Below are 61830 nucleotides of genomic sequence, written 5' to 3'. Positions count from 1 at the left end.
ACAGTAAAGCACTGCATTTTAAAAAGCAATTATACATAAGTCTTTCCTAGAAAAGTCCTGCTAAAACATGTCTAGCAATTTCATTGATTATGTAAAGTAGTACACTTAGTGTAATTTAAACATTCCAACAGGAATCAAATCAAACCAGCAGAACCATTTCTGCATCTATGACATCTGTGTACAAACACACATGCAGACACACATCTGGAAAAGTTCCTCAGGCATAACATGCGACACTAATGCCTTCTACTTACAACGCCTATGAAACTACAGTATATATTAAAGCTCTTCAGAATAAAGACATGAGAAGCCTCGGGCATTTTTTTGTTCATCAGTTTGTATCATGGCTTCATGTCTTACTTTCTGCTTTTGCTTCATCACAAAAGCATAGCATCCTCCGTGTTGGCTCTTTTACTAATTTGGTGCCATTGCCATGTCTGGGTGAGGAAACCTAGCTGGAGTCAGACGATCCAGTCCACACTTATCAAAGCCTCTAGCAGCCAGGGAGCAAACACCATCAGTTTGCTATGGCTGGGGGCCCTTCTGGAAGAAGAGAGGCAAAGAAAGTCTTGAAAACAAGCCAGGCTGTGCTCATAAACGAAGGGCTGGTCTGCTCGCCATCCAGAGCATCCCTGTCTGGAGGACCGTGGCTGGGATCTTCGATTTCAGGGTCAGGGCCTTCCTACAGTTATTGACACAATGAGAAAACAATTAGGACCGTGACAAACACTAAAGAATGTTAGAAAAGGGCAGAGTAAAGCGCTGGACCCTTGCCCCACACGCAAAGCAGCCAGGCAGGCAGACCCCCCGGGAATGATGTCCCAGGCTGGATGGAGCTTTCTCAGGCCTCTTTAACACAATGGTGCTGTGACAGTCTCACAGTTTTGACTATTCAGACAGCAAGTATCAGAACAAATGAAATAACTAGATTTTCAACTATTATTAAACTAGTGATGAAATTAATCACTTCATTAAATGTGGATATTCTTCTAATTTTGGCAGTGTTCTGAGTTAAAAAAATTAAAAATGGAAACCTAGGGTTCTAAAAACAGACACTAGGATGACACTTTATATTATAAAGAATAACCTTTAGGATTATGCATTAAACCGCCTTATAAAAATTCTATTTCTATGTGTTAATTTCCAGGAACATTTCCAATCTGTAAGTGAGACATGCTTATGTTGGTAATCCGTCATTAGAATAACTACCCATTAGCAGTCTCCATGGCGTAACACATTGTTACAGGCCAAGGAACACTCAAAGTAGTGAGCTTTAAAAAAACACTATTTATATACGCTAAAATGCAAACAGCCGGAGGACAAAAATACCTGATGGATCTTACGGCACAATGTTTTAAAAATAGCTACTGCTCTAAGAATAAATTTGGAAAAATCTCACAATACTTAGCCTAATAAAATGGCTGGATATATAGGTATCTACGAGGCTGGATAACTAAAGGTTAAGGATTTGAGACCAGGCATTTCACAGCTCGCTGGGCTCCATCGAAAGGGCCATACCTGTAAGTTATTGTTGGGGTCCTGATTCACAGCGTCGTAAGGAGGCCCACCATTCGGGAAGTTCTGAACCGGCCTCTGTCTAAACGGAAACCATCCAACGTGATGCCTTCAAGGGAAGCACATAAAACCCCATCTTAGCTGACATCGCAGAGAGATTTACTCAGTATTCAAGGGTCGTCTAGATTAGAGAAGGTCCCACTCGCTCAACTCCTCTACTCAGAGCAGCATCCTGATCAGAAGCCCACAGCAAGGCCACCTGCAGACAGTCCCTCACAGCATCTCCCCGACTTCCGCACTGGCCTGTCAGGTTCTTGAAGGTCACTATGGGGACAATGTTTTACCCATCACTGTACACCCAGCAGAATAACAGCACCTGGCATAGCATGTGCTCAATAAATGCTTGTTCATCTGAACTAAACCTTAAACTTGAATGCCTGAAGAGGGGCAGGAAAAAAATACACACACAGAGCTATAAGATATGTAATAACATAATAAGAAGACCTAGATTTGGTCACCTAAATATATGATTCTAGAGACTATAGAATTTAAAGAATTGACTGAAAGTTTTATTGGAAAACCCAATAAACTCCTAGTCTTCAAGCAAATACGACAAAATATTAACACTTAATACTGGATATGTATTTGTTATCTTATTCTAAATATTTCTCTAAGATTTTTTTTTTAAACATCGGCACCTGAGCTAACACCTGTTGCCAATCTTTTTTTTCCTTCCTCTTCTCCCCAAAGCCCCCCAGTAAATAGGTGTATATTCTAGTTGTAGGTCCTTCTGGTTGTGCTCTAAGGTTTTTAAAAATGAAAATAAAAATCCATTTTTATTACAGAGGAACAATTTCTCCTGTCAGTTTTAACCACAGACAAGGGCCTATCAGGCTAGGCCAGGGTTTCTCACTCAACTTTGGCACTGCTGCTGTCCTGGGCTGGATATTCACCATGGGGACTGTATGTGCATGGCAGGACGTTTAGCAGCAACCCTGGCCTCTAACAACTAGATGCCAGTAGGACTCCCTCCCTAGTTGTGACAGTTGACAATGTCTCTAAACATCGGCAAACATCCTGGGGGCAGACGGGGGGGGGGGGAGGGGGGGCGGCGGCATTGTGTGGAGGGTTGCACAATCATCTCAGCTGAGAACCATTACTCTCAGACATGGATAAAGCCAAATGTCAGATCTGTAAAGGTTCCTTGGCGATGCTGACAGTCAGTGCCTGACGTTTATCCTGGAAGGTGCCCGTGGCCTGATAAATACATTCTTATTCTTAGGAAAACAAATACAATTTTCCTTTCCATGCCTAAATATGGCTGTATTCTTGGGGTTCATAAGCCTGGCAGATGCCTTATCCAGAGGAAAAGACGAGAATGTTCTTGTAGTAACAATCAATCATGTTCCTACCAATGCACAACCATGCCATCCACTCCTTGAATCAAAAATGCCAGAATGACATACTATTTAAATACACCTCCTTAGAAAATGACCGAGACTGCTCAAAAAAAGAGCAAAATCTGTCCTTGGTCTGAGTCACCGTCGAGTGTAATCTGTAGGAAAGGAAAAAAAGGAAAGCGAAATCATCTGCTTACAGGTACATAACCACGGTGGCTCCCATGACCATGAGGAATCTGCTCAGGGAGGAGTAGAAGTAGAGGATACTGAGAAAAACCGAAAACGTAGCTGCTGAATAGGTCCAATCCAGCCAATCTCGGTTGATCTCATCATCTTCTTCCACAATAGGGCCACCTTGGGCGTTCATCCGCAAATTCTGATTGGCGCCAGGATTAACCACCACTTGAGGAGCAGCATTCTGATTGGCCGGCTGGTTTTCCGCTGGAAACTGGTTGTGAATGGGAGCTGCTGGAGCAGGAGCGGAGACCACAGGTATCTCCTGGGCACTTGGTGAGGGCACAAAAGCCCCCGAAGCAGCAGTGGCCACTAAACTACAGGAAAAATGACAAGGCAGATACTGTTGAGAGCAAAGCACCAGGAAGACCGTGCTTCTCCTCACCTTACTCATCAGGGGTCTTTTCCTACGAATTGTAATACGTACAAACTTGATTTTTCTTTAATTTAGTGAAGAACTTCTTTTCTAACAGGCAAACCTATAAATGCCTTTCCTGCTCCTAAGGGAGGCCAACTGGTAAATTTCATCTCGAATTAAACATCAAGGCCACCATAAAAGTATGGTGCAGTAGCAAACTAAAATCTTCACAAAAGTCTAAAGATAGCACAATTGAAAAGAAAGCAACAGATTCTAAATAAAGTCATCAAACTGTGTAGCAGACCCAGGCATCCCCGCATCGACGTACAAGGGTGGCATTTACCGCTCACCCTCGGCTCCAGCCACAGAACCAGACAGAGCGGGCTCCGCAGAAGCTGACGAGCACGCGCTCGGCCCTCCCCCTGACCGCGCGGTGACGCGTGCGCGCTCCCCCGGCCCGTACTCACTACTGCATGTAGTACTGCCGCGCGTACACCTGCTGGAGCCACGACAGCTGCAGCCACCCGTAGGTTGTGAGGCCCGAGAAACCAGGCCCCAGGCCTTGGAACGCCGGCTGGGCAGCTTCAGGCCTAGGAAAGAGTTGAAAGAAACGCTCATTTTGAGTTGGTTTAGTATGAATAAACAAAAACTAAGTTTAAACTACCATCAGGAACTCATATCAAAGAGAGAAGAATGGGCTTCATGACAGTGACAGGCAGATTACTGTGCGATGCACCCGTCTAGCACAGCACAGGACGCACTGACTGACAAAGCCCTGCCACCAGGGTCCAGATCCGCGGGGAAAGCTAGAGCCCTTGCCCAGCGCTCCGTTCTCATCACGTCATCGCTATGACGTACAAACAAGCTGAACCTTTGCAGACTAAGTGGATCCCCACCCCCAGTTTTGACTTGCTGCGTCAGCCCCAGTGCGGGTCTAAACCCACTGCTCATCCTTTAGAGAGCAGCTCTAAAAAGCCACATTTCTCCCAAAGCCTTTCCACAATAGGGCCAACTTGTACACTTCCTGCAGGAAAACACCCCCGCCACCCAATACCCATTTCTCCCTCGCCCCTAGATCTGAGCTTCATAGAGCTATGTGTGGCATCGCCCATGCATGCTTACTGACCACTTGTGCCCCGTACAGGCTGCTGAACTGTTATCTCACCGGATCCCCAACAACCTTGCGGGCAGGGAGCTCTCATCCACGCTGCCATGTTACAGAGGGGAGCCCAGGGCGGCTCAGAGAAGACGAGGGATCTGCACAAGGTCACTGAGCTAGTAAGTAGCAGGGCTGGATTTGAGACCTGTTTGACACCAAACTCGGGCGTCTCCTACCACGTGACGCAGCCTCAGCAGGGCGTGCAGGAGTCATCTCGGGCTTTGTGAGCCTTACACAATGAACTCCTTTGGCAGCACTTCACAAAATTGAAACTAATAGAATCGCAGAAAGATCGGGAGTCGGTTATGTGCTCATCTCTGTGGGTCAACTCATACCCTGAAACAAAGTTATATGCACTGGTTGTTCAATAAGTATTTGTTGAATGAAATCAACCAGTTTTACTGTGGTGAAACTCACACAGTCAGACATGGGCCTCAATTCCCAAGGGAAGCCATTTTACGTGTTTCTATCCAATGATGAATCGAATTATCCAGTTTATATGCTGACAGTCTTTCAACCAAATTCCATACCCAGAGAATTTCTAAAATGGTATTCCAACACAAGTAAGTCTTGGCAGGATACTGTTTTTGATCATTCAAAAAAGTTACAGTGCATGGAAACAAGAGGATAACAAAGTGCTTTTCTTGGCTCTGATGCTGGTGGTACCGCAGATATGCAGGAAAGTAAAAGGCGTTTACAGTTGCATCCTCAAGCATGTAGGTGTGAACTGACAAGATGTCTGGGAATTACTTTTAAATACTTCAGGAAGAAAAGGGAAGGGGGAATAGATGGAAGCAGCATGGCAAAGCTTTAATCATTGTTGGGCCTGGGTGATGGTTATGTGGAGATTCATTATACACTTTCCTCTACTTTTGTGTATCTTTGAAATTTCCAATAAGGAAAAAAAACTCCTCATTCTTCAAACACCTGACTTCATCGACAATCAATTATTAAAAACTATTAGGAAAGGGGGGGCGGAGGAATTGGGGAGTCACAGAATTTCAACTTGTAGGATAACTTACTTTTTCCTGTAGGAACTTTCATAATAGGGTGTTCCAGGAGCTAAGAAATCCAAATGTCAGAGCATTTAGTTACTTCTGGTTTTTGCTCTGGAGAAAAGCTCTAACTGCTGCAAGGAGATGGCCTTTTTTCCTAGCACTGCCAACAGAGGCCTTGGAAGAGCATTTCTTAAATAGTCTCTTCACCTTTGTCACCCATTGTTATGACGGACAAAGCACAAAGCCACTCAGCAGAACAGCTGCACGACGCTTACAACAGCTGTTTTCTCTGCGGCAGCACTAATTCCCCACCGAGAGGTCAGCACAATGCAGAGCGCACCCGTGTCGGAGGGGAAAGGCCTTCACTTTCAATGCACGCGGCTCCACTGTTTTATATGTTCCTCAAAGGCTGTGTACTAAGAAAAGTTAAATACGTGAGTGATCATTAAAGTGAAGCCCTTATAAAGCAAAATTTTGTACATTTTCCAGTTCTATAGTATAAACACAGCTTATTCTAGAAGTGATGCAAACGGTGCACATGCACGTTGCATAAAGCTGGTGCTTTACCGTAACGCTCACCTGGAGATGTTCTCCCATCCAGAGGGAGAAAGGTTCCGAAGAGGCTCCCTTTGCCTTAAACCATCACCTGGCGAATCCCCAGGATACTGTCCCTGATTAAGGCCAGCAGGCTGCTCTGGGGCTTCCGCAACCTACAGAGCGTAAACGAACGTGAGAACAAAGGGTCTGATGCAACTGTCTGAAAGCAAGCGAAAAAACTCTCTCTCTATAAACGACTTATGCTCCCCACCCCAACCTCTGAACTTGACAAAGTCAAATGATGCAATGTCACATAAAAAAATTCTCAAATTTGTTCAACATAATTTCAATATATAGATACCAAAAAAAATTCATATTTTTTCCTAGAGTAACTACGCTATAGTTTCACTGAAATCTTCCAATGAAGTTATCACTGGTGAGAAAGCTTCCTGACAAAGGCTGTGTACATCTTGCGGTATTAAATTTACTAAATCAAGAAAATAAATGTGACCAACAAGATTTATAAATACAACCCAGCCAGCAATCTAAAGGAAACAATTTCCTATGCTATGCACAGATGTTTCAGGAAATACAGTTGTAATGCAAATTTACAGTGGATCACATTAGAATTAATAGTGTATATTCAAATCAACACCGTAAAATGAAAAATAAATGATTTTGGCTGTCAAACATAAGTAAGTCTTTGGAGATCATTTGATAAAGACTATGGCTTTTTCCTACCCAACTAAGCAAATAATCACAACGAAAATTTCCAAAGGAAATATATTTACTTTTTTACTCTTTATAGAAATTAATGTTTCCTTAGAAGAAACTTATGATGTGCTAAATGCAAGAGCGCCAGGCTAGTTCAGGGATGGACACGCAGCTACTGTAGTCCACTCATAGCCCAGAAGTAGTGTAAGGCAGAGCTCTGCTTTTCCACAACAACACTAATGGGACAGTCTCCTACGACTCTAGTGCACGCCCCCTGCATGGTAACAGTTTCTAATTCCTGATTCTCACTGGGGAAGAAACAAAATATTCCATGATAAAAAGCTACAAAATCTCTTTCTTAAGAGTTTTATCCCACTTCCTTTATTTCTAGCTTTGGACTCTGAATGACACATTGTTATAATCATGAGAAAGCAGACAGACCTTTGCGCTGGTTTCTGGCATTTTGGAAGGACTCTTCACATTGCAGACCAGATGCAAAACATGCCGTTTTTCCTGCTAAAGGTAATATAAGGAGGGACTTTAGAACCTGAATTCAACCTGGTAAGTGTTTAAAAACATTCAGAAGTTAACATGTAAGTGATGTACCTTTGGGAGCAAGTCCCTGAGACACTGGTGATCCAACAAGAGCTTCCCGGAATAAATTAACCTCTGGTCCTCCGGCCGCTTATGGAAAGAAGGAGTAGCACAGGTCAGCATTGAACCCGCCCGAGGTCCCGAACACAGAAGAAAGTGTTTCAGACAAAGGATCTGAATATGTGTTTTTTCCCAGCATCACAGGAAAACATTTTTTCAAAGGCCCCACATACAAAACTTTTATTTAGAAAACGCCTAACTTTAAACTGATCTCTAACAAGGCAAATAAATTTAGGATGGCAAATTATCTCCAGACCACAAAACTTACGGCAAACTACTTGACATCTTAACTCTCAGAGAAACTACTTTCTGCCACTAAAAACACAAATTTTATTTGGGGCTCCTATAGCAACGAACTTCAAAACCTTGTTTGGTCTCAGAAAAAACTCGAAGTGCTCCCAAGGCCAGCCTTCACCAAAGCCACGCAGCACTGTCCCAAGATAACACGAAGCAATTCTAAACTTAAGCCTCAAAGAGACTTTTCCAACATAGAAATGCAGTTACAGAGGAGACGGCGTGTGAGTGGCATTTCACACAAGCCCCCTGGGAGATCTCATGTCCTTGTTTTAAGGAGGGAAAGCCTGAAGCGGACTTGTGCACAGCCACTTGCTGCTAAAGGGTCAAGATTCCAAGCCCTCTTCTCCGTCCCAGTGATTGAAAACCTCAGGAACTCCACATACTTTTATACAAATCTCGCTTTTAAAATCTATTTTTAATTCCTTTAAAAACTGTACTTAAAAATAATGGCCTTGAAGTCAGTACACTGGAGATGGCCAGCAACTTGTCAACCCCCTCTTGCCAGAATCACCAATTATGCAAAAGCTGGAGGACAGGTGCTCCTGCCGTGCAGCCTGAGATTATAAAGCAAGCAGTTTAACAGAAACAAACGAGAACTGCGGCTATTTACCTGCACAAATCAGGATTTCCTGATACTGTGCAACTAAAACAAACTACAGAATTACATTGGATGCTGTGCTCATCGTTGTTCTCACTGACTGCCTTTATAGGTAGATGAATCTGTAAAACGCTGTTGCAGACGTGGGGTCCTGCATGATACTAAAGAGCTTCATACCAGGAAAGGCTGGAAGACCACAGATGCCTGTGACTTGAATTGTCTTCCCTGTTAAAGGCCTGAACTGACACCCTGTGTCTTTACCCAGATGGCTGATTTGAAAAAAAATCAAACGTGAAGCAAACAATGATTATAAAGTAAGGCTTCTCACCTAAGGAAACCAATGATGAGAGCACCCCAGCCAGATTTCCAAACACAAATGCACAGACCTGACAGGCCTTTTATCACAACTTCGAGTCTTCAGATCTAACAGGAGTGATGGTCTCACCCGAGGAAGCCCTCACGGACATCTCTCTGCAAAGCTCGCCCTTCGCCAAATGATGCACTAGACACACCTGCTGCGCCGATTCGTGTACCTAACAGGCAACACGGCCACCTGGCTTCTTGGAAGCAGCTTTGGTGTCGGCGCCAACAGGGCCCAGGCGAAGGCTCAGGAACGGAGGCTTACGGAACAAGCCAACCTCCAAACAACAACTCAGAAGGAAAACTCACATCCACATTCCCGACAGTGCGGGAGGAAAACCCGGCGGCCACTCCTGAGACACGAAGGGCCAGTCCCACAGCCCCGTCCGCCCCGATGCGCTCCTGCGGGCCGGGGCCCCAGGGGCGGGCCGAGCGCGGACGCTTACATAACACGAGCACAAAGTCAACACGGGCAGGTCCGGCTCGCCGCCTCCATCACGCGGTGGGGAGAGAGGGCGGCGCCAGGGTGATGCCGCCAGGGGTGTCACCAAAACAAGGCCGGGGGGCCTCCGGAATCGAGGGACCAATCTCCGAGCCCGGACTGCAGGAGGCGCCCTCCGCCCGCCCCCTCCCGAGCAGCCTTCGCCGGAGCGTCCCCGCCGCCCCCCTGCAGGGCGCGGAGGCCGGGCGGCCGGGAGGGGACCCGCTCCCCGGCCTTCACGCTCTCCCGGTTCCGTCCTCCGGGTGCAGGCCCGATGCGCAACACCCAGCCGCCCCGCCGTTTTGGGGAAACTGAGGCTTGGAGGGTGAAATGACTCGCGCAAGGTCAAAGTGCTGTTGCAGCGGCTCGGCTGAGGCTGGGAGCCCGATCTAGGGGCGGCGGAGGGGTCCGGGGAGGTAGGGCAGGAATGCGACAGCCCTGGGGGTGTGGGGACCCGGGAGGCGAGGAGACAGCGGAAGGCGGGGCGACGACGGCCGAGGATGAGGAAGTGACAGCGGCTGGGCCGAGGGAGGGGGTTGACCACAGCCCCGGGAAGCCCCAGCGGCCGGGGAAGGCCGGCGAAGAGCGAGGCTGCAGGGCAGGGGCCGCGACGAGGCTGGGGGGCTGGCGGCGGGGCCGGGGGGCACTCTCACCGGGCGCTCGGGGTAGACGCGGCTCAGATGAGCCTTGAGGCGGCCCACGCTCCAGCTGCGGTCGCCGCTCAGCTCCAAGTCGCGGTGGCGCTGGTTGGGGCTCTTCACGAGGAGCGTGACGGGCTCGGGCTCGGGCTCGGGCTCCATGTCGGCTGCGCTGCGGGATCAGCTGCGCTCCGGGATCAGCTGCGCTCCGGGAGGCCAGACGTCGCGGCCGTCAAAGCCTCAGCAACGACAGTTCACTTCCATGGGGCGCGCGCGCCCCCGCCTCGGGAACCTTTTATAGGCAGCCCGCGCCCGGGCTCTGCGCAGCGAACCCTCTGTGGCTGCCGCCCATTGGCTGAGGCGGAGGCCACTGCCCCAACGTGGCCCAATCGGCGCCCGGACCCGTGGGCGTGGGGGCGGGCCGAGCACGTGGGCTTGGGCTGATGCAACACCGCGCCGGCGCGTCAGCCGGAGTCGCGGCTGCGCCCGCGGGGTGCGGCCTCGGCGGCCATGTTTAGGGGGCTGGGGCCCGCGCGGGGGCCGGGCCGCAGGGAACTGGGCTGCTGCCGAGCTCGGCCTGGTCGGGGCGCCTTGGGGAGGGCCAGCCTGGCCGGCTCCCGGTTTGGCAGCCTCTGCAAATTGTTCCCTCACAAAGCGGCACCCCCACCCCGGGTGACCCTCGGCGGCCCTGGACGCCCGGCCCCGCAGCCGGCCCTGCGGGGAGGCCTCCCCCAACCCCGCTTCGGCTCACGGAGTGGCCCGGTTTGCAAGCCCACCGGAAGGGCCCGGAAAGAGCAGGGCGGCCCTTCCCGGGGCGGAGGTGTCCGAGCCGCTGCTGCCGGCCTGTCGTGGGCCTCAGGCCCGGACGGCACCGGTCGGGGTGGGACGTCTCCCTCAGGAACGGCGGGCGCGCCAGGCCAGCTGTCGCCGGGGACGCTCCAGAAGGGCCTCGCTTTGTGGGATACTGACACGGGCATCCTTTAAATTGGGGCTCAGCCGGGGGCGGGGCAGGGCTCCCCGTTTTCCGAAGTGTGACCACAAAGGGCTCTCTGATGTTGACACTCCCTCCCTCCCTTCTGTAGGAGAAAACTCGTGAAAAACAAAACTGACATTGCGCCGGCCCCATCTGTTCCGATCCTGCCGGGACAGCTGTTCTTCCAGGTGTGGCCAGGGTGCGAGGGGAGCAGGAGGAGGCTGGTCCGGTGGGGGCGGCCTAGTTCGCTGGGGCCGCCGTCATGCGGTGCCACGAACCAGAGGCTTAACAGACACGCGTGCTGTCTCACGGTTCTCGAGCCCGAAGGGCTGGGATCAAGGGCTGGGGCAGGGCTGTTCTTCCAGGCTGCAGGGGCGACTCCGCTCCATGCCTCTCCCCTGGCTCCTGTGGGTTTGCCGGCAGTCTTGGGCGTTCCTTGGCGTGCAGCCGCGCGGTCCCATCGCTGCCTTCATGGTCACGTGGCGTTCTCCCTGTGTTAGTGCCTTCGCATCGTTTTCCCTCTATGCGTGTCTGCCTCTGAGTCCCAGTTTCCCCCTATTTTATAAGGACGTCAGTCATATTGGATTAGGGGCCACTCTAATGACCTCACCTTAACTTGATCATCTGCAAAGACCCCACTTGCAAATACGGTCACGTTCGTAGATACTGGGGTTTAGGACTTCAATGTCTTTGGAGGACACGGTTCAGTCCATGACGGTCGGCCTTAATGTACCTTGGCCCGTGGGGTGGGCTCTTTTTCAGCTGTCTTTATAACTAGAAAGGAGGTGGAGGGCTCTGGAGATGAACTGTCTCTGTGCTCAGCGTTCTGTGGTTGGTCTTTGCCGAGGAGGGCTCTCTCACTCTTCATCGGGGTGCCTTCATGGGTGTGGGACCTGGGCAGTCACCTGGGGTCCCAGTCTTGGTTTAATGCTCTGCTGTTACCGTCTGCAAATTCGTAATAAATTTTGAACAAGAAGCCTTGCCTTTTCATTTAGCACTGGGGTCCACAAGTTATGTAGCTGGTCCTGCTTTCCATACACCAGGATAGAAGAAAATGACTGATTGTGATCTGGTAGTCTTGCTACTAGCTAGAAGCTGACCGGTGGAGCCAGGCCAGATAAAACAAGCAGAGGCCTTAGGGAGGCAGCCAGGCAGGAGATAAGAGCATCATGAGGGAATTAAAGATGCCACATGGCATGGTTTCCTCCAGCCTGCAGTGGCCAGCACCAGGGCCCCTGAAGACAGCACATCCATTTCCACTCAGTAATGAGAAAGTACATGGGTGTGGTTTTTTCCCTAGGGAAAAAGCCGTCTGATTTCTGTGATTCCCTCTTGAGTTATCCCCCAGTAAGCTAGCTCTGTTTAAAGGACTTTGGTGATTCTGCTTATAACACATTTAGAAAAGTTAAACATTAAATTCAAGTCAAGAAACAGGCCAGGAATAGAAAGATAAACTCAAGTGACCCTGCTCTCGGTGACCTTACAAATATAATGGGGTGATAAGACAGCACGGTCAACCCACTGGCTCCCACCGCTGCTGGTCCCAGGCATTTCTGATCTGCTTCCTGTCACTCCAGTTTGGCTGTGCCTGTTCTCGGAGTTCATATAAATGAAATCACACAGTATGTATTCCTTTGGGCCTCTCAAAGATAGACATCCAAGCAGACCAGGGAAGGAAATAGAGTGAGCTGAAGGGAAATCCATATTCTTAAATGAGATTGCTGGAAATGTGGAAATGAAAGAACTGGGGAAATTTTTTAACTCGATCGTAGCAGCACTTCTGTGGTGCTGTGTCTCTGCTGTGCCCTAATTCATGTTTCAGTTCTGAGACGGGGAAGGAAGAAGAGCCAAGGCCTGTCTTACTTTGCAGTTGGGTCGTCGGGGTCTGGAAGGGGCTTTTGCAGCAGCTGCACAGGGCATATGCTTTATTTTCGACAATCTAGTGGCTTTGGCCGCGCTGACCTTCTACACTTTGTTCTTGGAACTCTTGTTTTTATTTTGTTTCTAGAGATCCCCCAAATAATTCAAGCTCCAACCAGATACCTTGCCTTTTATGGTTATCGCTGAAGTCGTAATTTGGCTACACACATGAGCCATCTTCTTTAGCCCAGAAATGGAGGTCCTGTTCTGTGTTCATGAGGTCCGTCCCACGGTAACTCTCGCGCCCATGCTAAGCCGGAAGCAGCCCCAAGGCAAAGCCTCCTGTACAATGTGGCTGTGATGGGAAGTGTTTGATAAAGGAAGGCAGGATCTCAGTCTATCCTCAACCTTTGAGGAGTGTGACATACACTTCCCTGCTATTTCCTGACCGGGCTGCCTGTCTCTTAAAAGTGCTTGCTACATACATTTTTTTAATCAAAGAAAACTAAAACTGAGCTGGTTTTTAGAACGGCAAGTGTCTCTTGAATAGGAGACGTCGAGGGGTATGGCCAGTCAAGACTGACAATTGGGGCCAAAAATGGGCCTGATGGTTAACTGCACGGTGCGCTTCTAAACTCAGCCCTTGCAAAATTTACAAATGTACCCAGGGGAAATTTACTCAGTAAGTTAAACATGGAATTACCACATGACCCAGCAATTCTGTTCCTCGGTATATATCCAAAAGAATGGAAAACCAGAGTTTAAACAAAAACTTATCTGTGAATATTCAAGGCAGCACTATTTACAGTAGCCAAAGGCAGAAATAACTCAGATGTCCATCAACTGATGAGTGGATAAATAAAATGTGGTATATTCATGCAATGGAATATTATTCGGCTGTAAAAAGGAATGAAGTACTGATACATGCTCCAACATGGATGATCCTTGTTGGATCATGGATGATATCAAGTGAGAGAAGGCAGACACGAAAAGCCACATATGGTATGATTCTGTTTATATGAAATGTCCAGACAGGCACATCGGTAGAGACAGAAAGTAGATTAGTGGTTGCCAGGGGTCAGTGGGGAGTGATTGCTTATTGGGTCCTGGATTTCCTTTGGGGATGATAAAAATGTTTTGGAGCTGAATAGTGGGGATGGTCGCACAACATTGTGAATGTTCTAAATGTCACTGAATGATGTACTTTAAAATAGTTAAAATGGTGAATTTTATCTTATGTGTTTTACCACAATAAAAAAAAAAAAAACACTTGATTCCCTCTGTTCTGTTGAATGCTATTTCCCAGACTTTCCTCCAGCGGAGAGAGGAACTCAAAATAATCACCGCCACACAACAAAAATCCTTCCGATTACCCAGAAAAGGGGCTTAGACCCTGGATGGGCTGGAGGGTGGGTGGTGTCTCCCTGACTCAGTCTCTCCCACAGAATAAATGTTGACCTTGCTCTGGATTGCAGGTGCCTCCAGCTCCGGGTCTGTGGCTCTCCCTGGCTGCCGGCGTTGGCTCCAGGGCAAATACAACTCAGGGGGACCCTGCCCTCTGGGCCTGCGTCCTGGGCAGGGTCATGGCTGAACTCAGAGGCCCAGGCAACCTCAGAGGCCACGCTTCCCATCACAGCTGCCTGTGCTTCCTCTTCTAAATGTTCTGATTGCAGTCCAGCGTTTTACTTTAAAGAGAAAAGAAAACTATAGATTTATTTAGATTTTACAGTACCTTTCCTAAACACAGAATCTTTCCTGTACTCTTCAGTGGAATTTTGATTGTGTGTTAGTTTCTTTCTTTTTTTTTTTCTAGCAAAACCCCCAGCTTCCCCAAGCTAGTTTCAGATCTAGCATTTAGGCAAAGACGTGTAAGACTACAGAAATAGCTTATAGCAACATTCTTGTTAAAATGGTGGAATTTTCTAATTTCCTTCGTGAATTGAATCCCAATCGCTCAGCCCTCCCATTCGACTCTGGGCTTTTCCTCCTGTCTTTGCCAGCCCATGCCAAGCACCTCCACCCACGCCTCTAACCCTTCTATAATCTCTGACCTGGTTCGGTCAGCCTTTCCCAGGTCGGTCACTCAGGTCTGCGGGAATTCACCCTGGGTCTGGTTCTCTGTGAACAGGCTCCCGTCCCCTCCTCCTGCACTCTGCCCTAATTCCCAAAACCTCCTCACGTTAAGCAACCCCGCCTTTCTCCAAGACAGGATGCTGACACATCTCCACTGAAGGCAGCTCTTTCTCCCCTCTGACCCTCCCCATTGCTGCTTCTAGGCTAGCGCTGTGCATCTTAGCAGTGGGGGGTATCAAACTGGCCGCCCCAAAATGTGTCCCTTTGGCTTGTTTTTAAGGACAAAAGACTCTGATAGAAACTTTGACCTTCCCCCTAACTGCCTAAAAGGGTTTAAGAGAGGAGGGCTGTCCCCAGGACAGGCCATCACCATAGTAACTCCGGGGATGACAGACTGGGAGGATCCTTGCTAAGGATAACTTAGCTATTGAAATGGCTGAATGATTGCACGTCAGCCCTGATGGTGACCACAGGGATGCTAATAGTTAAGATACTGAAGTGCCCCTGTGCCAGTTGGTAAATAGCCACAGCTCTGTGCACCCTCCCGCTGCTCCAGCCCTGAGCCTTCCAGATCTCCCCACCATCCAAGAACTAAAAGATTCACCCCATTTACCACCTTCATAGAGCTCATAGTCAAGTGGTGGGCACCCTAGGTTTTGCTCAAAAATCCTGCAGAATCTCAAACTTTGAAATGCACACATTCTGACCACAAACCACCCGATATTCTTCTCTGTCTCCCTCTCTCCCACTCTCACTGAACATCCTTTCTGTCCTCATGCTACCAGTCCCTCAAATCTTCTCAGCTCTTGTAGCACACTTCCAGCCTCTCCATCCACCTTGGGGCTCGTGGCCAGCTATTTCCAGGTGCTTTAGTCATTCTCCCTGAATCCGTCATGCCTTGGCCTTCTTCCATCCTTCTTGCTTGGCCAGCCTCATCGATGGAAACATGTCACCTGCCTTTTTTGCATTTGCTTTCTGCATTTGTGCTCAGGAACACCCCAGGGACAGTCACAAGGGCAGGTGTCCCGAGGGTTTTGCTCTCTTGGGCTGCCAGGCATCAGCTGTGCCTTCCCTGCTGCTTCGCAAAATTTCCCCCCTGTTTGACTGATTCCCATGATTACCTCTTTGTCAGTTATTCTCTTCCCTGCATCTTAAATCTCTCCCCTCTGACCTGGCAATAAACCCAGGTCTCTATCACTTAGCCCCGCTCTGTGACAGACATTTATTGCTCAAAGAATATTCATATGTCCCCCCCCCACCCTGGTTTTCCAGCTCTCTTGCAGTTAGGTGAAGCCATGTGACTTATTTGGCTAACAGGCTCTGAGAGGAAGTAACATGTCACTTCTGAAGCATTTGAAGCCAGTGCCTGACCCTCGGGCCCTCTTTTCCCTTCCTCAGGGAGCTGGAAGCTTCTGGGTGAGGTGGTGGCCTTGCAAGATGGGAGCAGTTTCGATCACTGAGTCTTGCTGTGGAGAAGAGGGGCCCTGAAGAGGGGGCTGACCAGCACAGGAATATTTGTAAAAGAAAAATCGATCTTTGTGACGTACTCCCCTAATATTGGAGGGTGATGTGTCACGGCAGCATAGCCTAGCATCCCCTGACTGATGCGCCCCTAAGATGTCAACCATCAGAACACCGTCCCTGGGGTCTGCCACTCCCTCCAGTTTCCACCTTATTTTTCTCTCCATGGCTGGGTTACTCAAGTATAAGGTCTACATGCGTGTCTGCTGTTTTCCTTTCCTTTCCACAAATTCATTCCTCAGTCCCTGGTCCCTGACCCACCACTTTGCCAAATTATTCTCTGCAAGGCTCCCAGTGATGCCGAAATTCAGCAGTGCTCTCAGCGGCTTCGGCCTCTCTGCAGACAGCTGCCATGATGGTTTAGTCCGATTCTTCTACCCCTTCTCTGCTGCCTTCGGCGGCCCTTGGTTACCTCGTTTTCTTCCTGCCCTGCCAATGCGCCTTTTCCGGCTGCATGCTGGCTACCTCTCTTCCCCTTGCCCCAAAAATATAGCCCCTCCCATGGTCTAGGCTCCAGCCCTCTCCACTCTGTGTACTTCCTCTCTTGGTGATCTCACTCAAGCTATGGCTTCAACTTCCTTGGGCATCCATGTGACTCCCAAATCTGTTTATGTCTCTGCTCTCAGAGTATCAGGCCATCAGTGGACACCCTGAGCTCTTCCCAGGCTCTTGGACCGCGCTTCTGACCACCTGATGTCCTTACAGTTAAAGACCCCCAAACCAACCCACTTCCTCCCTCCTTCCCTCCAGGAGTAGGCCTGTCACCCTGCCCTCATATTACAGGTTTCTTCTTTCCTACAGCTGCCAGGCTCAACTTCTGCAGCCCTATTTCCACCCACACAGACATCCAGGAAATCCTAGTTCTAGAAGATACTATTTCTTCCTCCTCTCCTCCATCTCTTCCCTCTTTTCCATGCCCTCTGCCACTCTTAAAAAAGTGACTCTTAAAGTCAGCTTTGCTGACTGGCCTTTGCAATTCTGCACAGCCTCCCCCCGGGCGCCCTGCCTTTTCTCTTCCAGACTCCTCCATCTCCCGTCCAGCCAAGCTTCCTAAGGCTTGGATCTGCTCCTCACCTTCAGTGGCTCTCCAGTGCCTCTGAGTCAGTGATGAGCTCCCCGGCCTCATAGTTGGGGCCTTCCACATTGCGACTTTCCCAATCTTCTATTCCCACATACACAACCCTTGTACTCCAGGAAAACTGGTTTATTGCTTGTTCCCCAAACATACTAGCAAGCTGTCTTTACTCCGGTCCTTGCTCAAGCTCTCCTGCCACCTGGAACACGTCCTCCCAACCCCAGCCCCCATTTCTGTCTGTAGAATCCTACCAATCGCTCAGACCTATTTTAAATACCGCCTTCTCTAGGACTTTCTTAATTCCCTTGACTTGTGTGTTTGCTCCCTCTTCTGCATCCTTAGAGCATCTTATTTTGTAACTCTCTTATGAGCTGGAATGAAAAACACTTGTCCTTGCTTGCCACTGTCTCTAGTCCATCTGACATTCCGCTGTCTGGCCTCCCAGCCAGGTGGTTCTTCTCAGAGCTCTACCCACACAGTATTTTTAGAAACTGAATTTGTTGTGGCTCCCTTTCAGGAAGGGGCGTCACGTCGTGCTTGTTCCGTCAGTCATACGATTAGCCCTCACTCCGGGGCGGAAGTACCAATGAAGCCCGTGACTGGGCTTTCTCAAGCCCTGTTTCTGTGAACACTTTTGAAGGTAGCAGCATTTTTTTCTGACACCTTGAGCTATACACAGCTTCAAGCGAAACCTGGCTGCTTTGCATGTGCTTGGGGGCCTCCCAGCCAGGTGGTTCTTCTGGAACATTCCAGCTGGTCTCATTCCTGTGGAACCCACCTCTCCCTCACCACACGAGAGGTCAGGCAGATGGATAAAAGGGAATGCAAGCCAAAGGGGGCTCTCCATGTGCTGATGAGGCCCCGAGCTTTCTGCCTGGGAGGCGGAGCGCAGCGAGCCCATTGGGTGAAGGATGGGCTGTATTGTACTTACTTCAAAGCCACAGCAAGTCTGGACAGGAACTGAAGGAGAAGGTGAAATCTGGAGGCTGAAATGCCAAGGGGAAACTTGGGAGCTAAGTGGGCATGGATCCTGGGGTGAGAAGCAAGGAATGCCTGCTGCAGTGGCCCCTGTGGCTGCTGGCTGGGTCCGGGGCTGAAGACCCGCCTCTCTGTGGATCGGGTTTTCCACGCACAGCACCAGGAAAGACTACGGGGAACACACTCGCCACCACTGAACCTCGTTAAAGTGGAGCATTTTATCGTGCAACGGCAGAGAGGGAGAAGCTGTGGACCGAATCTCACCCCCCCACCCCCGGTGCCCAAGAGCCCCATCAATGACTTGGAGGGCCTTCAGGAGCCCCTGATCACCCAGCAGGGCAGTAGGAAGTGGTGGGCCAAGGGGTGGGGGGCTGAAGTATGTGTTCCCCACCCCACCCCCAGCACCCACAATTTTGATCAACCATGCGTGAGCCAAACCACAGTCCTCAGCAGGCCAGCTGCCTAGTGACACCTGTTCTGGTCTAGTTCTCTTCATTTCACAGACTGAGGCCCAGAGAGGTTAACGGGCATATCTGAGATTACACAGCCAGTTTTGGGGTGAGACAGAAACTCAAATTCTGGTCTCCTGGGAGCCATGCTGTGGCTTTCCACTCAACCTCTCCAGCCCTTGGCTTGAGACAAGATTGAAAATACCGGAATACTTTTATAAAGACTCAAAAATGTGGGTTCCCCATGAGTCTGCAAACACACGTAAGAGAAGCAAAGGAAAAATAAGTGGCTCCTGTAAATGTTTCTGTGGAAATCTGGCAGCGTGACCTACAGAACCAGTGGAAGCTTGAGAAAGTTCAGTCTAGGGTTGGAAAAACAATACAGTTAATTTTTTTGAAACGCTCAGCAGAGTTAAGAAACAATGTGTTCCAAAACAAATAAATTCTGTTCGACTGAGTGAACACATTTTCTATTCATTCATTGTTTTGACCTCGCTGTTAGCTCAAGGCCTTTTTTTTTTTTTTAAACAAAGCTATTATCATTGTTCAGAACTTGGTTTCCAACATAGTGAAAATTGTTTTTTGGTTTTTTTAATGCCTGGAGCCAAAGCATTCTCTGTTCTGGGATCAGGGTCTCTCTGAGGTCTGAAGAGGGAGCACCCTTTGCCAGGAAATGGTTTTCCACGTGGCTCTAGAAAGGCAAGCATTCCCTGATTGAGGCTTTGACTTATCTGGAGCTGGGGGTTGGTCCCAGGTCCACTGAATGGCTGGGACGCAGGCCCGCCTCTCGGGAGCCCTCAGCAGCAGGGGAGCCGTTCCTAAAGAACTCAGCCAGGCACCCGGTCCTTCCCAGCAAGCGCTGATGCGGTGAAGAGCCTCAGGGCTTCTAACACCGGGAACCCAGAGCCTTTGTTCTCTGCAGTGGGAGGACCTGAGAAACGCTGAAGTCCTTTGGGTTCTAATTGTGGAAGATGACATGAGCGGAGCCACGTTAAAATACAGCTGGAGCTGCCATTTCAGAAGACTCGCCTCGCACGTCTTGTTTTCTTTATCTTCCAAACTGGATCAACCGCCAACATTCCAAGAAGTCAGTAAGGGCAAGAATATCCTGTCTGCAAGGATTGATGAAACTAGACTTCACTGACCACGGAATCTTAACCAATCAACGAAGTACGAGGCTAGCCTTTTGCCTGATGACCGAATCCCGAACCCATCTATGAAGTACAAACCCAGCCTTACCTCATCCGGCAACGGTGAACTCTTCTTTACTACAACTCACCTAGTCCTCCCTTTTTCCACAAAAACCCTGAGCCCTTCTCCTGTAATCGGAACGCAGTTTAGGTTTCTACCTGAATCTCTGCTCCCCAAATTGTCATTCTTCGATCCCAATAAATGCTTTGCCTCTTAAACTGGTTTCTGTTTTTGCCGGTTGATATATCCAAGAAAGAGATTTTGCCTTCATGACTGAATGTGCACTTCAGGGGCCCGGAGAGGGCCAGTCAAAACCAAAGATACCTTGTTTCTTCAGTGACCCCAGTGCCACTGGAAGAAGGCCCGCCAGTGGCATCCCTGACAACAAACCTTTATGCTGCTCCGGTGTGTCTGGAGCTGAAATGCCCTTCCAGGAAGCCCCACCCACCAGTCTCTGATGTAATTCTGCTCCTGCATCCAGCTAGGCTGGTGCAAACCTCTGAGCTATTCAACCATAGTAACCGGAACATCCCTACCTGGGCAGGCTTCATCCTCCCCAGGTTCTCTCTTGCCTCGGACCCCAGTCTTGCATTCCTCTCCCCGCAGCCCCCTCTGCCACTTGCATTGTTTCCATCTCTTACTGGCGGCTCCTCCTCCCCTGTCCTTTCACCTGGCCCTGGGCTGGGTTTGGACCTTTCTGATCCTCCGCCCAATCTTGCCGTCTTTGCATCCTCTCTTCCACTTCCCCATTCCCGACCCACCAAACCTGCATCCATGGCCGAACTCCATCCTCCACCCCCAACCAAACCTGACAGGTACCCTTCCAGACCCTGGAAATCCCGCCCCTTCTCTGAAGCTCCTTCCTGACGTGCCCACCCTCAATACCCCTCCTTGCGTGTTTTGTCCTTTCCCTTTCCTTCCCTGGAGGATGAGCAGAGGAAAGGGCAGTGGTGCCCAACATGGCCTTTCTCCAAATCAGCTGGGCTCCCTGCTGTGCAGAAAAAACTGCAGGGAACAAAAGAAAGTCTAAGCTGTGTTTTTCACCTCCCATTAGTGGGTCCCAAACTCATTTTAGTGGATTGCAATCAACATTAAAAGGAGAAAAGGAACCAGCACAGAAAATATCGGAGTGCATCACCCTTAGTAAGTATCACTTTGTGACCCTTTAGTTTCACTGTGTTTGTTCCAAGTGTCAATGTGAAATATATTTCTTACTGTGGGTTGCAGCCCCCAAAAGTTTGAAAGTCCCTGGTCTAGCAAAGAACCAACCAAAACACTGAAGACACATTATTATTGAAAGTGAAGGTAGTGAGAGGTGGTTAAAGAAATTTGCATTATTTTGGAGGCTCAAAGAGCCCTGCAGTTCCCCTGTGAGGGCCACAGGTGGGGCGCCCATTCTCCTGACCATCAGAGGACGGGGGCTTGGTTAGGGGGTCCCCCAGGGAAAGTCAGTAGAAAGTGTCAATGCTCACACCCCCGCTCTGACTCTCATTTGTATGTAAATCAAAGGCTGAAATTTGATTAGTTATAATTAGGATCAAAAGAAAACTTAAAAGGACTATGTGTCCCCCAGAGAATTTTCCGTGTGACTCCATCTGCTACTTCTCCAGTCCATAAACACAAAGCCCAGAGGACAGGTCCGAGGGGGTGGGGGCCAGTTGTTCAGAGCCACCAGCTTCTTCAGTGGGATCATCCGATGCTACAGCTTAAAGTGCAATAGAACGTGAATCTCGTCCCTGAGGAGAGGTGGACATCCCGTGCGCCCTCGGCTTTGGGAGGGCACGGCAAGCATGAAGTTACTGGCAGTAAAAGGTGAGCACATTTTCCTGGTTTCCTCGGATCAGGATGACAGGAGGTCTGAGGTCCTGGGACAGCGTCTCCAGCCAGGCCATGTACAGCGAGCTAGGGCACTTCCCCTTTCTCCCTATGGGCAAGGTGCTGCAAGGCAGGAAGGAACGGCAGATGAGAAATTACCAAGGGTCTTCCCCACACAGCCCGAGTTTGCTTTCTGAACAGCAGCTCTGTGAATTGACCCCTTCGGAGCTCCTCTTCCCAGCCACCCTAAGAATGACCGCCTGCTCTCCTAAAAGTAGGACTCAAAATGTACCTTCAGGCACGAAGCACTTCTAAACAAGGCCGTGGTGTGTAAGGCCCCCATGATCTGATCCCCACCAGCCTCCACAGCCTCACCTCCTACCACCCTCAGCCTCCCTCACACAGCCTACAGCCACAGTGGCTTTCTTTCCATTCCTGAAAAAAATGACAAGCTTGCTCCTGCCCCAGGGCCTTTGCATGAGATGTTCTCTCCACTCAGAAGGCAGCACCCCCAGCTCTTTGAAGGTTGGCTCCTTGGAATCACTCAGGTCTTGGCTCAAGGGACCTCCTTCTCTGATCACCCCCTCCAGAGCTGACCTCCCATCTGTCTTTATCGTATCACCCTATGTCATTGTCTTCATAGCACTTCACCCTCTCAAGATCGCCTTCATTTATTTGTTGGCTGTCTGTCTCCCTACTAGACTGCATGTTCAGGCCTGGTCTGTCTTGTTCACCACCCTTCCCCTGGGCCTAGAACACAGTCTGATACTGTTGAGCTGTTGTGGGTGATCCACCCCATCTGGCCACTCGAATCATGCCAGCCTTGCCTCTCTGGCCACACACCTGCCTGTGGCCACAACAATGTGACATGTTCACGTGTTTCAGCTGCGTGTCCTAGCCCTGCCTCCTGCCACATATGCAAGGCCCAGGGAGGAGGACTCTGACATTGCCCTGAGAGGGCCCCTTGTCTGCTGCAATGCTGCGCAAATACCACGATGCCCGGGAGTGCTCTTCAGCCATATTTCCATGGCTATTTCAGGAAGGGACTTTCCACCATCTCGAGATTCCAAAAATGCTTCAGGATGGCTGCAGCTGCCCTGCTCTTGGCTCCTGGAAAGCCGGCATCTCCAGACCCAGCTGGTGGGACATGAAGGAGGGGCCCTGGCACCTTAGGTGGGACTGCACTTTGTTTTCCCAAAGTACGTCCACAGGTATTACTTCATCTGAACCTCTAAACAGCCCTGGGGGAAGGGCAGGGCCCGCAGCAACAGCCTCTCTCCCAGTTGAGGGGACCTGGGCAGACGGGGGGTGCTGTGTGAGGACGCTGGGCTCAGAGCATGGGCTCTGGTGTCAGAGAGGAGATAGGAGTCGTGGCTTTGCCACTTCCTCAGCCACGTGGTGCCTGAGGCTCAGTTTTCTCTTCCTCAAAGTGAGGACACAGAAACCTCCTCAGGGGATGTTCGTGAGCTCTAAAGAAGACGAAACACAGGAAGAATGTCGCACAACGCCCGGCACAGAGCAAGCCCTTCCTAACATCAGCAGCTCCTGTCAGCACTCGGGATTATTCACCAGCACGAGATGACCAAGCCGGTGACCACACAAGCTGGGACTTGAACCAAGGTCCCGCAGCTGCCTCTGCTCACTGCAACGCCCACCTCTGCTGAGAAGGCAAATGGGGGTCCCTAAACAGCGCCCCTTATTTAAAATTCCACCCTCAACGCTTCGCTTGGGACAAGCACCACCCTCCTTTAAGAGGCAAGGTCCCCAGGATGGGGGAAGGCAGATGGGAACAAGGACATGTCAATAAGCTAGTGTCACCTTACTTAGAACGTTTTTGTTTGTCTGGTGACTTGCCAGGGAAAAGGGAAGTGGGATATTGAAACCTAACTTTCCTGATTCAACAGTTATGCCAGAGGCTGAAAACGCCCGTTGGGATCATTTTCCAGGACTGAATTCAGAAACATCAAAGGCCCAAAGGCCCCGAGGAGACTGGGGGCTGCTTCAGCAGGGGCAGGGCCCTCCCACCCCCCCTGCTGTGGCCTTTCAAGCTTCAGCGTGCAGTTCCCTCCCCCAGCAGAGCCTGTCCACCTGTCCGAGGGACAGACTCCCTTACGGTCACCCCCAGCGAGAGTCAATGACGCTCTATTCCTGCTCACAGGATGCGTGCACTTAAAGCTACTAATCTTTAGAAACAAAGCTGCTCCAGAACAAAGGAACTTTTTGTTCAGAATTGCAGCTCTTAGCCACAGAGAAAGGCAGCCTTGGATCTAACCTAGATGTGGAATGATAATCCCACGTCAGAACATGTCGCAGGCTTCGAAGCCGCTCCCCGCGTCGCAGCCAGGAGATCCTGGACAAGAGGATGAGCTCCTCGGAGACTCAGCTTCCTCCTCTCCAAAGCGTGTGTGGAGGGAGACAAAATAGAACCACTTCACAGAGTTCTGAAAATTAATTTGGCCCAGGGCCTTGAGTGTCGCAGAGACTCAATTCCATAAAATGCGATGTTGATTATCATTATTTCGATCATTGCTATTTGGCCTCAAGGAGGGAGTCTTTATGGAAAAAAGAGGTGTCTAGGCTGGAAAGTAAGGCCAGAAGTAGGTGGTTAGTCTCGTCAAAGGCCGTCGGAGTGGTTACTAGGCTGGTTTGTCAGCTCTGCGGGTTAAGCTGAACTCAAACATGGCTGTTAATCAGATAAACCACTGATCAATTAGTAGACAATAAACAGCCAAGATCTGCCTCAAACCCGCTCTAGAAAATGCTCCACGCAGGCTCCCTGAAGTGCTGGACAACGTGATGTTGTCGTTTCGCTGCAGCTGGGGAGGATGATTTCTTCCTCAGAATTCCTGGGGAAGGCAGCTTCCTGGGCTCCGCTCCAGACCCTTGTCTGGAGGGAACTGAGGAATTTGCCATTTTCCACAAGCTCGTTGTGGCCCTGGTGAAGGTGACGCTCAGACTGAACTTTTAGAAACCAGGGCGCGTCTCCAGGCTGGAGGTCAGCACCACAAATCGGCAGCTGCTCTGTCCTCCCACTGAGTTGGCCCGACAGCCGGGCCCTCTGGGCAACAGCTGCGGCTGCCGCCATGGGTGGGATGCTGTGTGCCCACGTCTTCTCAGGATGGCTGGCCTCACGGTTATTTGTCTCAGCTAATTCCACAAAGGCTGGCAGGCGGGGACTGGCTTCCCCACGAAGGCTGGGGCTGAGGGAGTGGGAGAGCCGAGGTGCCAGCAGATGGACACGTCCAGGGATGAAATTCCTCATCTGATGGCCTGGGAGACTGACTCATTTTAGGGCAAATACACTTAGAACCATGGCATGTTAGACTGAAAGAAAATCTTGGAGAAATAATCTAGTTTAACTCTTCTCTGTAATCAGGGAAACTAAGGCTCAGAGAAGTTGGGTCACTTGCCCAAGACCACACTGTGGGCTAACAGCAGAGACAGAATGCAAACTTGCTTCTCTGAACAGAGGCGGCATCCACGAAGACGCGGTTGGCACACCCAGGTATCACACCCACAAAAGGTGCAGGGAGCCATCTCAGGACGAAGCCCTTCCCACTGTCTTGCACTGTGACTCAGTCTGCACCCAGGCCAACCTTGCCCCAGGAACATTCTCTGCAAGGTGTTGGCCAGAGGCTTGGAGAGAAGCCCGGCCCTTCTCCTTGTCACAGTTCCCACATCAAAGCAAATGTGGAGCACTTTCTTTGCACAAAAAATCATCTCCCTAAAAGCCCCAGGAAGCACCGTTTCAGGCAGGGCCAGCTTCATGGGTGTGCAATCTGTGTTCACACGGCCCTGCACTGAGGAGGGCTCCTTGCTGGGTCTCATGCTCTGCTGTTACCCTCTTGACATTCTTAACAGTTTCTGAATAAGGGCCCCACATGTTCATTTTGCACTGGGCCCTGCAAATTGAGTGCTTCATCCTGGTTTCAGGGGATGGAAAAACAGGCTCAGCAGGATTCTCGGCTGTCTGTCCCACGGAATTCCCAGGTGGCTAGCCCCCAGGAAATGTAGGACAGGCCAGGTTCACGCCTTGGCAAGTACCCTCATTCCCTCTGAGCTTTGAGGGGACTCAGGTGGCGTGGTTGACCATGTTCTTCCTCTTGGGCTCCCAGAGAGCAGAGCCACCCCGAGACTCTCTCTGTGCCACTGTCACCTTCCACAGACTTGGCCTTGGCCAATACCCACCAGAAGCAGCTCCTCCCTGGACACAGGCAGCAGCAGCGGCAGCCCAAGGGTCTGACCAGCACGGAGCTGGAACCGCTGGGGCCAGGCAGGCCTCTGCTTCTGCCGCCCTGCTCTGCAGGCTGGGCACCAACGTCAGTTGGAGGTGGCCGATGGACAAAGAGGGCTAGATGATTCTCAACCAACTAGGAATCGATTTTCTTCTGGAATGAGCTGGGTCCACTTTGCCAAGGTGAGTTTGGCAGGAAAAGGCAACACACCAGGGAAAAGCCCAGGTGAGGGGAGTCAGTGAGGCCTGGGGTGTGCGAGGCCTGGAACTGTGCCAGGGGCACGGGGTGGACACAGGCCCGGCACTGGCTGAGAAGCTACTAGGGCTGTGTTTACAGGACCTGTGGGCACTTCCACCTCACAAGGGAAGGCTCGGGGCCTCGGCCGGTGTCCACCCTTCCCAGAGCTGACACCTCTGGCCTCTGAGACTGGCTTCCTCTCCCGCCGGGCGCTACTCACATGACAACAAGAGCGGCATCTCGGGAGTAATCCAGCAGAATCTCGTTCAGCCTCACCTGCCGAAGGGACTGGGGCGAGGAAAGCCACATGGTCACTCCCCACATCCCCGGGAGCAGTTCCCACCAAGCCCAGGGGCCTCTTTTAACCTTTCAGAGTGGGTGCCTGAATGATTCCTCCTACAGCATTATAGATGCTCCTGCCTCCAGGAAGGAAGGGGCTCCTCACAGTAACTGAGTGCCTAGCTCACTTCCTTGAGAAATCCTCCTTGGTTTCTCCTTGCCTGACCTTGTTACCATGACCAGCAAGAGAGCGGGGAGAGAGCACTTTACATGGTGTCGGAGAGCTGGGTTCAAACCCCAGCCCCGATGGTCCTCAGCAGAGAGAACCTGAGCAGGGCACGTTGCCTCCATGAACTTCATGGTCTTTATCTGTAAAATGGGCATGGTAATACCCTCCCCAGGGAATGTGGAAGGATAGGGGGAGAGAACCTGTGCAAAAGCACCAAGCAGAGGGCCTGGTCCTGGAAGGCACTTGATAAGGTGGACTCGGAGCAGGGGTGGAGTGCTCCGGCGCCTCTGGAACGGAGAAGGCACCAGCCTTCACAGATGCCAGCTTTACTCAGCACGCCCCCAGGAGCCGGGCAGCTGTGGGCCCTTGGGGGCAGGGCCTCCAGGCTGACGGATCAGGGAATTCCTCAAAGCTCGTGTGGGCTGGTTGTGGGGGAGACTCCCTCCCACCCCAAGACCTGTCTCCAAACTGTTCAGAAATGACTGACACTCAGAGTCTGATAGTGGATGGACACCCCATTTGTGAGAATGAAAAAGTGAGTTAACCTAGACCAGGGACTGGATCTCGAACCACTGACATCTGCGTGGAACAATTCTTCGTTGTGGGAACTGTCCTGTGGGTCGTAGGATGTCTAGCAGCATCCTACGTGTCATACTCACTAAGCGACAGCAGCAATCCCACCTCCCCGTGGGGATAACGGAAAATGTCTCCAGAGCTTGCACATATCCTCTGAGGGGCAAAATCACCCCAGGGAGGAGCATGGACCCGCGGCACCCAGGGAGCAGAGCTGTGACCCCCGGTCCCACCTTGCAATGGCCGCCGCAGCCCCGCTCTCCTTTAGCCCTCATTAGAGGCCTGGAGATGCTGACTGGGCAGAGGGCCGCCTGCCTTGTTGGGCCACAGGACAAATCTGCCTTGACCTTCACCACTTGTCTCATAAGTCCCTTCCAGCAGGCAGGGAGGAGCGGGGAGGAGAGGGGGAGGGGCTCTGGGCAGCCCGTCGCCAAGGTGGGGGCTGGCTCAACATGGGCAGGAGGACCAGGCTCCCACACCAAGGCTGGCTCTGAGTTCCACATCTGGGTTACCGGGCAGCCCGAGCACTTGTGGCTTCAGGATATCTCGGGGGGGGGGGGCGGGGGGGGCGCGGGAGCAGGGTGGAGGGTCAAGGGGCAGGAGCTGAGGAAGCTCAGGTGAGATGGGGCACAGGGCCCTGACCCCGGGGGGAACTTGACCCCACCCCAGCCCAGCAAGGCCTCCTCTCTCCGGCACCTTGACTCTATTCTTGTTAATCTCCTCATCCGAGATCTTCCAGGGGCAGTCCCGCCTCATCTCAGTGACCGTGGCCTCGTCCTTGAAGCCATCGTTCAGGCGGAAGGGTGCGATCATGTCCTCAAACCGCTTGGTGCTGGGGAGAGAGAGCAGGTGAGACGGGGCACGAAGGCGCGGTCTCCAGGGAAAGCAGGCCCTGGAGGGAGATGGAGGCAGATGCCACAGGGACATATGTGTCAGGCTGAACCCCATTCTGACGCTGCCTTTCACATCGAGGCAGCTCCCTTGCTGAATTCAGCACTGATGGGCGGGTCCGGCTTTCAACAGAACCTCCACGCGTTGTCCCTGACAGCTGACCTGGGACCCACCTCCACTCACAGACTGTGCCACAGGTCACCGGTGACTGAGCACTGTTCTGAGCCAGGCTCTGCGCTACACAACAGTGAACAAACCAGACAAGCTCCCCCATCCTCACAGAGCTCAAGGTCTGCTGGGTGACAAACAGGCAAATAAACATAGATTGGAGGTTTTGTGCAGGCACAAACTGAATGCTGGGATGGGGGACAACAGGGGTGGGGAAGGCCTCTCTGGACCCAAAGGACGCCTGTCCTTCTGAAGCCAGCTATGCACAGGGCAGGGAGTGCTGGAGCAAACAGAACTGAAGGAGCAAAGGCCCTGAGGCCGAAGCATGCTTGGTCTGTCTGGGGAGCAGTGAAGGAACCCAGGTGTCTGGAACGAGGTGCATGCAGGGAGAGCGGGAGGAGGCAAGGACAGACAGGTCGTGAGGGGCCAGATCAGGCAGGCCTTTGTTATTTGCCGCGAGCGAGACAGGAAGCTGTTGGAGGGTTTCTATGCGATCTGACTTACGTTATTAAAGATAGAAATTTGGACTGGTCGGCATTCAGATGAGGCCATCTGAAGCAATGAAGATGGATGAGCTCACCTGGGGACAGAGTAAAGAGACAAGGGTCCAGGGCCGAACCCCAAGGATGCCAACAAGTGTAAGTCAGGCAAAGGAGGAAGAGTCAGCAAAGGAAACTGAAAGAAGGACCCCTGAGGTAGGAGGAAACCAGTAGAGGTGGCGTCTCAGAACCCAAAGAACTGTTTCCAGAAGGATCACTGTGTCAAAGGCAACTGACAGGCAGAGGAAGTTGAGGACAGGTGTGGGCTCTGTGGATCTGTCGGTGCAGAGGTCACCGATGACACCGGCCGGGGTGATTTCGGTGGAGCAGTGGTGGAAGGCAGTCCTGAGCGAGCGGGAGGAGGAGGGCCGGGGAGGAAGTGACGACAGTAGAACTTCACTTCGGAGAAGTTTGACTGTGCAAGGGTGGGGAGAAATGGTCCAGGAGGTGGAGGCAGATGGGGGCAAAGGAGGGGATTAAAGATCGGAGATGCTGCATGGGGTCTGCACGCTGGCTGTCGCAGCCCTCCCCACCTGGAAGGTGTTCCCCGTCTCTCTCTGTTCAAGGCCTTTCTCAAGGCTTTGCGCCTCCACCAACAGAGACGATCCATCCTCTCTGGCATCCTGGTCCGTCTCTGCAGCATTGTGATGGCTCCTGACATCCTCCAGCCTGCACTTCAGCCAGGGTAAACCCTGCAGGGCAGGGCTGCAGTGCGCACATTTGCCCTGCGGCTCCAAGCACAGCCCTGAGCAAACGGCAGGAGTCAGTCTGTCCATCACTGCTAAGTCCTGTCTTGACCTCTTTCCCTTTCCAGGTCATGGGAGTTCCAAGGGAGAAGTAAGGGCCAGGAGGGCAGGACCGACCTTACTTGACTGCAGAGACAGAGTCCTGGAGAACCTCATGGAGATTGATTTACAGAAAGCAAATTCTGTTGTAAACGTCTTATTCTAAGAATATGAAATTGAATCATTGGGAAAGGAAATAGTTTCTTCTGATCCCACAATTGAGCCTTGCTGCAAACTCACACAGGGGTTTGCTTAAAGTCTGTGTGCTCACGGGTACATGGCGGCAGGAGGGGAGCTGTTGCTCAGCCCATTCAACATGTTCCCCACTCCAAGAACTGTGTTACTGTAACATCAGGGGCTGCAGCTGCCATGCTTCTGCCTCAGGGCCTTTGTACCTTCCGTTCTGTTTGCTCCAGCACCCCTCAGCCCCCGTGAAGAGGATGTGCCTCTGCCGTGGCTCCTGCAGAAAGAGCTGCCCTCCAGCCATGGGTCTTGGGGCATGTGACTATGCCACCCCTGGCCACAGCCAAGTGCACCAAAGGTAGCCAAGAAACAGCCTTTCCAGTAACTTAGCCCAGCAGGAAGGGATGAGCTGGTCTAGACACAGTCCCTTTTTCAGGAATTTAAACGAGGCAATGCCTGGAGAAGGAGGCAGTTTGCAGTGGAACTGGGACTGCAGAGAAGGTCAAGATGCAGACAGAGCTCAGAAGCGACAAGTAGGCAGAAGCCACAAACCCAGCATCTATGGAACACTGATTCTGGGCTGGGTGCTACGTTAAGCCCTTTCCGTGGATTATCACTAACACAGTGGTTCTCCAAGTGGGGTGCCGGCACCAGCCCCTGAGAGCTTGTTAGACGTGCAGGTTCTCGGGCCCCACCTCAGACCCACTAACTCAGAATCGTGGGGGCGAGAACCAGCAGGTGGTGATTCCGATACATGCCAAGGTTTGAGAACCGCTGTCTGATGAAAACACTCAGGGTCGTGGGGAAAACTGAGAAAACTAGGCAGTTTCCCAAGTAAAATCAGCCTTTTATGAGTAGCCAGCAGCCTGGGCTGGTGATGTGTGAAGCCAGAGTCTCCCTCGGCCTGTGGGGTGGGCGTGGGGGGTCCCTGTGGATGAGACACAAGCCTCTGCTCAAGCGGCACAACAGCCACGACCCGCACCAGTAAGAGCGTAAAAACCACTTGCTCTAAGAAAAGCACGAATGTGAAAATCCACCCGCCTCCAGCCCAGGTGTGCTTCTGCCAAAGCCCAGAGCTCCCGGATGCAAAGAGAGGACCACAAGCATGAAAATAAACGGCTGCAAAGCCTGACCCTTCCTCTTTCTCTCCTGGAGCCTGTCTCGGTGGCGGTGGGGCGGGCAGCCCCTCCGCCCTTGGCTCACAGGGAGAAAGGGACAATGGGCAGAGGGGCTGCAGCGTACCCAGCTCGCCCTTCTGCCTGGAACCCCCAGTACGGAGAACTCACTGCTCAGCCCGCGGCTTCTGGTTGATGTCGGGAAGGACGTGAACTTCGTGGAAGCCCAGTCGGAACTTGCTCAGCAGAGAAATGATCCTGGAAGACGGAGATGTTTAAAATCGTACTTACTCATTCATTCAATGAATTTTTATGGCGCGCCTGCTGAGGAGAGAGCAGTGAGCAGAACAAGTCCAATCTGCTCACCGCCCTCACAGAGTTTACATTCTAACCCGGGAGGGATGGACAATAAACGAGTACTGATAACATAGGTCAAATGACAAGTGATCGATTTGTCGACCAGTATTTCCCAAGCATCTGGGGGCCACCCCTGTCCTAGCACACCCGCGCATCAGCCGGGGCCCTCGCTGCAGTGCACATTCTGATTCAGCTGATCTGGGTCAGGGCCTGGGATTCTGCATTTCTGAGAAGATCCCGGGAGATGGGAAGCTGCTGATCCATAGACCACACCTTGAGAAGAAGAAGTTTATGGGACGGGAAGGTAAATACAGGACATTACAGGGCGGCTGGGCAAAGGTAACACACACGAACAAGGTACGGAACCAGGGGTAGTGAGCCAGATGGTGCCAATTTTGCCTCCAACGGGGAGGAGACGCCAGCTGTGGTTTGCAGCAATCAGGGAAGGCTTCACAGAGGAGGTGGCGATCTGGCTGAACGGTGCATGGTGGGTAAACTTATTATAGGCCAAAGCAGGTGGGGTGGGGTGTGTCCACACTGGAATAACCCAAGGAGCCTTGTAAACAACAGGCCTGCCTTTGCCCTAGCCCCTCACTGCATCAGAATCCCTGGGTGGGACATGGCTTTGGTGATATCCCAGGACTAGTTGGCAGGATGCGAGCGCCCCAGCGGGGGAGTCCAAATGAGTGACGGTATGGGGGTGCAGGGGGTGGAGTGGGAGCAGTGGGGGGTCAGGGAAGAGAAAGGTGAGGGAGACAAGCCAGAAGGACCAGGCTGGGGCCCAGCTGGCAAGCCACTGCAGGCCCCTGACCTTGGGAGTGAAATTAGGGAAGCAGAGCTGGGGGCCGACATCTCGACATCTCGGTGTATGGGGTTGCGGGGGAGGGGCGGGCAGGAGGCAGCTCAGGCCTGGCTGGGGTTCACGAGGAGGGCAGGGGGCGTGGCCCAGTACAGAGACAGTTGGGGAGCCGAGGAGATGTCACAAGCTCTGCTTGAAAGCACCCCGTGACCCTGTGGGTCTGTGGGCTCGAGCTGAGTGAGGCCAGCTGAGCCCAGCTTCCCCTGGGGGCTGGGGCAGGAGGCTGGGCTGCTTCTGCACCCTTGGGAGGCCAGAGAAGCTGTTTGCCCCAAGCATTGCTGAGTAGGGCCTGCCAGTGGAGAAGTTCTCAACAAGAGTGAGGACAACGAGCTGCGATGGCTGGGTTGTCCTTAACTCGCAGGAGGTGACTGAGAAGGGATCCTGCGGATGTAGTCCTGGCGTAGGACCAGGGTGGCACGGCCTGAGGTCCCAACCCAGGGGTGTCACAGCTGGGATGGCTGCTGAGGGCACTAGAGGCAGAGCAGGGTTTCTTCTCTTGGGCTAGTTAACTGCACGACTTTGGGCAAGCCCCCCATCCTTCCCTGCCCATGTGCCCCCTCCAGTGGTCCTCTACGCTACGACCTCCGACCTCATTTGACCTTGCTGTAAGCAGCAGTCGCCCAACTCTAAGCACACATGTGCCACCTGCCCGACTCCTGCCACCCCCCCGACCTGTGTATCTGCCTTACTATTTACTTCCTTTTCAGCTTAAATCAACTCACATTCTTACTTAGCCACATGTTGAAAGGAAATTTCATATCACCATTCCAAACAGAGAACCAGCATCTCATGCTAGAAAGAGGCGATTAATAAAACTCGAGTAAATAAAAGAACGTCACTAAATTCCGGCCAGACGCACCGCCTGCCGAGCCCAGGCAGGCCTGCCCTCTGGTGCTTGGACAGGAGATTTGCATGGATTCCTGAGCACAGAATCAACCACAGATTGGGAAAATTAAAGGTCACCTCTCACCAAGAGATTCTGTGGGATTCGCTGCCCCTTCTCTGGGCCACTACAGTCACCTCTGGTCTCACCAGGGACAGCATGCCAAGCTTGGGGGACATTGCACTGAAGGACTCGAAGCTGCACCCCATTTCTCAGGAGGAGGGGCCTTCTCTAGCCTTCATTTCACACAGGTTTCTCCTTGAGGAGACGGTGATTTTAAAATTGAACACCCTCCCTGTCACGGCCGGGACGGGGCCGTCTGCATCTTCTTAAAGGGGGACAGGACACCAAAATGACTTCTGGAATGGAGAGAAACCTGCTCCTGCCCGGAGCTCCCTCACCATCACTGTGACCTGGAGAGAGCAGAGCCCACCTGGGGACGGCGGCCGAGGGTGGGGGGAGCAGGCGGGGGACGCTGGGATAGAGCCAGGATGTGCTGGTCCTGCGTGGCACCCCCACCCCTGCCCGCGCTCCCCGCTTACGCCTTCCGCTCCTGGTCCATCCTGTTGATCTGGCCGCCGACGAACACACGGATCGCGCACTTGCTCCACCTTTTCTTGCGGCCCAGGAGGTAGGGGATGAGGAGGGTGAGGCCTGGCCAGGAGGGTTCCAGGGTCAAGAGGAAAACGCTCTCAGGGTAAAGCCCTCTCTGGGTTTCCGCTCCGCCACTAGCAAACCCGTCCCCTCTCTGGACCTCAGTTTACCCACCTGTATAATGAGCTCGCGGGACTAAACCAGAGCGGCACACAGGGATCTGTGGGCGGGGCTTATGTGGCCCGCACAATGTTTGGAATAAGTGAGCTGGCTTTTAGTAATTGGGGGATTTCATGTGAAAATCAAGATTGCTGTCACTTCTCACTGCATAAGCCACAGATTATGTCGTCACTCTGTGCCTCAGTTTCCCTATTTGTAAAGGGGGTTAAAAACAGTTCCTGCCTGTGGCTTGCCTTAGGTCAATCTGTGTAAAGCACTTGGTGTCAAGCATACGGTAAGTACTCTGTCTATATCAGCCATCACTCATAGGAGGCAGCCTCTTGGAGCAGAAACATTTTCTCTCTATCTAGGACTCTATCCAAGGTCGGAACATAAAGCTGAGAGCCATATGTTTTAAGAAAAATGGGAGAGAGCGTATTTCTTTGGGAAATAAAGAATATCCCTATAGCTTTCCTGTGCAGCAGCCCAAATCTCCCATTTATGTCACGTGCTGTGACCCCTAAGGCGGGCCCATCTGAACCTTCCACCTCACGTTGACCTCAGCTCCTCCTATAAAGTCCTCATTTTACAGCTGAAACACTGGTCCAAGAGAAGGGCCCAGCCAGCCTCCCCCGAGCCCAGTGGGAGGCCCTGGGGCCCTGAGTCCCCTCTGCTGGGCTCTGAGGTCCCACCAGAGGCCTTGTTGAGAGCTGCCAAGAAGGACGGGCCAAGAGAACAGAACCATGGAGGGAAGCGGCCCCAAGAGAGCCGGTGTCCAAGGGGGCGCTGACCTCCATCGTCGAATAGCCAGTAGATGTCGATGGTCTTCTTGCCCTGCTCCGACTGGAAGATGGTGCTGGCCTGCTCCTCCCGCACCAGGGCCTCGGGGTCCACTGCAGGAGCAGAGGCGCACGTCACATGGGAGCAGAGCACATTCGCATGCCTGAGTCTGTCTGAAAACAGAGCCAGCTGCCCTGTGAGGTGGGCTTGCCGTCACCGGGGCTGTGCACGCAGTGCTGGAGCGCCCTGCTGAGGTCATGCATGGGGACCTGGCCCGGAGCACCAATGGCTCTTCAACACTGAGTCTCTGATGCTCTGGCAGGTTGACCAGGAGTGGGGGTCTATGATGCACCCCTCCCTTGCTCCTAGCTTCTGTCTCCCAGGATTCTGGTGGGCACTGGGGATGGGGGCCATTCTCTTAAAGACTCCTCTGTGCCCCTCAAAGATGCCCACAGGATGCCCCCAGCTCCTGCACTGTGGCTCCCCTGCCTCCCAGAGCATCAGTGGGAAAGGACTGAAGGAGAACCCTACCCCTCCCCTCCCTACCTGTCACACTTGAGCATGACTGGTGGGGCCTTGAAGGGGGCGGAACACGGGCCCAGAGCCCGCTGGGTGGGTTTCCACGATGCCCGGACACTGAAGTCCTCAGCACGGCTGGCAGTCTTTAACACTGCCCAAGCCGTCCCCCTCAGTCACCCGACCCCAGGGGTCTCCGGAGCCTCCTGCCCTTGACCAAGGTCCCGTGTGGCCCACCACTAGCTGCCCCACAGGGCAAGGGCCCTGAGCACTCTGTGGGCCTGCATGGGGTGGAGACTGACGTGTGCCGGAGACAGAAGGCCTGGCCCTGCGGGCGATGGCTTCCTTGGGGTCCTCCGCTGGGTCAAACACAGGGTTAACTGCAAGAGAGAGGGCAGCTTTGTCCCTAGGCTCCCCTGCCTGGGGCAAGTACTGGTTCCTCCTCTTCACACCAGGAAGAGTCCCGGCTCCTCCCTGCCACTGATTGGGCCCCGCCCTCTGGACCCGGCCCTTTATGCTCCAGCTCCACCGGCTTCTTTCTGCTCCTCAGACCTCGCTCGCTCACGCCCCGCGCAGGCCTCAGTGGTGGGTGCTCCCTGAGCCAGGAGCACGCCTTCCCCAGCCCCACTTCTAGCAAAAGGTCCCCTCCTCAGGGAGGCCTTCCTGACCGCGTGCCCGGTGTCGGAGTCACTGTCTGAAATGACTTATGAGGCCACTGCTTTTCCCGCTGGATCATCAGCTCCCCAAGGGCAGACCCAGTTTAGTTTCCTGCGCGCCCCCAGCGCCTAGCACAGCGTCATCAGGAGCGAGGCTGCTGCTCTGCACAGACTGGCTGATAAATAGTCACCGAACAACTGCTCTGTGCTGGGCGTGCGCTCGGCACTGGGTGACGTGGACGGACGACACCAGGCCCTGCCTGCAGGAAACCCAGGTCCACTCCTTCCAGCTCCCCCGCACCCCTGCCCCTGTTTGTTTTCATATATGCGATTTCTTTCACACCTCCAAATATCACTGATTCTGAGTCTGCGTATTCATATGTGACTTTGCATGTAAAACACCTCCTCACTGGGGGCCCCAACGATGGTCTCAGAGACCAAAACATCCAGTTGTCATGGCCTACGTGCGCATGCTCGTATTCCGGTGTCTTCACAAGGGCATTCTCCTCTCTCTTCCTTTTCTCTCTCCTCGAACCTCTTTATCCCATCTGGTTACAAAAGCATTCATCGAGCCTGGGCGAGCTCTGGGTTCCAGTCTCGGTTCTGCCCTAAGCTGGAAGCATGACCTTGAACTGGTCACTTCCCCTGTCTGGGCCTCAGTTTCTCCATTTGGGAACCCAATGAGCTCTAAGGGAGCATCAAAAGCTGACTTTCTAGGAGTCTGTGACCTTTTATTCCTTACTAATTTTCCACTTTCTTCCCTCCACCACTTAAAAAAAAATTGGGTTCTAGAACTTTCTGGAATCCTGTTCCAGTTTTTGACAGGGGTGCCAAGCAGGTGGGGTGTGCACTCACTGTGTGCCTGCATCATCTCCGAGATGTTGAGCCCCTCACGCATCCTCATGACACACACACCGTAGTTGAAATCAAAAGCGTCGCTGGAGAGAGAGGAGGTGGGTCAGGCTCCTCCTGGTCCCAGCCCCCAGGCCGCAGGAGGCCACCTGTTGAGAGCTGGCTCTGCCGCCTGCCACACCCTTTCTGCTCTCTGAGCCTCAGTCTCCCCATCCCCGGGAATTGGAGAGTCCCGGGACCTCTTCAGTTGTATAGTCTGTGGCCCGGGAGATCCTGTGGACCCTGTACTTGGGGGGGAAACTAAGTCAGGCCAGTCTTGGAGCCAGGTGCTGTCCTCCTGATACGTTTGGAAAATCCTCAGAGCTCTGCCAACAGAGGTGGGGATGGGCATTATTATCCCCACTTTACAGATGCGAAAACTGAGTTTGGGGGAGTCACTTGCAGACAATGGAGGAAGCGGCCAGCTGGGATTAGAGTTAAAGAGCTGAGCCTGTAATCCCCGAGGGCACACATCCGCGCAGGGAGGGCCTCGCTCGGGAAGGCAGCAATAGATTGTCTGTTGACCACCAGCTCTGGAAGCCTCCTGCCCCAGAAGAACATTCACTGCCTGGTTGACACAGTGCCCGAGAGCCCCGCATTAGGGTTTGACCGAACAGGCCAAGCCCGCCCTGGGTGACCTCTGCAGCATTACACGTCTCCGGGACGGGCACCTTCTCCAGCATGTGGGGTCTTGGAACTTTGGAGCTGGGGAGGGGGCCTGAGAGCAGGCAGTCCAGCACTGCGTGCTTGGATTTCGACGGAGGCCACGGCTCAGAGTCACACAGCTGGCTCACAGCAGACCCGGAGGCAGGCCCAGGCCCCCCACACTCGGCCTCATGTGCTTTAAATGCTATTGCACACTGCCTCTCTGTACCACCTCAATGCAGAAAAGTGACTCAGGCAGGCGTTTTCTGGACCTTGCAGAGCAAGAGCTGAAGGAGAAAGGGTTTGGAGTGAACCCTGAAATCCCCAGCGAGTTCTTCCCCTGGTCCCAGTCCCCACACTTGTCTTGTCGCCTCCTCGGAGGTCTGCTTTCACGTCTTGATTAGTGGTACCATCCTACAGCTCGAGAGCTGTCCATCTGTAGGTCTTGTGCAGCCCACAAGAGGGCACAAGGTTTTCACCTAAAAACATACCTTTTCAACTGCTCTGTAAAACTAGGTCTGGCAACCCTGGCCCACATTTCTGCCTGGGCACAATTGGCTGGCGCCAAGTAACAGCTGCTGTCTCTAGTTCACCACAGGCCCCACCGCTCCCTGTTGTCCCACACCTGGCCCCTTCACTGTGTGACCTGCCTGTTCCCTGCCCAGCTTGGTGTCCAGGTCAGAGTGGGGAACCCCCAGTCTGTCTGTTTCCTCCTCGGCTTTGAACCAGCGGACTCAGCTTCTTTTCTTTTTTTTTTTTTTTTTTGCTTTTTCTCCCCACAAATCCCCCCAGTACATAGTTGTATATTTTAGTTGTGGGTCCTTCTAGTTGTGGCATGTGGGACACTGCCTCAGCGTGGCCTGATGAGTGATACCATGTCCGCACCCAGGATCCGAACCTGCGAAACCCCGGGGCGCCGAAGTGGAACGCGTGAACTTAACCACTCGGCCTCCGGACTCAGCTTCTTGATAGCACCCACTGCTTCCCCTTTGCGTCCTAAGACCCGGGAAACTCCAAAGGCCCCACTTGACAAACCCGAGGCCCTGCGTCCCTGCCGCCCTCACTCACTGCAGGATGCCGATGTAGTCCTCCACCGTGGCTGGGTGAGCCGACTGCCAGTTCTTCTTGAACCCGACCACCAGAATGTTGGGCTTCATTCTTCCGAGACCGGCGGCCTGGCGGGGCAGGGCAGTGGGGTGGGGGTGCGGTGAGGGATCAGGCCTCACGCCCCGCAGGGGCTCTGTCCTGTGACCAGGGTGGGGCTCTCTTGCAGCCCAGCTGCCCTCTCCACCATGTAGCGAGGGCTCAGGAAATACATCCCCCAGTTCAGGGTCCTGTCTGCCTGGACGTGCCACGAGAAAGGCGAAGCTACAGCCAAAGCCGTCCCCTGTGGCCTCTCCAAACCTGGGCCAACGACAGGGCTGTCCCATTAGTCCTGGGTTAGCCCAGCTCCTGCCTCTCTAGCGAATTATTTTGCATAACACGGGACTTGAATTTGGATGTTTTGGAAGCTTGGAGTATTCCTGGGTCATCTAATCCATACGTCTTTTATATTTCTCTCTCTCTCTCTCTTTTTTTTTTTTGGTGAGGAAGATTGGCCCTGAGCTAACATCCGTGCCAATCTTCCTCTATTTTTTTGTATGTGGGATGCTGCCACAGCACGGCCTGAGCAGTGTGTGGGTCCGTGCCCAGGATCCAAACCCAGGAACCCCAGGCTGCCAAAGAGGAGCATGCAAGCTTAACCACTATGCCACTGGGCCCACCGCTTTTCTCTCCTTTGTTAATGTTCAAAAATTTTTTTGAGGTGAAATTCACATAACATAAAACTAACCATTTTAAAGGGTATAACTCAGTGGCATTTAGTATACTCAATGTTGTGCAACCATCACCCCTATCTACCCCCAAAATGTTTTCATAACCCCAGAAGGAGACCCTGTCTGCTCTTTTATCCTTTAACTTTGAGAAAAATTTAAAACTATTGAAAAGGATTCCCATATGTTGACTCAGAATTAACAACTGCTCCCATTTTACAGACAAGAAAACTGAGCAGTAAAACAAACTGCCCGGTAGAATGTTCTAGATCTCGATCTGAGTGACGGTATGTGTATGTAAACATTTATCAAAGTATACACTTAATGTTTTCTCACTTTACTGTCTGCAACTTATATCTTTAAAAAACCAAAAACCAAGATCTGTCCATGGTCTCACAGCCCCACAGGCTTCCAAGTCAGTGTTCCCAGGTCCTGGGCGCCCCTAGAAAGTGCCCTGAATCAGCATAGCTGGAGACGCAAGAGAGGCGGGACTCTTGTTGCAGAAAAAGGGCTTCCACTAGCCCCTCAGGATGTCCCGCCTTCCAGGCTGTCACACCAGTTAGCACGTCCCAAGGGGGAGCCCCGAACCCCGGCACCTGCATGAGAATCTGGACGCCACTGCGGAGGTCCTCGGCGATGACCTCCGAGTAGAAGGCCTTGATCTTCCTTTTGTTCAGCCACTTGGTGTGCCCGTTGGCGATGAGCCGGAGCTCAGGCATCCTCTGTTTGCGGGGTCCCTGTGGGTGGTGGGGGCAGGTGACATCAGGGGCTGCCTTTGCCCTCTGACCTAAGACTTCTTCCCTCCTCTACCCTGGAGGCTGCCCCATGGGCTCAGCAGCATCCAGAGGGTCCGTTTCCCTTTACAGAGTTTGGGGCAGGAAAGAAGAGGGGGGAGGCAGGGAGGAAGATGGAAGGAGCAGAGGAGAGGCAGAGCAGCGGGGAGCAGCCAGTGGGAGGGACAGGGAAGCAAGGAGAACCGCGCTGGCACGGGGCCCCGCCCGGCTCTGCTGTTCTGCAGCCCCTGCGCCCCCATTCCCACCCGCACCCACCCATCCCCGCCCCCACACCCCCCCGCCCCACCCCACCTGCAGGGGGCACTCACCACGAGCACGTGGCCACAGATCATCAGGCTGAGGTTCCGGGTGAAGGTGCCCACAAAGTCCACCAGGGCCGGACGGAAGTTGGGGGGCCCCGTGAGCACCAGGCACTGGGGGCTGAGGAGAGGAAGGGAAAAGGGCATGAGCCATCAGGACAGGGCCCACCAGGATCTGGATGCCAAATGCAGGTGCCGGGGATTTCTGCCGCCTCCTCTCCCACAGAGGTGGACCACCCCGTGGCCTCGTCTTCCCGTCTGTGACTCAGGGCTACTCTGGGGCCCTTCCAGCTCTCTTGGTGGCCACCACGCTGGTTCTCCCCTTGTCCTTCCTGCTCAGGATCCACTCGGGCAAACCCCTCTTCTCCCTGCTCCACCTGGCGCTCCTGCCCTGCCCAGGCCAGCATGGTGGTGGGAAGAATAAAGACTAGGAGTGGGGAGGCCCATCCCTTAGGAGCTCACTGTGTCACCTGGGTGGGTGACTCAGCCTCTGTGTTGAGAGGCAGCTGAGGGTCATGGTCAAGGGCCGCTACCAGACTCAGTCGGAGCCAGAAGAAATTGGTCACTCACCAGCTGTGTGACCTGGGGCCAGTTATTTAACCTCTCTGTGCCTCGGTGTCCTTATCTGTGAATGGGGTTAGTAATTTCATATACCTCACAGGGTTGTCTCGAGGCTGCGTAAGGACTTTGTGCAGTGCCCGGCTCATAGTAAGCGCAACGTAAATAGGTACAGACAATCGTTAGCATTGCCATCTGGTGGAAAGCGGGTCCTGGGCACACGATTCTCCTTGCCAAGGAGGGGAACAGCTTTGACGAGCACCCAGGAAAGGCTCATCCCATCGGCCTCGTGAATGATTGCCCTGGGATTTCCAACACCGGATCACCCTTTGCAGTTGGAAGAGCATGTTCCACTATGGAAACTGAGGCACAGAGAGGTGACTCGACTTGCTTGGTCCCCATCAGGCAATGTGGACCCCGGCCTCCTGACTGCTGGGTGGTGCTCCTCTGCCTCTGCTCCCCGCCTGGGGCAGGTGACAGGTCTTGGCCTAGAGCCCCCCAGAGCTGGGCCATGCCAGCCCTTGGTCCCAGGCGGGGTCCCCGAGGCTGTGCTCACCGGTAGTTCTTGATGTGGTCCTCCACGTCGTTGAGGCCCACCGAGGAGCTCAGGGCCAGGTTGTAGGAGCCGGCCTGCACCGAGGAGCCCCAGTTCACCTCTGAGCGTGGGGGTGAGGGCAAGATTAGAAACGACTGGGAGAAACCAGCCATGCAGAGGGAGGGGATGCCAGCCTTCTTCAGGAGCCGGCACCCAGGGGAGCAGAGCCACCCGGCAGGTGGACGGCCGAGGTCTGTTCCTAACATTTGCACATACCCTATGGCCACATATTTCAAAATTACATCAAGGTAGAAAACTTCACAAAATATTCTCCCCTGCTGACAAACAGCCCTTCATAATGACCTGGAAGGCCAGGTTGAAATTTAGAATTCCAGGCTTCCTGGAGTTCTGCATCCCACCCCCAGGTCACCCCAGGATCCTTGCCTGTGGGCACACAGCCCTCCTGCCCACGTGTCTGCGCTTTGTCCACTGCCCTTTCATCAGCCAGCCCTTGGCCACCTCAGGCCTAGGTGTGCCCACCAGCGGGCCAGCCACTCTCAGGAGGATGGAGCTGGGCCGGCAATTCCAGAGTCCTTGGTGCCCGGGGGTGGCCCAGAAGTAGAGGCGTGGGCTCTGAGTAGGCACATTCCCGCCTCACGGGGAGGGACGAGGTTGGAGGGCCAGAGCCCAGGGCAGGCCCTCTGGGAAAAATGGGGGCCCCGAGCCCCGTGCAGCCCGCGAGCACACACCTGGCTTCTTGTAGATGACGTAGAGCAGTAGGAAGAGGACGACGCCGATGGCAATGAGGGCCGCCCACCAGGTGAGAAGGAACATGATGACCACGGAGATGACTGCCCCAAACAGTGCCGCCCACTTGCTGTAGTAGCGGAATGAAGGCCTCCATCCTGGGTCGGGGCACAGGTGGGGGGCCCGCTCAGCACTCGGGGGCTTCCTGCTGGGCCAGCGCTGCCGGGCGGGGCCAGGGTGGCAATGCCCACAGTGCCCAGGGCCAGGATCCCAGCCTGTGCCCACCCTCCCAGCCACCCTGAATCCTGGGGCTGGGCCTGGAGGCGCTGGGGAGGACCACGTGCCCGCCTTGGCTGGCCATAGGGCTCTGCCATGTTGACAGACTACACCAGAGAGGAAGTGTCTAGCTCCGGCCAAAGCCAGCCACACACCAGCAGCAGCACCAGCTCCCATGGCTCACGTGGAGCCAAGGCAGGGCCATGGAGGGGAAGGATGTGATTCTGCTGGCTCTACCCCTGGAGGCCATGCCAGGGCCACCACTAGGGGCAGCCGCCCCATGGCACGCTTTGGGGGCACCATGGTCTCTGGTCTATAGAAAAGGCGGCCTGGTGACCGGCTTATCGGCAATTTAGGGCTAATTAGAAAAAGTCATCCTGCAGACTCTTTACTGCCGCCTGCCAGAAAATTTTCATAATAAACATGTAAATCTATGACACCTCTGAACAGCAACGACTAGAGTTGTGCAATGTGCAACGTGCACAACCTGTCTGTGCCGTTGGGCAATTCTCTCTCCTCTCCGGGGAGTCAGACTCCTGACTCCTGTAAAATTGGTGCAGGAAGGCACTAGGAAAATCTCTGCACACTGTAAACAGGGCATGAATGCATACCCAGTATACATTGTAAGTGCTTGCTTAAGAATAGTGGCTATTATTATTCTATGAATGGTCCCTTTAATTGCTTTTGATTTGAAGGGTGACCTTGGTCTGCCCACTTCCATCCGCCTTGCCCTCCCCCATCCATACCCCAGCCCCAGGCGCCTCCTCCCGCAGCGGGGAGGGCGTGGCTTACCGGGCGAGTTGGTGATGGAGGCGTGGAAGCAGCTGAAGTTGATTAGGGCGTAGGAGCACAGGAAGAAGTTGGAGATGATGGGGGCAATGGTGTTGAGCTCAGCTTCAGGGACCCGAGGGAGAGAGAGGAGTCTGTTGGGCAGCCCCACCGAGGAGCCGCCTGGCCCCTACCCTCGCAGAGTGGAGGACCCCGGACAGGCCACCAAGGCTCAGCTCGTCTCAACCTCATCTATGAAATGGGTCCATCATTTCGTGAAGCTCAAAGGGCAGATGTTCTGTAGACTGTAAACTGGGGGCTTTAAAGAGGATGGAGAGCTGTGTGAGAGTAAAGCCCATCAGGCTACGGGACGGCCCAGGGCAGTGGCTGTCACACTCTTGTGTGACCACAAATTACAGTAAGAAATACATCTTACAGCGTGACCTAGGACACGCGTCATCTTTTCTCTGGGACTCTGAGACTGCGTCACACTTCCACCCACAGAGGAAACCCCTCGAGAACTGCCTCCTCCCCTCCCCGTCTCGGTGCCCCTCCCCTGCCACGGCCCCCAGCACCCCCAGACACACTTTTGCGTGTGAATCCTTGTCTCGGGGGGGCCTGCTTCTGGGGGATCCCAAAACAAGACAAGCACCTCTCCTGTGCTGGGGCTTCCGTACATGACTCCACTGAATCCACAAGAACCCTGCCCCCGAGCATCCGAGGTCATGGTCCTCAGTCTGAAGTCCAGTCAGAACCACCCAGATAAAAGGACATCAAATCTAAACGGGAGTGGTGATAGGAACTGCAAGTTGAGTGGGGGAACACCCAGACCGACCAGATGTTTCCAGCCCCTGGGTGTGGCCCTGCTGCCCCTTCGTTGGGTTTGTGATCCAGGAGCATCCAGGGTCTGGAAAGATTCCCCTGAGTGGAAGTGACCAGACCACTAGGGGAGGTGTCTGGATTGGTGATGCTGGCCTGAGTAGTGGGGATTCAGCTGTGGCAGGAAGGCCCTCCCAGCCTGGGGAGGTTCACCAGCAGGTGACCCCCACCCCACTCCTGCATACAGAGTGGGGCCCGGGGGACATCACACTGTGGCACGGCCACTGCCCTCGCTCAGCGTGACCACCTCTCTCCTAGCGGGTTCTGCCTTGTCGGTTAAGTCAGTCCCATATATGTGTGCAAGTGTGTATGTCCATACACATATGGTTTCTTCCTGCCCATGTGAGACACACTTGCTGTGCACTGTTGCTCCCCTTTTGCAGATGAGGAAACTGAGGCTCAGGGAGGTGACTGATTTGTCCAGGGTCACACAGCTGGCACGTGGCAAAGCCAGGACAGAGAGGCGGTCTCACTCACTGATTCTCTGGGCTCTTTCTCTGAGGGCATCCCCTCCTCCCTTGAGGCCCAAGGGGTCCAGCAGCTCAAGGGCCGAGAAATGAGGTTTGTCTAGTTCATACCCTGCAGAGATATTGATCCAGCTGTTCGTATCAGCTCCGGAGGATACCTATCAGCTGTCCTGTGCTCCAAAAGTGCCCTGGGGGCTAATTCAGACCTGGCAGGAGGGATCCCGGCTGCCAGGACGTGGGAGTGCAGAACCAGGAGAAGCAGGTAGGGTCCCTTCTAACAATATAGAACAGTCCTCCTGCCTGGCCTGGGGGAGGAGTGGGGTGGGGAGGACCACCTGACCCCCCGAACTCTCCCTCCAGCCAGGACCTCACCCACTGAAGAGTTATTCTCTGAGTGCCCACTACCTGCGAGGCCTGGGGGCCGCAGGGCGCCAAGGTGAGCAGAACAGAGGGGAGTCCTGCCTGTGGCCCTCACGGCCGTCGGCCAGGAGAGGGGGCCAGCCCCGACGTGCCCCGCAGACTCTCACCAATGATGATGAAGGCCACAGCGATGGCGTAAGCCAGCAGGTAGCCGCGCACCGGCTCGTTGTTCTTGCCATAGCCCTTGCCGAAGAAGCCGATCAGTGGGTACAGCTGGTCCATGCACAGACACTGTGGGCAAAGCACGACACGCTCACCCACCGGCTGGGCCCTGCCCCCTCCTCTCCTGGCCCCTGCAGCCACCTGGACCCCAGCCCCCGCTTGCTCCCTCGTGACCTCAGCAGGGTACACCCCCCATCTGGGTCCCAGCTCTGTCTCTGTGAAGTGGGAGTGGTCTCCCCACCTCCCCATGAAGAGAGTGAAAGGGCAAAGAGAGGAGCCGATCGCAGCGAGTGAAGCCGGGGCGGTGGACTTGCAGACGGGGTGCCCGGCTGCACGGGGCGGGGTTCAGGGCGGGACAGGGCAGGAAGGGGCTGCTCCCTGCAAGAGTTTGCTCCCTGGCCCTTCTTCCTCCAGTCTAGACATCCCTGTCACATGACGCCTCCAGGCCTCTGTGGCAGTCGCCTGGGGATCCAGTACCTGGGCCTCCCAGACTCCACCCACCACAGCCTCACCTGGAAGACTTTGGCGGCAGAGACGAGGCAGGCCAGCGCAGAGGAGAGGGTGGCCCCAAAGATGCCTGCCGTGATCAGGGGTGCGAAGCCGGACACCATGCTCATGCTCTGCGGGGACACGGGGTTTAGGGCCCCCATAGTGGGGGGCTGGGCCCAGAGCCCCCACCTGAGGCACCCCAGTCCCCACTGTGGGCAGGGGCTGGGTCCTGACACCTCCATTGGGTCAACCCTCCCCCAGGGATCCCAGTGCCCACCGAGGCAGGAACTAAACCCAGGGGCCCCCACCTGAGCCGGAACTTCTTTCCCCCAAGCCCGGGACACAGCCCCCAAAACCAAATCCACCCCAGCCTGTTCCAGCCGCCGCCTGGCCCCTCCCCGCATCTAGGGGAGCAGGCTTCCCGGCAGAGGCCACGGGTACCTGGTAGTAGTTGATGAGGCCGTAGCGGCAGCTGTGCTGCTGGGAGCAGTGGGTGAAGTTCCAGCCGTAGCCACAGGCCAGCCCCTCGCAGGCGCCCGAGCCGGGGGTCATCGTGTCGTTCAGGTCCCCCGAGGCATCACGAACCACACAGGAGCCTGAGGAGGAAGAAGGGCGTGGGAGGTCTCGCTCCTCCCCTCCTTCTCCTCCCCCCACCCCCAACGTGCTGGCTGCGCCTGCAGAGCACGAGATGCTGCCGATGGGCCAGCTCTTCCCTGACCAGGCAAAGACCACGATGACAGCGACAGTGACATAGCTAACACTCAGGAGCACTTACCACGTGCCAGGCACTGTGCTAAGTTCTTTAACCACCCTGGGAAGCAGGTATTACGATTACTCTTGTGGTTGTTGCCACTCTACAGAGGCAAGCAAGCTCAAGCGACCCATCTAAGGACGCAACGTCCTCCTTAAAGCATAGACCTGAGTCTCAGGTCCTGACTGGCAGGGACCTGGGCCAAGGGGGTTCCTGGGAGCCAGAGGACCTGTGAGGATCTCAGTGAAAGGCAAGTGTCAACAGACCATGCCTGAGTTCAAAGCCTGGCTCCACCACGCCGTGGCTGTGTGACCTTGGGCAGGTCACCTAACCTCTCTGAGCCCTCGTTTTCTCCTCTGTAAAGTGGCAGAAATGACAGCGCCTGGATTAAATGTGATAAAGCATGTAAAGGGATGGGCACGCGGTACGTCAGTTGCTAGTATCATCTTCATCACCATCATTGTCGTTATTATTACTGTTCCTAGAGTTGGAGCACTGCTTGTCCTGTAGGATTTTCACACCTGTGAATCTGGAACTTCAGGTTTGAGGGGAGCAGAGGAGCCTGGTCTGAACCCCGCATCTCTACCATAAACTACCCCCGGAGAAGATGTTCTGGTCACCACCAAGGTGCCCCCCAAAGATAAGGTTGGAGGCTCCACTTCCTGAGGTTGCCATGTCCTCCTGGCCCGGCTGTCTCTGTAGAGAGCTGCGCCTCAGGCTGTGGCCCCATCAGTGGTCTGGGCTGGCTACTTACCGATGGTGGCTGAGATGGCCAGGTAGGAGACGGTGGTCCAGAAAATGGCCATGAGCGTTCCCTTGGGGATGGCTACAGCGGGGTCCTGGGGGAGTGGGGAGGGGGCATCAGGCAGCCTCTGGGCCTCCTTCCAGGCCCCACCCTTATCTGAGGCTGGGGGGAGGGCAGCAAGCCCTGACCTTGGCCCCCTTCCCCGGAAACAGAGAGGAAGGGACCTGGTGGTTGAGGACCTCAGGGAGGACAGGACACGACCAAGGTCGTGGGCTGAGACCAGATCCTGGGAGCCCAAGGCAGGGAGAGAATTCCAACCAGCTCCATGCCCGTCCCCGAGGACACTGGCCCAGGCTTGCTCTGGGGGGTGGGAGGATGAGGGCGGAGGGCTCTGGAGGCAGCCTGCCTGGGGTCAATCCAGGGGACCAGCTGGGCTGCAAGCTTGCCCTCTCCAGCCTCAGCCCCTCCAGCCTCACAGGGATGCTGGCGAAACAGACGAATCGGCATCAAGCTCCTAGACCAGGCCCAGCTCCCTAGCAGCGCTCGATGCGTGTTAATAGCCATTACGCACCAATTCATCTGTCTGGTCCACTGTAGTAAATATACAGACAAGCCCCAGACTCTGTCCTTCTCCTCCGAGGAAGAACTCTGCTGGTATTTTCCTGACAGTAACAGCAAACCTTCACACATACATCACGTGCTCACTCTTCTAAGCACTTCCTCAAACAGATCTTCCCGAGAAGTGGCCAGGGCATCCCCACCGGGCTGGTGGGGAAACTGAGGCCAGGGAGCTGTGAGGACGGCCCCGCTCGCCGAGCCTCAGCTGGCTTGGGCCACACCAAGGTCCACAGCCTCGGGTTCAGGGGCTGATCCTAGGTGGAGTAACACAGGCTGGGACTTTTACAAGTCCCCCCCTGCCGGGGCATAGACCCAAGCAGGAGGGGCAGGCCACGTTGGCACAGGAAGTAATTTGTAAACCTCTCGAGCTTTCCCTGGCCTCTCTGCTCACCACCCAGCCGGCAGGTAAAACCACAGATCGCAAAGCTTGGAGGCACCGAGACGTTGTTCAGCTTCATCGGCAGGTCAAAACAAAGCGGCAACGATCCAGCTCTCTCCCTCGAACGCTTGGGGGCCTGAGTTGGACCCACGGTCACCCAGCAATGACCAGGCCCCAGACTCTGCCCTTGAGGACCCCCGGCCCAAGGGGAGAAAGTACAGGCAGGATGCCAACACAGGGCAGACGGCACCTGCCATGGGGAGGACCACAGTGAGCTGGAGAACAAGGGGAGGGGGGGGCGCCCTGCCAGGAACCCTGGAAGGCCTCATGGTGGAGGGAACAATTGAGGTAGCTCTGAGGCCACTGGGGTGGGAGGAAGGGCATGGCAGGCCAGAGAAAAGACGGAACAGAGGTGTAGAGCTGGTGGGAGGCTGGAGCCTCTGGAGCGCCCAGGTTGGCTGAGGTCTCTGCTTTGGGGGCCCTGCAGTCATCGTCCAGCCAGCCCTGCCCTGAGAGCCAGGATGGCCCAACTAGGTGAAGCACAGAGTCCTTGGTCTCAAGGCCAACAGACCAGGTCAACCTCCCATCCCACCTCCAGTGGATTGAATAGTGTCTCCAAGAATTCATGTTCACCCAGAACCTCAGAATATGACCTTATTTGGAAATACGGTCTTCGCAAATGTAATTGGTTAAGATGAGGTCATACTGGATTTGGGTGGGCCCTAAATCCAGTGGCTGGTGTCCTTGTAAGAAAAGGAAAAGACATAGAGAGACACCAGGAAAAAAGTCCATGTGAAGACAGAGGCAGAGATCGCAGAGATGCGGCTACAAGCCAAGGAACGCCAGGAGCCTCCAGAAGCTGGAAGGGGCAGGAAGGATCCCCCCCAGGGCCCTCAGAGGGAGCATGGCCCTACTGACACCTCTGTATTGGACTTCTGGCTCCAGAAATGTGCAAGAATAAATTTCTATGGTTTTAAGCCGCAAAGTTTGTGGTGATTTGTTACAGCAGCCCCAGGAAATGAATCCACCAGGCCTCCATCCTGCTCTCCTATCTTGGTCTGAAATCTCAGAGCCAGCTCACAAGACAGGGGTCTCTGGGTCCACATCCCAGCCCATCTCCTCCCAGCTGTGTGCCCTGGGACCAGCCCCTTAAGCTCTCTGAGCCTCAGTGCCCCTCCCCTCTGTGAAACAAGAAGCTAACATGGCACACGGCCGGTCCCCATAAACGTGAGCAGTTAGGGGTGGGGACTGTGTTGTGTTCAGGGACACACCCTGGGACAATACCAGGTGTGGCACAGATCCCACATCAGTCACTAGGAAGTCCCTCGTCTCTGTGCCTCAGTCGCCCAATCAGAAAATTGAGCTAATAGTGCTTCCCATGGCCACGTCACAGGGTCATGGTGAGGACTGTGGTCACGAGATCGCTCTGCAAGGGCCAACGGGTCAGGGAAATGCAAGCGATTCAGAGTAACAAGGACAACTTTGTCATTGTCCCTTCAGGTCTCCTTCCGATGCAGCCTCCTCAGAGGTCTCTGGCCACCCCGTCTCAGTTTGCGCCGTGCTCCTCCACCCCACGCCCGCAGACTCCCCGCCTCCTGCTTATTTCTCTGCGTCACTCACCACCGTCAGGCACACTACACATTTTGCTTATTTGTTGGTTGATTACCTGTAATCGTCTTGTTTACTGCTGTAGTCACAAGACGCTTGCATAAAGCAGGTGCTCAAAAAATACTCGTTCGTTGAATGATAAAGTTCTTGTGATAAAGTTGAGGCCTCTTTGTCCTAGAAACTTGCGTTCCAGCCCCTCTGCCACCTGTGTGTGGCCCTCGGCCAGCCCTGACCCTCCCTGAGCTTGTTTTGCTCCTCTGTGGACACGATGACAGCACAGACCTGTACAGCTGCCCCAGACAATGTTGTAAGAAGGAGGCACCGTGCCAGCCCCGTGGTAAACATGAGCACGACCTTGACAATCAGCCCTTAGCACGTAGACAACCTTGACAACCAGCCCTCAGCCCTCCTCTGTGCTGGCACCGTCCTAAGCCCTTTACGTAAACTAGCTCATCGAATCTGCACTCCCAGCCCTGGAAGCAGGGGCTGTGTTTGTCCCATTTTCCAGTTGGGGAACACTGTCCCACAGGAAGGCAGAGGGCCGGATCCTGGCCCGACGGCTGCACACTGGGCTGGTCAGGAACCTAAGGAGCTTGATGAAGCATCTGGATGAGTCCCCCGGCTGCAAAGGTCCTTGACGGGGCTGGGAGGGGAACCAGCCTGTCTGAGCACCAGCCTGGCCTCTGCGGGCTGTTTCTGGAGCAGGGAGAGGAGCCAGCAAACACGGCCGCTCTGTGATTTCCAGGCCTGCTGGGCACCACCCGGGCATGTGCAGTTAGAGCCAGGCCAGGGTTCGAGACTGCCTCCAATGCACGTTCTTAATGCATTTGAGAAAATGCACCAGCGAGCACCTTTCGAGTGGGAGTGGCAGGTAAGGGTCTCCAGCGCAGAGCGGGCCTCCTCACCATCTGATCCTCCTATAACATCTTTTAAAGCCCCAGCTCCAGCCCCACCTCCCCCCAGAAGTTCTGTGCAGCACCTGCCAGCATCAGTGTCTCCTCCTCCCCAGCTCACCAGCACTTGGTGCTTCTGCTCAAACATCTCCCATTCACTACATTTCGCTTTTCACTCAACAAACACACACTGAGCATCTAGTATGAGTCCGACTCTTAGCTGGGAACAGGGATGCAGAGGTAGGTCTCAGTTCTCCAGATGCAGGGGAGACAAGGACATAAATGGCCTGACATCATTATGCTACAGGAACCCTGGCTCTGGCAGAAGGCCTGGGAGAGATGTAAGGGTGGACGTGGTATTTGAAAGAGGAACAGAACTTTGCGAGGCAAAGAAACAAGGTAGGGAGTCCCAGGTAGAGAGCGAGGCAGAGATAGAGGCATGAAGGATGGATACGGGGGCACGGGAAAAGCACTAGATCCTTGGGGCCAGGGCAGGGGTCATGGGAAAAGTGACAGTGGGCTGGGGCCTTGAATGCCGAGCCGAGGAGCCTGCCTGCATCAGGCAGTGGAGGGCCCTGGGAGGATGTCAGCCCTGCAAAGATGTGCATGATCCGCTCTAGGGTTTGGAAGGTCAAGCTGGGTGGATCTTCCCCTTAGGCTGAGAGTCCCAGGAACTAGGGAGGAGACTCGCCCATTTTGGGGCGGCCCTCAAGGCCGAGAGTGCAGCCCATCAACAAGCTCAGAATTGAGCAGAATGGATGGAAGTGAATTGGATTGGCCTAGACTGAGCTGAGCTGACTGGACTGGATTTTAGAAGCTCTGGTCTCAGCCCATGGTCTCAGCGCCAAGCTCAGTGCCCAGCGGGAGATCCCGGTAGGTCATGGCCAGGAAGCGGGAAGGATGGGCGTCCTGCTCACCCTGAGGTCCCCGGAGATGTTGGCCCCGGCCAGGATGCCTGTGGCCGAGGGGAAGAAGATGGAGAACATCCCGAAGAAGCTGCCATCCACACCCCGCCAGTCGGGAACCAGGTTCTGGACAAAAATGTCACCTGGAAAACCAAGGCCTAGTCAGGGCCGTCTGGAGGGCTTGGCTCCCCTCGCTGGGCCTGCCGGGCAGGTAGGGGGCTCCGCGGGCAGCTCCTGGCCATGGGAGTCAGGGGTCCCCTCCTCCTGGTGCCCTGAGAAGGGCCAGGTTAGCGGGCAGACTGTCCGTGTCCCCAGAGCCATGGGCAGGGGCCCCAACTGGCACTTACCCCGGTAGCTGAAGAAGCCTTTGGAGGCCTTGTCCTCCGACGGGGGGATCAGCGTCCCCACCAGGTAGTTGGCAAAAGAGACCATGATGACCAGGAAGAAGAGCACCTGGGCCTGGGGGTGAAAGACACTAGAGGTCAGGCCAGGCTGCCCATTCAGGGACCCCGGCAGGTCCCTCCCTCCCCCAGCCCCATTCACTCACTCACTCACTCATTCATTCATTCATTAGGGAAGAACCTGCCTGGGTCCCTCACTCCCCCATTCACTCACTCACTCAGTCATTCATTCATACCTACCCAGGTCCCTCATGCCCCCACTCACTCACTCACCCATTCATTCTTTCATTCATACCTGCCCAGATCCCACACCCCCCATTCATTCATTCATTCATTCATTCCTGCCCAGGTCCCTCACTCCCCCACTCACTCATTCCTTCAATCACTCATTCATTCACTCAACACCCATTATGCCGCAGGCTCTGTTCTAGGAGTTGGCAACAGAATAAGCCTTGTCTTGCTGATAAATAAGGAAGATGGATCCAGAGTAAGAACTGGGGTGCGATGGGGACTGGGTTGGGGACTACTTTAGCAGGGTGGCCTGGGAAGGGGTCTTCAAGGGTCCTAAAGGAGGAGGATGAGTGAGTCGCAGAATGACAGGGGGCATCAGCTTGGCGCACAAGGAACCTCGAGGAGGCCGGCGTAGCTGCAGGTCAGAGCAAGGGGGTGGAGGAGAGGCCGTGGGCCCAGGTCTGGCCAGGCCTGCCAGCTGCAGCCCAGTGTCTCTTCTTCCCTCATTTCCTGGTGCTCAGCCTCTCAGTTTTGGCCGGACAGGTGCAAAGGAAGACCAGCTTTCCGCAGCCTCCCTTGCAGGGTGTGGCCGTGGACCAAGTTCTGGCGGATGGGATGTGAGCAGAGGGATACGTGCAACTCCCAGGCTGTGCCGTGAAAGGGAAGGGAAAAGGAACCCCTCCTTCCCACCCATAGACCGGACTGTGGACGTGCTAGTGGTGGCCGTCACAGACCAGGTGCACGAGGGCCACACCCCAGGGAGGGAGAGGCCACAGCACGGGAAGAGTCTGGGTGCCTGACCTCAGGAGCCACACACACCTGGGCTGTGACATCAGAGAGAAACAAACATCTCTTGTTTAAGGCCCCCTTCCTTAGGGTGTCCTTGTCACAGCAGCAGAACTTAAAGCCCAGCTAATACACCCAAGAAGTGGCAGAACCAGGACCTGGACCCAGGTCTTGTGACTCCTGCTTCTCCGCTCCCACATCCCCTCGCCGACATCCTCCCCTCACCTTGGATTCCCACTCCATGCCGGCCAGGGAGATGCCCAGCAGCACCGTGACGGTGACCACGCCGATGATGCGGATGTCGTTGATGGGGTCCACGATGGGCGCGCCGTGCTCCTGGTGGAGGGGAACAGGCGGGCTGCGCGCTGCCCTCTGAACCCCGCCCCCCGATGCCTCCACCGTGATCCCCCTCATTTATGGGTGTCCTCTCACAGGAAAACACAAACTCAGCACCTTCCCTGCCGACAGATCCTACAAAGCGGCTGCTATGTGGGCCTGAACAATCCGGCCCTACAGGCAACAGGCTCCCCTGAAGGGGTCTTCTGGGAATGGTCTTATTTGATGAGATCGTCACTGTCACCCACAGGGATCAGACTGTGGCCTTGGTCCCTGATGGGCAAAATTGGGCAGAGGGGCAGGAATGCCCGTCCCAGATGGGGTGGAGGAGAATGAGATGGGCTGCTGGCTCCTTCTGCTTGGGGTCCAGCCCCAGCCTCACCTGGATCAGGTCCCGCACGGTCTCTGCAAAGCCCACAGTGTGCATGGCCACACCCACAGCGTTGGCGAAAGCAAAAATGAGGCCGATGGAGCCCCCTAGCTCTGGGCCAAGACTCCGGGAGATGAGGAAGTAGGTGCCACCTATTGGGGACAGAGCCAGGAGCCGTGAAGCTGGGGGAGTCAGCTGGCTGGGGTGGACTTGGGGCAGGCAGAAACTGAGGCTGGGAGAGGGTGTCCATGGGGCCCACGGCATCCACAGCACAGGAGATGATCGAGGCTGTCCAGTGGGTGCCGAGAGCCTGCCCCCAGCCTTCTCCTGGAACCAGAAGGAGCAGCCTGGGGCCTTCCAGTCTTGGTGGGGGTGGCGGTGGTTCGGAGACCCGTTCCCAGGGTGAAGACTGGGGGACCTACAAGAGGAAGACCTTGGGAGTAGGGGACAGAAGGGGTGGGGTGGAGTGGGGCCCACCTGACTTGACCTTGCCGTTGGTGGAGATGGCCGAGATGGAGAGGCCGGTGATGGAGGTCACCGTGACGGACAGCAGGATGATGATCCAGGTCAGGACTGTGGGGGTGGGGGGATGCGGTCAGTTGGGCATTTCCCAGGTGAGGAGCTATGTGAGGAACCCGAATCAGCCAACTGAGTCACCACATGACCTAAGTCCCTTCCCTCCTCTGGGCTTGGCTTGCTCATCTGAAAAATGGATCTCTGTCTACCGCCTGGTATGTTCTGAATAGCCAGGGAGCTGCTGAGCCAACATGTAAAGGATCACCAGATATGGAAGGAAGCTCCCCTCCTTTCATAATGAAAAATAAAGTAAGAGTTACCACTTGATGAGTGCCTCTGGGTGCCAAACCCTGTGCTGTTGTATGTGCATCATAGAAGCATCGTAGGAACCCCACAATAGGTCTGTGAAGTAGGGTCAGTTATCATCCCCATTTTACTGATGAGGAACCAAGGCTCAGAGAGGTTAAGGAACTTGTCTAAGGTCACACAGCATGGCACAGAGCTTGAATCTGAACCCTGGTCTGTGCAGACAGTGAGTCCCTAACCCAACACTCTGCAGTGAGAGCTGGCTCCAAGAGGTCCAGTGACTTACTGAGGGCCAGGAGAGCCAGGGGGAGCCCTCAGGCCTGCTGACTCCACACCACCCTGTCCTCTGTCACTGCAGGGGCCCGTGGTCTCTGCAGCCGAAGCTCAAGACCGGGACTCAGCACGCCTCTCCCCCTCCCCACCTGAGGCGGCACTCACCAATGCCCGCCTGTGCCGTGATCCATGGGAGCCGCAGATAGAGGATCACACCCCAGATATTGAGCATGCAACGGATCTGGGGGGAGACGGGCGTCAGAGGCCACTGGGTGGGCCAGACACCCCAAGGCCACACACACAAGTCCCTGTCCCCTGTCAAGCCGTGACACGGGGCACTTAGGCCTTGGGGACACCTGGGTCCCTTCTTTGCTTTACCCACTTCAGTGGGTTCCCCCTTCAACGCCCCTCTGGTTCTGTGAGGCAGGGAAGGGGGAAACCCAGAGACCCACCTGCCCCTCCCGCCGCCTCTCCTGCCCGCCCGTCCACTCTACCGTCTGGGACTTATTCCCGCTCTGGCCCCACCAACCCTCTGCTTCCCATCACGGAGGAGAAAAACCACCAACTCGAGGAATTGTGGGTTCGTGCTGCCTCCTGGTGGCTTTTTGGGGAAACTCAGTTTCTTCTAATAACACCCAGGCAGGCATTGATCCAAGCACTTTATCTATTGACTCATCTAATGCTCATCATTTCAGAGATGAGGAGACTGAGGCAGGTTAAGAAACTCGCCCAAGGAAACAGGACAAGTGCATAGCCAAAAAGAGATCATCCCCAGGGCCAGGCCTCAGTCTAGAGGGTAAAGGGCGGTCAGGAAGCACAAAACCAGAGAAAATTTGAGGTCACTACACAGATGGAGAAACTGAGGCCCAGAACAGGCCTTTGGGCTGCCCTGGCCACTAGGCCTTGAGGACCAGAGCTGAGCCTGGATGGAGCCCTGGCTCCCGCTCCCACTGCTGGACCTTCCATCCGCACACACTCACCATTACCCCCTTGACCCAGCCAAAGCGCACGGGCTCCGCCGGGCTCTTCTCGCCGCCGGTACCTGCCTCGTCCTCTACCAGCCCATCGGTCATCTCATGGCCGGGCCGGCTGTCAAAGGCCAAGGCGTGCAGGTGGCTGCCTTCCTGCGGGGAGCCCAGGGGCCATGTGTCAGGCAGGAGTCATGACAACCCAGCTCCCAGTCCTCCACCCTCCAGACTCCAGCCTCCCAGGCAGCAAACCCAGCAAGCCCCCACTCTGATGCAGACCTTCCTTACTCTCCCCATCTCTTTCAGGTATGTGCAACCTCTGTTTGCACACTTCCACTGATGGGGAGCTCACTACCTCTCTAGGGAGCCCTAGATTACTTGACTGGGTGCCAATGACTGGACAATATACATGACAACATGTATCCAGAGCTTCACAGGATCCATGCCCACATTTCATTTGGGCCTTGACCCAGGAGGAAGACACTCATCCCCATGGCACAGATGACAAGAGCTGAGACTTAGAGAGATTAGGTAACTGGACCAAGGTCACACAGCATGGAAGTGGCCAGGCTTCTGAGACACTGCTTACCTTGAGGAAGGAGTGCAGGTCCGCCAGGGTGGGCCGGACCTTCCGGGGCTCACCGGGCAGGGTGCTGTTGGCATAGTGTTCATAGGCGGGCACCACATCGATAGTGTTGTAGCCAAAGGTGCGCATGTGGAAGGTGCTGCCGTGGGTCAGGTGGCTGGGGTGGCTGCTGTCGTAGGCAGCTGGTGGGGGGGGCTCATCGCCCCCGAGCAGCGTGCTGATGGTGAAGCGCCCACTGCACAGAGCAGGGTCCCCAGGCGTCTCTGACACCGGCAGCTCGGCCATTGTGGCTCTGGGTGTTGGGGAGGGGGCCAGGGTCAGCGGGGACATGCCGGGTGGCTTTATAGGCTGGGCCCACGGCAGGGAGGAGGCAGGGAGGTTGGCCCAAACCGCCCGCAGCTGGTGAGCGGGGTCCATGCACAGGGTGGGGGTGGAGCCGTGCCCACTGCCGTCCTGCCCACCGTCTGATGGCTGAGATAGCGGCCTCCCCATGAGCCGCGGGGCAGCCACCCTGGACCCTGGGCCTGGGAGGCTCTTCTGAATCCGGAGGCAGGGGACGCCTGCAGCCAGGACCCCAGGAGGAAGTACTCACCAGAGGGGCCCTAGAGACGGCCTGAGGACCTGAGGACCCACCGTGTGCAGATTCAAAAACTCTCATTTTAGGAGGTAGTAGTTAGTTCTATTTTTTTATTTTTCTAGTATTTTTCAATAGATGAACGGTATGACATATAAAAAGATCATGTATGTAGACAAAAGGTCAGTCTCTCTGACTTGGACCTCTGACTCCCAGTCTAGCATCTCCTTCCAGAGACATCTCAGGATGTATAAACCACTATGAACAAGTGCCCCCAAACCAGAGTTCAGCAGGTACCAGGTGTGATCTGCAGCCAAACGTGGACGGACAAGCCCCTGGGGCTTGTGGCCAGCCAGTGGACTGCTGGGCAACTGGGCACCCACCCCCCACCCCCTACACCGGAGATTCCCCGGGCTCTGCCTATAGAGCCACTGGTTACAGAGGCCAAGGAGCCAGCACTCCCGCCGGGCCAGCCCAGGCAGAGAGCCCCCGGCTTCCACAGTGGGCAGGGGGCAAAGGCCCCATTCCAGCACTGGGCCAGGCCGGGCTCCAGTTTGACCAGCAGCCCCGAGGCCTCAATGCACAGTGGCCGTGGGAGCACCCTCGTCACCAGAGACACCTAAGCCATTGCAGGGGTGGGGCTGAAATTTGAGTTGTGGGGGTGACACAGAAGGGGGGCGGGGTTTGGAGAGGTGATAGTATGGTGGGCGTTCCCCTAGCTGCTGCAAGGGCTCTCAGTGTCAGCCCCTATGGCGATGGCCTTGCCTGTGGCCACCGTTCCCCTGGGGCCTCATCCAGTGACTGAGGGATGCCATGTGTAAAGGCCCGGTGCCCTGCCCCCAGCTCTGAAGGGCCACCCTTGCTCCCGAGCTCCCCTGCGGCAGCCGAGGCTTTGTGTCCACACAGCAGCACACTCCTCCCTCTGCCCAGTCCTGCTTCCTTCCCTTCTCCCCAGAGGTACCAACCCAAGAGCCCTCCCTGGCGAATGCCCTGCACGCTCACCTGTGTCTCAGGGTCTGCTTCCCGGGCGGGTGGTCTAGCAGCTTAAAAGAAAACCAGGTCTCTTTGTCACCCCTGCTGGGTTTTGCATCTTTCAGCCATTCACCCGACAAACCTTTATTGACCATCCTGCATGCTGTGAGCAGTGAGGGGAGCCAGGAACATAGACAGTGGGCCCCAAGGCTTCGCTCACAGTGTTGCTGAGTCAGTGCGGGAGATGGGCATGGAAACAGACCAGGCGAGCTGTGTGGTGAGGGCAATGGGAGAGCCGCCCCTGGAGGAAGGTCCGGGTGGGGACGTCCAGGGCTGGGGCAGACCCCTGACTGGAGGCTTGGAGGACGAGTTGCTCCTCTGGAGGAAGAGGATGGATGAGAAGCCAAGGCCACCGCCAGCTCCAGGCTTCTGAGCTTGGCTTATCCTCAGGCTCCGGCCATCCTGGGGGGGACATGGAGGGTCACTTTTTCTCACCCTCCCTGCCCTGCCTCTCAAATGGCCTCTTGGGGCTCACACAGGTCCCCGGAGGACCAGCAATCAGATGCTTGGAGTCCTTGGGCTCCATGACCTCTGACAGCAAGTCAGCACTCATTGACTAAGAACTTACAGAGGGGGCCTGCCTGGCTGGTGATGTTCCCCCTCGTTCCCGGCCCAGAGGGGCCTGGGACAGGCATGCCCAACTTTAGGGCCACGTGGAAATGCTCAGATGGTGTTAGAGCAGAAACTGCATTAGAGAGACACCCTCCAAGAGGAGGCTGCTCACAGCGGGGTCTAGGAGCCCCACAAAATTGTGGACAATTTTTCATACTTCGGTGCATTTTTCTGGGATAGGGGACATATTTTTCATCCAACTTGTGGGAGGGCAAGCCCACAGGGGCAGGGATCTGGGCTCATCTCGCTCACTGATAATCCCAAGCAACTAGAACAGCACAGAGTAGGTCCTCGACAAACAGTTGTTGAATGAATAATGAAAAGAGTCCAGAACCAAAGAGGGCAAAAGCGGCTGCCGTGGGAGCCCTTGGCTGACAGTTACCCCAAGGACGGGGTGCAAAGCAGCTCCTCGGGCCCTTCCAGCTCAGCCAGGCATGGAGGTGAGCTGACGACGACAGGCCCTGAGGACAAACCCAAATGTTATGATCGCTGTGGTCCTTTTTGCAAAGTTTAGATATTGACCACATGTGTTAGTTTTTAAAAAAGACTCTTCTCGGGGCTCCTCTCAATGACTCCCAGGCTTGCCCGCTCCTTCTCAGGATTTCCAGCCCCTTCTCAGGAGGCCTCTGCAGGAGTGTGGCCCAACCCCGAAGGTGAGGGCTCTAGGACAAAGCCCCAGTTGTGGTCAGTGTTCCAGCTTGCCTGCAGCCCCCACCCTGTCTGTGTGTGGGGGGGCTGCGAGTTACTCATTCTCTCCCGCGCAGCCTCGGGGCAGATCTTATCACCTCCTCGCTCTTAAACTGCCACTGGACGGGCGAAAATCACAGCTCCCCAACATCCCCTTACACCATCCTGCATGCCCTGTCCCGGGGCAGCTGTGGAAAATTCCTAATTAAGGTCTCAGAAGAGAAAGGGGCCAGGGCTGGCTTCCAGCAGCATGGGGGCCACGGGCCGTGGGGGGCCACAGATCCGCTGGGTGACCTTGGCCAAGTCACTTCCTCCTCCCTCCGCAATCCCCAGGCCTGGGTCAGCTCCGAGGTCTGCTCCAGCCCCAGGTGGGGAACACGGCTCTCCCAGAAGCCTGTCCGCCCCCCGCATCTCTCTGGGATGCGGTGGGATTTGAGCAGGACCCCTCAAAGGGCTTCTCAACAGAGCCAGCTAAGGGGCTGTCAGAACACCTTGTCGCAAAGCACAGACCCCAGAGAAAGGGGATGCTCGCCCTTGGGTGGAACTGCATCCATTCGAGAAAGCTCACAGAGGCTCTGCTCCTGATGGGGCGTGGCGCTGGCTCGCACACGACTCCCGCCTTCCGGGACTTCGGCTTCCTGGTGGCCCCAGAGCCCCTCACGTCTGAGACCCGGGACTTGAATCACCTGTACCCTGAGCAAAGCCCTGTGGTCTGGCCTCCGGAAGTCCCAGCTCTGTGCTGTCACATCTCAGTTCTGTCAGATTCTGTGTCTGACCCCAGTGAGCCTCGGCTTCCCCAGCAGCAAAGTGGCACCGACACCTACACCACTGTCAGTTACAGCTGCCGCGTCCAGTGCCAGCCCCCGGCTGAGCGACGCAGGGCCTTTGCATCTCCCGGTTCTCAGAAGGACAGAGAACAGGGCAGTGAAGGCACCGAAAGGCCCAGCGGTCAGGAAGCTCCCCAGAAGCAAAAACCCTGCACACAGGCGGCTGAAACCGTGAGGACAGGACGGCCTGTTGTCTTCAGGGCCACAGAGGCACCTAAGCATTTATTGTGCGCCTCCTGTGTGCCAGGGACTGGGACCCACAGCCCAGCCTGGCAGACAAACCAGCAAGGAGAGGGGGACAACTGGCTAGCAGAGGAGGGAGGCTGCCTGGAGAAGAAGCGGGGAGCCAGAGGGGAGATGGGCAGGAAAGGATGGAGGGGGTTCTGGGGCACAGGGTTTGGGAAGGGTGGGAAGAGGTGGGACTGGAGCACACAACGCCGTGGGGGTGGGGGGAGGAGGGAGGAAATGATAGGAGATGAGCTGAAAGGGGTCCGATTGTTTCTTCAGTCACACACATTTATTGAGTGCCTACTGCATACCATGCCCTGTGCTGGGCAAAGGAGGCACCATGGGGAACAAGACCAAGGCCCTGCCCTCCTGGAGCTCACATTCTAGTGGGAGAGACAGACAGTAATAAACAAGCAATCATTATAATACATTTAGTGCTAAGTGCTATTAAAAAAACAAAGTTTTTTTTTTTTTAGGAGGGGCATTTAAGCCTCTCTTAAAATGAGAAATTTGAGCTGAGCTCCAACAATAAGAAGGAGCCACCCATATGCAAGCAGGTATGAACACAGGTGTTCCAGACAGCGGGAAGAGCATGTGCAAAGGCCCTGGGGTATAAGTGTGATTGAGGCTTCAAGATAGTAAGGAGGCCAATATGGATGGAATAGAGGGAACAAGGAGATAGGGTTTGAGACATGGAAGGGGGAACATCGGGCCTTATAAGCAAGGGTTAGAAGTTCATATTCTATTATGTGATGGTCAGATTTATACTTTTCAAAGAGCACTTTGGCCATTGTGTGGAGAGTGGACTGAGGGAGGCAAGACTACTCAGGGCCACCACAGGTGTGCGATGATAGTGCCCAGGCCAGGGGAGTAGCTGTGGGTGGCAGGATGGTGAGAAGTGTTGGGAGTCGAGGTATATTCTGAAGGCAGAGCCCACAGAACCAGCACATGGGATTGTGCAGGGCAGGGGTTTGAGAGAAGAAGGAAACAGGGAGGACTCTCTGGGGGAAATGGTCATCTCATTTCTGAGTAGGGAAGCCTAATGCGGAGGGCCTCGAAGGCCAGGGCGAGGAGCCTGGCCTTTGTGCTGGGGCGTCAGACCCTATCTGTTTCTGGAAGGCTGGTGGAGGCAGCAGTGGTGTGGGGAGCAGGGACCAGGGAGGGCTGGGGGCTGCGGCAACAGTCAGGTAAGAGGAGACAGCCCCGCCGTGAGCCCTGGGGCCCACCCGACTGCACTGGGCCTGGAGCATCACCCTGGAACCTCTAACAGACACTGATGCGGTGGCCCCATGCTGGGGGTTCTGTGGGCCTGGGGCAGAGAAGTGGGTGAGGGCTGGCATCCGTATTATCGGAAAGCTCCCCAGGTGATCCTGAGGAGCAGGCTGACGGAGACTTGGTGGGACAGAGAACAATCTTGCACACAGACGCCCCGCCCCACCCCACCCCCACGTCCACGTCCGCCCTGGTCCCTCGAGGCTCGCCTGGAGAGGATGGGTATGATGCAACCCTGGTGTCGTGAAATAGCCGGGTAAGAGGATGCG

General features: G+C 54.6%; 2 protein-coding genes across 5 annotated transcripts in view; both read right to left on the bottom strand.

Annotated features, from left to right (window-relative positions):
- Positions 1–11378, bottom strand: part of HERPUD1 (homocysteine inducible ER protein with ubiquitin like domain 1) — an 11448-nt gene extending 70 nt beyond the window's left edge. Inside the window, exons 1-8 of one of the 3 annotated variants that reach the window (XM_014827318.3) lie at positions 9959–11378; positions 7522–7599; positions 7357–7431; positions 6244–6374; positions 3975–4097; positions 3113–3466; positions 1519–1624; positions 1–682 (exon numbers count right to left, since the gene is read on the bottom strand). The exon at positions 1–682 is cut by the window's left edge and continues 70 nt beyond it. In XM_014827318.3, the coding sequence (XP_014682804.3) occupies positions 518–682; positions 1519–1624; positions 3113–3466; positions 3975–4097; positions 6244–6374; positions 7357–7431; positions 7522–7599; positions 9959–10105 (1179 nt within the window). In that variant the 5' untranslated portion in view covers positions 10106–11378 and the 3' untranslated portion in view covers positions 1–517. Of the gene's footprint in view, positions 683–1518; positions 1625–3112; positions 3467–3974; positions 4098–6243; positions 6375–7356; positions 7432–7521; positions 7600–9958 lie in introns of those variants that run through there. The other 2 variants (XM_070500562.1, XM_070500563.1) reach the window with 2 other exon arrangements.
- Positions 11379–21083: 9705 nt separating this feature from the next.
- SLC12A3 (solute carrier family 12 member 3) lies at positions 21084–56638 on the bottom strand. 2 transcript variants are annotated; one of them, XM_044761465.2, is made up of 26 exons: positions 56333–56638; positions 55756–55899; positions 54941–55016; positions 54158–54253; positions 53693–53832; positions 53200–53310; positions 51904–52015; positions 51569–51699; positions 47163–47247; positions 46099–46253; positions 45681–45788; positions 45114–45237; positions 43265–43366; positions 42199–42354; positions 41471–41570; positions 40366–40477; positions 39860–40000; positions 38521–38627; positions 36772–36854; positions 35563–35640; positions 34756–34857; positions 33754–33865; positions 31284–31370; positions 28128–28263; positions 26571–26638; positions 21084–22001 (listed from the first exon to the last, which is right to left on the bottom strand). In XM_044761465.2, exons 1-26 carry the CDS (start codon positions 56612–56614, stop codon positions 21860–21862), a joined length of 3090 nt encoding a protein of 1029 aa, XP_044617400.2. In that variant the 5' UTR covers positions 56615–56638; the 3' UTR covers positions 21084–21859. The 2 variants fall into 2 exon arrangements, with proteins under 2 accessions (XP_044617400.2, XP_044617399.2); XM_044761464.2 differs by having other exon boundaries at positions 21193–22001; positions 34756–34917.
- Positions 56639–61830: the final 5192 nt, after the last annotated feature.

This window comes from Equus asinus, chromosome 28 (assembly GCF_041296235.1).
Source record: "Equus asinus isolate D_3611 breed Donkey chromosome 28, EquAss-T2T_v2, whole genome shotgun sequence".
In the NCBI taxonomy this organism is placed as follows: Eukaryota; Metazoa; Chordata; class Mammalia; order Perissodactyla; family Equidae; genus Equus; species Equus asinus.
Note: the sequence above shows the minus strand (reverse complement) of the source record. Positions and strands in the feature narration are given on the sequence as shown.

Coding starts and splice junctions, on each gene's coding strand:
- SLC12A3 (XM_044761464.2), bottom strand. CDS start 56,614: ATGGCCGAGCTGCCGGTGTCAGAGACGCCTGGGGACCCTGCTCTGTGC. Junction 42,355..43,264: donor CTCCATCACCAACTCGCCCG/GTAAGCCACGCC, acceptor GCCCCGACCCAG/GATGGAGGCCTTCATTCCGC. Junction 34,918..35,562: donor GCCTTCTGTCTCCGGCACAC/GTCAGTCTCCAC, acceptor CTCTGTTTTCAG/ACAGACTCAGGCATGCGAAT.